The following is a 72,089-nucleotide window of genomic DNA, read 5'->3' as shown; positions in this document are numbered from 1 at the left end:
GAAATAGAGGTTAAAATAAAGATGGAAAATACACAGAGAATCTTGATACTGTATGCTATTATGCTCTCTTTGAATTGTTTGAATGCTGAAGAAGGAACAACAGCTGCTAAAAGACTTTTGTTTATAAATGCTGCTGAACTAACCCAAGAAAGGTATTTTGAAAATACCTTGGCTTCAAAATTGAAGTCAAAAGGTATGCTACTTTGGAGAAGAGATTTTGCTTTTGTTTCCACAGAAAATGAGAGGCTCTGGATTTATTCAGAGTTAAGAAAAATCATCTTTGGCCAAGGGAGACCACCTGAGCAATCTCTGGTAGGAACAGATGGCCCAGATATCTGAGTTCTACATCCAAAATGGATTCAAGGCGCTGCCTGAAATAATCAAGACTCACAGGATACTCCAGTCAGGACTTGATTATAACTCTAAATTTTCTTTAGGTCCCCATAAAATCATCAGTGCCCCCAACCAGCAGGAAGTAGCCTGAAATACTACGCCCACATTCCCAACAAATGGACTATGGGTATTTTCCATTGTTTTAAAAAAAAAAGAGGGAAATGGTGTGGGAGAATTGTCTGTATTCTGTCAATCATATTTTAATAAAACGCTGATTGGCCAGGCAGGCAGTATAGGCGGGAAAGCCAGACAGGAAGTAGGGGTGGAACAAAGAGACTGGGAGTATTCTGGGACACAGGAAGCTCTCTCTCCACTCCTGCCCAGAACACTGAAGAGGCAGCATGTAACTTGCCCAGCTGAGAAAGGTATGGAGCCATTATGGCTAACATAGATGAGAATAATGGGTTAATATAAGTTATAAGAGTTAACAAGAAGCCTGACCTAATGAGCCAATCAGTTTATAACCTTATGGAGTCCTATGTATGATTTTTCTCTTTGGGACTTGCCGGCTTGTTGGGGTACCCAGCGGGACAGAAACCTCAACAAGCCGGCCCTCATGTTACAGTGAGACATAGCTGTCAGTCTCAAATTCCTCTGGCCCGTTTCTGTTTCTTTATGTCCTCTAAAGAAGCATCTCCCTATACATCATTGTCCCCAAGAGTGCTTTTGTTAGAGTCCAGAAATGCTGGCACCGAGATTCCCTTGTAGCACCTCTGCCACCCTGCCTTCTGTATCTGGTTGCCAAGTCTCACGGCAGGGTACCCAGCAGGAGGGGGCGGACAGGGCGCTGTCATGTGGAATCACAGATGAAAATATCAGCCAGAACTAAAGACTCCAGATTATCTCGCTAGTTGACGTTGCCAGCCTCTGTCAAGGAGTGACTCGGCGTTTCCTGATGTGTTGAAAGCAGCCCTGCGATGAAAGGAAGATAATGCCCCTATCCAGCTGAAATTCTGAACTGGATACCCCGGGGGAGGGTTGTATACAGTCTTTGGCTCATCACGATAAAGACTCGCCGCTGACAGCTCATCAACTTTGACTTCTGGCGAAGACTCCAAGACTGGCTTCCTCCCTCCCGTCAGCCCCTTTCCCCCAAGTTCTTCCCTCTCTCCCTTTTCACTTCTTTCTCCCATTACTTAGGAAGAGAGGGTTTTCCTTTATCTGAAAGTGCTCTGTCCCTAAAGTAGCATCCTTCTGCTGACTTCTTATTTACCATAGCAGATTTAAGTACTTCTCTCTCTCTCTAATATTTGCAAAGCAGTTCATGGTTATTGATTACTCTACAGAAATTTAAACAAATAGAAGCAAACAATCTGTTAATGTTCTCATGGAAAAAAATCTTTTATTTTTATGTTTTTTTAAACTGAAAAATATTTTTCATCTAATATATTCTGATTATGGTTTCCCCTTCCCCAATTCCTCCCAGATCCTCCTCCCCTCCCACCCAAATCCATACCCTTTCTTTCTCTCTCTCATTAGAAAACAAACAGATACCAAAAAAAAAAAATAATAAAATTAGAGTAAAAATCAAACAAAATAGAATAGGGGGAAAAACCCCAAACAAGCAGAAGAAAAAAGAGAGAGAAGAAAAAGCAGAAGAAACACAGGTAGATGCAGAGACACACATCTCACACACAGAGATCCCATAGAAGCACAGAACTGGAAACCATAACATACATGCAAAAGACCTTTAAGTTGAAAAAAAAAAAAAGATCCCCGAAAAATCACTATGGGACAAAGAACCTCCAAAGATGCCAGATTAGTTCTTCTGGACATACGATTTACCCTTAAGTGTGGTTTTTATCTCCAGTGAGACTCCGTCAAAGAAAACTAATCTTTCATTTGTGAGCGGTTATAAATTAAAGAGAGCTTCTGGGTTAGGGATGGGGGATTGTGTCCACTTCTCTCAGTGCTAGACCTGTGCAGGCCTACCTGATCACAGCTTCTTGACCACCTGCAATGTCGGGAATGAGCTCCATCTCATGATGGAATCTAATCATACAAAATGTCTAATCAGATGGTGGTTGGCTACTCCCACAAGCTTTGTGCCACTGTGACTGCAGAGTATCTTGCAGGTTGTAGATGGAAGGGTTTGTAGCTGGGTTGGTGTTTACCTTTCTTTTTATAGAGTGTAGAGTACTCTTCCAGAATACCTATGGAGAAGGTTTTAAAGTGTGCCTCTGGGTCCACTTCCATTAGAATTACTTGGGAAAACAGTTGCTAACAATGCAGATACAGTGTCTCAACTTAAATTTGCTGGGTGGGAATTTCTGACATTAGTGCAAGAATCTATCACTTAAATAAATCAAATTATATTTATAACAAATTGCCCAAATATTGCAAGTATGAGTTGGTACAAAGTAAGCATTTTAGTATACATATCTTATATGTGACATAATATCATTAACTACTGCGCTTTAAAATAACGAGCATGGCAATCATTAATATAAAACATGATTTAAAATTGCACATATATAACTGTGACTGAGCTTTTTGTTTTGTTTTGTTTTTGTTTTCTTTTGTTTTGAGACAGGGTTTCTCCATGTAATAGTTCTATCTGTCCTGGAACGAGCTCTTGTAGACCAGATTGGCCTCATACTCACAGAGATCCCCTCGCCTCTGCTCCTTGAGTGCTGGGATTAAAGGTGTGCATCACCACCACCTGGCTCTCTCTTTTCTTTCTTTCTTTCTTTCTTTCTTTCTTTCTTTCTTTCTTTCTTTCTTTCTTTCTCTCTCTCTCTCTCTCTCTCTCTCTCTCTCTCTCTCTCTCTCCTCTTCTTCTTTGAGATTGAAAAGTTTTATCTATGTGGGTGTGGATGTACAGTTGTATGTTCATATGAGTTCAGGTACCTGGGAAGGTCAGAGATGTTGAATCCTTTGGAGCTAAAGTTACAGGCAGTGTGAGCCATCCAACATGGATGCTGGAGACTGAAAAGATCAGTTTGAGCTCTTAATCACTAAGGCATTTCTCTGGTCCTTTTGTAGTTGTGTGCCTGTGGTTAGAGGTACAGAATAGTCAAAAGTAAAACAACACATACACACAATACACACAAACATACATAACTTCATTATAAAATAGAAGATCATTTTATTATCCTGTCTTTGATGTTTATGATTCTATCTATTAAATTTTCTACATTGATCATTTCAAAACACTGTGCACAAATTTTCATGTCTTAAAAATTCTTTATCTACATATACCTATCTTAACATCTGAAAGTGAAAACTATGGAACACTTCCAGTATTACTTAAAACATGATTATTCTAAAAACCTTCTTTAATTTTCTTAAAATTGACAAGGTAAGTGGTTTCGTTATGACATTTACATATGTGTATAAAATATACGTTGAAGAATTTACATTTTACTGGGATTCCCACATAGTTCTTAAACACAGTGAAGTTTGAAAATGAGAAAATGCACACATCTGACGTACACATTTATATTATAGATGGTTGACTGTAACACAATAGTTTGGGATAGCTGAGTTTATATTGGGACATTGAAATTTAAAATGGTCCAAGAAAGCTTCTCTTGAAACTGTAGAGAGGATTGGCGCTCAGGTGGCATCTTGAGGTTGCACACATCTCAAGCAGAAGATGGACTCTAAGCTCCTGCGGTTGATGCTTACCTGGTGATGCAGGGTTCTTGAGGATGCTGATGTTTCGTTAACTGATGCACACAGCTGGGGTCTGTCCTAACGGACGTGTCAACATGCAACCACACGTACCTTTGAAGCTGGTTTTGATCCACTTGTCATTTCTCCCATGCTTAAAAAGGTTTCCACTATGATCTCAATCAGTTCTGGAAAAAAATTTTAATTGAATTTAACATTACCAAAATAAAGCTATGGAAACTGGATTTTTTATTATAAATTTATTTATAAATAAATACTTATTTATTTTCATCCATCACCGAAGAAAGTAAGGATAGGAATTCAAAAGGGACAAGAACCTGGAGGCAGAGACCATGGAGGGTGCAGCTTACTAGCTTGCTTCCATGACTTGCTCAGGACCACCAGTCTGGACAAATCTATTTCACTGAAAATCATGTAGCAAATATTGTGTAACACTTTTGAAATTTTTGAAACAAAGTTGAATTAGTGATTGAGGCAAGTGTCTGTGATGGAAATGTCAGCAATTCGAATGACAAGCAATGAACATCTTGGGCGATTTTGTGATGTGTGATCCAGAGAATAAAACATCTTTACCTCCAGAACAAAACTTAATTGTAACCCTTGTGTGGAGAAAGAAGGGAATTCTACCAGCATGGTAATGGCGCATGTATTTGTACATCAATTTACACTGAAGAAGACTGTACAACATTGTCATTATCTGTACAAGTATGCCTCTGTGCTTTTAAAATTCAATGGATTAAATTATTGAAATTAATAAGTAAGTTGCTGGATACAAAATAAGCATGAAAAAATTTATATTTGTAATTTGTATATATATAAAATTTATATTTATATTTATATTTGTAATTTATATTAACATTTGTTACTCGCAATATGTAACTAAAAAAATCATAATAAGATCAAAATTTTACACATAGACTGCTTACATTTAAATGAGTAAAGGAAGATGAAAACCAGAAACTGATATTGGATGAAAACAATGGCAGGCTGAACCATACCTGTGGATCTTCAGTGCTGCAGATTAGTGATAATCATGGCTCTTTGATCTCATAGAAGCAAGCTAGATAGAGCAATTTTAAAGTACATCATTCAGAAAAGAAAGAGAAATAAACAAATCCCTTCTGATAGATAAAAAAAAATATCAGGAAGGCAGGCACTGAACAGTCCCAGAAAAGGCAATTATAACACAAAGGACACACAACTCTTCACACTAGAATTTGTGAACATATATTTATTTATGAATACAGCTACAACAGACTGTAGAAATGATCTGGAATTATATTCATATGGAGATAAAATCGGGTGAGAAGGAGCACAGACATAACTGGGAGGAGTTGGGGTGTGAAAATATGGTAAAAATGTACAGTATGACATTCTCAATAAATAAAAGTATTTGTAAATGAAAGTCAAAGGGACAGTTAAGGCTTATACAGTGGCCAAGTAATCCTTTTTTTCTGTGTGAAGAAAGATTGAAAGCCTAAATTCAGAGTCTATCTGACACCAATCTCACATAGAAATGGTGTAAATAAATACCATTATTTATTTACAGTTTTCCTACTGAAAACATAATACATACCTACATACAAAAACCTTTATAAAAGCCAAACTGTAAAGAGCCTGTTACATACCTTCACATTCACAGTACAAAGCCCAGTTTAGGTATAGGGGAGCTTTATCTTCCACACTGTGGAAAGCAATACTTATTTATTAATTATCAACTATAGTTGTGTTTGAGTTCTAAAACAATAACTACAGTGAACACATTGCATTCATTGTATGAGAAGTTTCTCGTCTATACCCATTAACAGAACTTACATGATTACTACTTTGCTTAAATGTTTTGTTTATTTCCATATAGGTCTGATTTCTTTGCTGTTTCTTTTTTGGTCCTGCCATGCAATTTATGATTCACACAACCTTGTAGTGAGTGCATGACACCCTTATTTTACTAGCTAGACTATAAATTCCATAGCAGAAAGAACTGATTTTGGTCTTGGAAAATATAAAGAACATAGTTGTATATGTGAAAATGTACCAGGAACCGGGAAGAAAATAATCACAAATGAGGTTACTGTTAAGCAAGTTTGTCATATTGATTTAGAATGGATTTGTGGGTTAGGATCAGAATTCAAACAAGTATTTTTGCACCAAGGGAGGTGGACTTCGAGCCTGTAGAACAAAAGGCAGTGACAGCACACAGAGAATGCCATTCTTTGTGGGGACCAGCAAGTCTGTTCCGGCGAGTGGAGATGAGGTCAGTGAGAGTGGTCACACACTTCTCAAGTCCACTTGATGTGTCCAAGCCATCACAGCTTGCACAAGCAGTTGCTAGGCAGAAGCCCATGTGCAGTACTTCTTGTACGCTTGTACTTCTTGAAGCCTTTGTGTAAGGCTGTGGTTCTTGCATGCCAGAGTTAATTACTATCTGCCAATCATATGCAAGACTTTTTTTTTTTTTTTACCTGACTTCCATGTTTGTTTATTGTTGTGAGACTGACTCAGGTCCTTCGCTGATTATGTGAATATTTCCAGTTACCATAAGATAGCAAAATCACAGATTTTGAAGAACTCAGTGCCATATTGACTTTTCATATTTACAATGTCAACAAGAAAACTCCATGTGTTTGCTAATTTAATGACATTTTAAACTAATATACAGTTTAAACTGTATAATAAAATATCTGAAAAATAAACTGAAAGCAACATTGAAAAATAGACAAAACTGCCAATGCTACTTTTTTGTTTGTTTGTTTTTGTTTGTATTGTTTTTTGAGACAGGGTTTCTCTATAGCTTTTGGACCTGTCCTGGAACTAGCTCTTGTAGACCAGGCTGGCCTCGAACTCACAGAGATCTGCCTGCCTCTGCCTCCCGAGTGCTGGGATTAAAGACATGTGCCACCACCACCCTGCCTGCCAATGTTAATTTTGACCTAAGTGAAATTTACAAAGAGAATTCTGAACAGAAGTAAAGCTAAAAGATGAAATGAAGGGAGTTGGAAAGATGGCTCAGCTGTCAGAAGTTTCGCTGCTCTTGCAGATGACTCGAGTTTGGTTCCCACACCCACGCTGGATGATTCACAACTACTTATAACCTTAGTTCCCAGGCATCTGGTGATCTCTCTGGAGTTCATAGGTACCCATGCACGCGTGCACGTGCACGCGCGCGCACACACACACACACACACACACACACACACACACATGCAGACACATAGATTTTTTTAAAAAAACTAAAAGAATGTAAGAAAGTTTAAAAAGATGCAGTTTATTATAATTTTAGATATGAATGCATACGTGATAAAGCTTTGAAGAAGAGCAAGCAAGTGTTAAGCACAAAATGGGAAGCAATGATTCTCTTGGGGAAGAATGGAGAGTTAGGAGTTTCACTACAGCCCTGAGTGGTGAGCTTCATCTATTCTTCAGCTGGGTGCAGGGTGTTCAGGGAGTCAGTACAATGCTTTAATTTCTTTTAAATGGGTAAAATATTTCATGCTTGCTCTGGGAGCACATATCCCAGAGAATGAAATAGTTTATAATAAACATCTGTGAACCACTCATTTCTGAAATGTTTTATACTTAAAACATCTCCTTCCAATACTTTTCATTTTCTCTTCTTAACAATTGTTAATTAAACAAATGCCATCTTTTCTATAAACTTCTTTGCTTCTGCCCTTACTGTTTTTCTAATCTGGCAAACTATTCCCTTTAGTAGCAAGCATGCAGTGGTCTCAGGTGCTGACTCTGTCCACTCGTGTTTTCTCTTACTAATTTCTTTATTCTACTTATATTAACAGCCAGTAGTAGATCTTATTAATGTTTGCAACTTTTATTTCCAATCTCTTCTCTTTCCTTTACCCATTACAGCATTTCTAATGGTGTTCTGTAAGTGGCTACATAATATTTAATTCAATGTCCTGTTTTTAGTCTGCTGACTCTTCTATTTCTCTAACCCCAGTTACGCCCCTAGGTTCTTTATCTCAAGTCTTTTAGTTCTAAAAACCACTGCTTCCCTGTTTTCCCGAGCTGACCAGTAGATTACTCACTTGACAGGACCAGAAAAAACATTTAAGACTTGTAATTTTTTAATTTCTTGTCTTGCTTTGGCAAGATCATTTTCTCTTCTTTTACTCATTGTTCTGAAGAATGATCCCAGCATGTGTGTGGTCAGCAAATCCAGAAATGGGAGTTACTCAAGAGTCCTTTTGCTCCCTCACTTTCTGTATTAAGTAAAGAATGCATACCCGACATTTCTAAGAACCAGCCTTAAGAATTCCAAAGAAACATCTCTTTGCAATAGGTGAGTTCATTATAGAAAACCACAACCAATCAAAATACAGAGTTGTGGAGCCCAGTTCCAACCGATATGTCTATAACACAATTCCCACACTTAAGGCTCGGACAACCTTGAGAAACAGAAAATGGGAAAGATTCTAAAAACAGGAGGCTTATGATGTGATTGTCTCCTAGAAACATCAGAGAAGCTACACCTCAGAAGCCTCATCAACATGCCTGCCTAAACACGACCTGTACAAGGAGGACACCATTAGACATGCTAATGTGAAAAGGGAAAGGCTTGAAAGGATTTAGCCTTAGGCAAAGGACCACAGGGAACTATGGGATGTTGAGAGTAGGAGAAACAGTCTTTCCCAGAGAAGTACACCAATTGGTTTTCTATACACATAGTCACCTCTAAAAACGTGTACAAGCAACTAAAATTATATAGTCTGAGCAGGTTGTATATACACAATTAGGAACATGGGTAGGTAACAACAATTAAATTAAAAGAGAACATGACTTTGAAAGAGAGCGGGGAAGGGCATTATATGGGAGGGCTTGGAGGGAAGAAGGGGCAGAGAGAAATGCTATAATTATATTATACTCTCAAAAAGAAGCCAAAACCAAAAATTCCCATGTTTATTCCAATTCTTTGCTTCTGCTCACTGTTAGTGAAACATTTGTAGGCATATTTTAGTTTGTTTCCTGGACTCACAAAGTTTCCTGGTTAGTCTTCTGTACTAATGTCAGATCGCTCCTTCTAAAATCTAAATTGCGCTTTGCTTCCTTGCTTGAAACCTCTCCAAGCACGCACTCCCTGTCTAGGAAATTCTAAGCTCCCAAGAAATCATAAGAGCTCATATATGGTATGGTTTTTGCCTGCCTTCTCTTCTCTTCATTCTCTCACCTATTTCCAATACAATTTCTTGTCACTATTGAGGCATAGTGATACAGTTGGGTCTCTATATTAATGTGTCTGTGGCTAGAGTCAGTCAACCGCAGGTCAAAACTATGTGGAAGATGTGTCATTACTGAGCATGTCCAGATGTCTCACTGCCGTTTCCCAGCGTGTCACTACTACCTACATATCCTACACTGCATTGGTCATTGTAAGTATTTCAGGGGTGATTTAACACGTGCAGAAATATGTGCACATATAACAAGCAAACACCATGAGTTTAAATAAGAGACTTAGATCTCAACCGATTCTGATAGCCTCAGTGGGCCCTGGAAGTAATTTGCCTGTGACTAAAGTCATTTATTGAAAATTTCAATTTCAAGTAAAGGGTTTTGTATTTTGCATATGCTATTCCGTGTGACAGATTCTCAAATAAAACAAGCTGCTACTGTAATCTTCATTTTGTGAAGGACAGAATGGTCGCGCGTTGAAGACAATAAGCTAGTACGAAACTGTGCATCTAGGCTTAGAACCCTGATGATTCTACAGAATTCCTTCCCATTGTGCCAATCATCAGACCATTTTTTTTTCATGCTGGGGATCTTGTTTTCCTGCCTTTTATAGAGAATCCTCCACCTCACACAAAAATAGTTTTGGAACTTTGTTTGTCCCATGTTGCAAATGAGCTCCGCATTGTTTTCCCAGAAGACAGGGTTGACTTCTGTGCCCCATCTGGAGTCCTCCCACTGTCTTTCCTGCTGGGCTCAGTCACATTTGCTCTGTCCCTGCTTTCCTGCTTTGCCTCGTGAAGACTACACATGGGATTTTTAATCGCTCTACTTACAGGCCTCATATTACTTTTAGGTAAAAAGATGAAAAGATTTAAGATTCTTTTTCACTGAGGACCACTCATGTTTTTAGTTCAAGCTTATAGACACAGAGACATCTGCAGAGCCGTTTGACTTAGTCTGCGATTGCCTAGTTTCAAGCTCCAAGAGTTAAAGCTAGGACTGCGAATTTGCCATTTTAGCTAACCTTATCCACTGTTTAATTTCTTTAGGGAAAGATTTGGCCCAAAGAGACCACTGTTTCAAGATCAATATAAGAAAAAGAAAATGCAAGCCAAATGTTAGGACTTCCAAGCAATTATATCTATTGGCCTGGGATACCAGATCCCCACGAGGAAGGCTGATTGCTTAAGACATTTTAAACGAGAGGGAGCAAGGCATTAAGCCCACCGGGTTGGAAGAATGTCCAAATCTGTTTCAGATATCTTTACAGAAGTTTAATATATATAAAGCCAAACACAAAATACATATACCACAAACACATTATTTGCATGTGAAGAGAAATTGTCAGGTGACCTAACTTTACATGCTTCAATAAAACTTTACATGTTTCCTTAGGACATTTATTAATACACTCAAATATTTGTTTAGGGCATTCATCTTTGGGTAAAAAAAAAAAAGCTGTAGTGGAAGACAGATAGTAATTGTCTGTGCTCCACCCTAGCAGAGTATGAATACACAATAGACTCATACCACTGAATTCTTAGCAGGGATCAGAAACTGCAATTGTTTAAATGCACGACACTAAGATTCTATCTCCAAGGCTTATCTCTGGTGGAAGAACCAAGAAAGCTGATATCTGTGGTGCAATACCAGTAGTGTAAATTAAATACCATCTGATCAATCATGCAACCTTTCCAAGGATATGCAGAAAGAAAAGGTTGAAATCAATCCTCCAAGAAAAGTCGAGTGCAAACAGGGTAGGAGGGGCAAATAGCATTACAGACTTAGCTACAAAGAGACTAAGTTAATAAATAAAAGAGGAGTGTGCCTTGTGTATATTAGTGGTGATATGTTACTATCCAAGAAGCATGGCTATCTCAACTCTCTATATTTGAGGTGTTTGTAAAACAAAAATTGTGATTGTAATAAAAGAACCACACAATGACAACAGATAATCTAGCAGTGAAATATCTTTGAAACTATATGTAAGAAATATGTATTGTTCTGCTGTTAATTTGCGTAGCCTTTCACAATAATCTGGTGCAACATGAGGCATGCAACTGTGCATGTTAAAGCGTTGTCCTCTGTTGTTTGGTGAAGCAGAAAGTACGCACTTATTAGTCATAGGACGGAGCTATTCTTGTCCATTTTACTGTGCTGTCTGGACTTGTACTCTGGGACCAATGGCAGCGACACAGAGACTGTTCCATTTAGCAACTGACCCTGAGTCGACACTAAAACTTTTCTAGTTTGGGATGTACGGAAAGGAAAGGGGCCAGAAAGGTGCTTCTTGCCCTTGTCAGTCATGGAAGAGTGAGTTAAGCAGTTAAATAATCTGGTACACAAACACGTGCATACACACACACACACACACACACACACACACACACACACGAGACACCACCACGCCAGGCAACCTAGCTGATGATAGTGCCAGTGGTGGGGTGGTCATGTTTATTGCATAGCAGTAAAAACAATAATAATCCCAACGATAGATTTGGGAGTGGACTAACCCCAAGCCCCCAAGCTCTGACAACTGTACAGTAAATCCTCAGGTAGATCTATCAGCACAATGATGACAGGGGCTTATATAAGACGGAGCTAAGGTTTCTTCTGGGCTTGCATCCAACAGTCAGGAATTCTGCAGAAACTACGCCCTCTATAATGAAGTCCTAATTTGATGATTATTTGAGTGGGAAGGGGTTAAAAATTAATGCTGGTCTTTTCATATTGAAATTTTCTTTCTTCAGAAACTATACAATTGGAAAAAAAAAAGGCAACGACACTCAGCCGTAATGCCCTTAGCAGATGGAACTGTGTTATTGCAGAGCAGGGGTCTGGAAAGTCTCCATATACCAAGCTATAAATATTCCTCTGACATTTATTGTCCTCACTTGAGTTCAGGTGCTTAAATACTTGGACTGAAGTCATGTTTGTAGCCAAAAAAACAGTTGATCTTTAAGCATACCTTGTCGCTGGCTAAATTATTAGCAACAGACAAAGATTAAGGGTAAATATGCTGGAGCAAGGGAGTCTCCCAGTTAAGAGAGGTCACGAAACCTTTAAGTCAAATTAGTTGAAGTTTAGATTCACTTGTAGTACAAATTTCCAAACACCTCGCCTCAGACAATTTGATGGATCACATCCCAGAAACTCCCCCACCCACTCCCAGCTTCCCAAGAACGTATCTACCAGTGTGGTGGTCTGTGGTCTTGGATTTGAGTCCCAGCACTGCCAGCTGCATGGGACTGTAAATTCAAGCTTCTATGAATCTCAGTTCTCATTGCATTAGGGGAAGTGTAGGATTATGTAAACCAGGAGATAATAGCCCTTATAAAATCCTTTCAATAAAATAAAACCATGCTAAAGGTGTCAGCATAGATTAACAGTCCTTCCTCGTTTAGGAGTGTGGGTTCCTGAAGTGTGGTTATTTTGTGGTTCAGGCTGAGATTTGGTAATGCGCTTCTTAATTAGGGACTGCTTACCTCCCTTGGGTATGATGACTTGGAACCTGTGACACAGTCTATTCTGAGAGAAAAAGACCTCGTGTTTAACTTTGCCTGCTGTAACTACTGAAGCTGTTTCTAATCCTCTCCCAGAGGAACCAGAGCTGTGTGAAACAGAGAGAAGACGTATAGATTTCTGTCTTCCTATTTTTTTCTGCTAGTAGTAATGATTCCATTTTGCCTTAAACGGGGATCAGGGGTGGGGTGTGATCCAATATGATACTCTAACAGTCTATCTGTAGTTCCCAGAACAGTCAATATATGCCCATTGCCTCCGGAAGAGGAGGAACTGATGGTTAAGAAATGCACACCTAAAAACTGGACTTTTTGTTTCTGAGCTGAGCATCATTAATTTAGTACAGTGCTAAATCCATAGCTCAGGAACTGGACTGCCTACTTTAAAATCCTGGTACTTTTATTTAGTTGCTTATAAATTTGTACAAGTAATTTCTTTAGCGTTTCAATTTTCCCATTTGAATAATCCAAAAAAACAACATAACATTTACTTTACACTATTGCTACAAGGAATACATGAGCTGACCATGATAAAGAGCTGAATGTAGTATTTGGAAGTTGGATGAAATTTATCAATATTTGCTAGATTAAAGAAATATTAAAGCTTAAAATATCCAAAGGGCTGTGATGTTTAATTATAAGTATGCTTTTCTGACTTAATAATGAGTCAAATGTTCTTAACCAACCATGGAAAAAAGTCTATAGAGTCTTCTAAGTCTGAGATACAATAAGTGAGTTTTCTGTGCATACAATTTTTTTTTTATGGTATTTTGAGACAGGGTTTCTCTGTGTAGCTCTGGCTTTCCTGGAACCCACTCTGTAGATGAGACTGCCTTGAATTCACAGAGATCTACGTGCCTCCTGAATGCTGGGATTAAAGGAATCAGATACCACCACTCAGAAGCATGCAAACTTTTAGGGGGAGTAAAGAGTTAATAGTTTTTAAATTTCCAAAGAGTATTACGACCTTCAAAGATGACAAATTAGGAAAATAAAGCTAAATCCAACAGATGGAAATTTGAAGGTATTTCCCCTGGGTTTATGAGGGAAGCTCACTCTAAGCCTCTGATTTTTCAAAACACAATATACTACTTAGAAACACCAAAAGCCTTGCCCTAAGTATTATTTGATATCAGATGGACATCTCTTAGGAGTCGGGATGCTGGCTGAGTGAACTCATTATCCAAGAGCTCAGTGGTGAGACCGTCTCAACTCCCTGCCCTACACTTCTGTTTCCTATAATGAGACATGGGTCTCCTGGATCTTGGCATTCCTGAAGTGTAGGGTTATACACTCTGACCATAGCAACTATTACTCAACGACAAAGGCAATCCTCTGACTCCCTTGCTGAAAATTTTCTGGTGTCATTCCAATGTATAGATAGCTCTTTAACAAAAAATTGCCCAAATATAACATGACATCATCCTACCTTTCCATCTAGATTTCTTTCTCAGTAAACTCCAAATCCTTCTTTAATATTCAATCTAAACATTATATTCTCCGTGAAACCTTCCCGAAGTTCTCAGAGAAAGGACTGTTTTGTGTTAGGAAATCTTATGGCACTGTATTGAAATCTCTAGTGTATCCTGGACAACCCACAAAAGGCTGACAATATACATTATTTAACATTATATCCCCAACACAAGCACTTCCTACCGGCATCTTTTTCCTTTGCCTACTTTCTTAAGGATGCTTTCTGAATCTCTTGAAACTAGAAGCAGCCATGTTAGCAATTAGATAGAAACAGAGCCCATGCTCTTGGCACAGAATGACTGGATACTTCTGTTCCTCCCCTCATGATCTTTCCCCTTTCTGTGTGACTGTGGTTAGATGTTAAGGATAAGATGGATGGACCTTGACTCCTGAATGAGTTCTGATGTGGGATTTCTCTCTGTATTCTGGGAATATGTTTTATTACCATTGATTAGTAGAGAATTGCTTTTGCCAATGGCTTAGCAGAATATAGCCTGTCTGGAAGAGGTATATAGAGAGTAGGCAGAGTCAAAGAGACACCATGTAGTTACCAAAAAAGACAGACACTGGAAACTTACTGGTAGGCCATAGCCTCATGGTGATACATAGATTAATAGAAATGAGTTAATTCAAGATGTAAGAGCTAACTAGAAATATGCCTAAGTCATTGGCCTAGCTGTGTTGCAATTCATATAGTTTCTATGTGATTATTTGGGTCTGGGAAGCTGGGAAACAAAAGAACAGTATCCATTTAAAAAATGGCTCCCACCATCTAGGATATGGATCTACATAAGACCTAAAAAAACAAACTTAAGAAAAAAAAGAGACTCACAAAAACAGGAGTCAAACACAGCTTCTTGGTAGCTGCATTTTTTTTTCATATAGACTCTGTTTTCTGACAGCAAGCAGAGGCATGACTCCTTTAAGATGAGACTTCCTGACTCAGCGTTAGCAGTAAAAACTGCATGGTCTCTTTAAGAAATGGGCAGCTTCCTGGTTCATGCTAGCAGCACAAATTCTGACTCTTTAGTGAGGTCCTGCACTTAAATGGGATTTGTGAGCAGCATGCTACTCGCTGCTTAGTGGTGTACATCTACTATGTCCTTGGAGCTGTTGGACAGGGTGGAACCAGCAGGCAGGATCGTGGAGTTGGTCCTAGTTATTCCCTCTTAACATTTTAAAAAAGGTGTCCTGATCAGAAAATGATTACAGATACACAATAAAGATCGATTCAGATGAAAAGGACATCTGAATGGCTCACAGTGTTGGATATATGTACATGGGCTTAAGAGAGAGACAGAAGAAATTGTACAGACAGTCATAGATTAAAGGAGTAAAGATAATAAAATAAATACTGGAAAGTGATAGAATAAAAAGGTCATGTAAAGATGGAAAATACACAGAGAGTCTGTATTTTGTATATTATTATGTTTTCTTTGAATTTTTTTTTCACTACAGAGAGACATTTGATTCTGGGATCTGCTAAGTTAAACCAACACAAAGGTATCTTGACTTCAAAATTTGGGTCTAAGGATATGTTTCTTTGGAAAAAAGGTTTTGATTTTGTTTTCATAAAAGGTGAGAACCTATGAATTTCTTCCAATGCTAATGTGGTTTGATGGAATAAGACCTTATGAATGGTTTCTGTGAACCCTAAAAATATTTTTGTCTAATAAACAGAAGGAAGCAGTTTGGAAAAAACTATGCCCAAGTTCCCAAAATAATTGTTTATAAATGTTTGTTTTCATTTACGAGGTTGATTGTAAGTGATTAATGGTCACAGTCAATTTCAAAAAAATAAGGGGGATATGATATAGAGATGAATATTTTGCATTGGTATGGATTTTGGTCTATTGATACAAATTTAAGGAAAATTTGTTATACTGTGTATATGTATTTCTGCTCTTTTTAAGGCATTGTGTTTGTGTAGCTCATTTAAAAATGTAGTGTATAATTAAGAAATACAGATTAATAGATAGTCATTTATAATAGGCAAACTTGTAGTCATGTTAGATTTTCTAGACATACAGAGATATATTTCATTTAGATAGATAATCTTCAACACTTCCAAAACCTATCGTATATGGCATTTAAAAGGTTTAAAGAACTTAGACTTTTCTCAACAGAGACATGTCTACTTCTGGCAGGACCAGTTACTTCAGAGAGGTTGATGGGGGAAACTCAGTATGGAATTTGACTTCAATATGACAAGACTAGCCGTTTAGGCAAGGAACTGCTCTTGCCTGGATTGTTTGATGGTATGCAGTATGAACTAGACATGCAGGACACATGGAAAAGTTACTGCTGAACTTTACCAAAGAGAGGATGGTCCTTCAGGGTTCCTACATCACAGAAGAAACTGTCAGACATTCTGCAGGACACAGAAGAAAGCAAGTGATAAACTTTGCCATTACAAGGCAAAAGAGATCTTTAAATTTCCAGCTTCACTGTAAAGTCTGCCAGATATTATTGGCTTAAAGACTGAAGATAGATGCTCCAGCATTACAGAAGAACTTCGGGTGACTGTCCAGACAGTGAGATATCTCTGTCAATTCTAGAGTTTTGGAAGTTGCTTACAATGCACTTCCTGTTTACTTAGATAATAGTATATCCTTCTGGGGTCTTTGAAGAGTTGAAGACAGATAGTTACAGTTATAGTTTTCCTTAGTTATGATAAAAGATGAATTAGATATAAAACTTTAGACTCACAAAGATAGAATATACAATAGAGTATTTTCTTTAATTTGCCAAATGTAAATGGACTAAATATTGTGACTATAATTCTTGCTTGATAACTGTTTTCTACATGCAATTTTACTATGTTAAAGTTAAAACCTTCCTTTTTATTTAGACAGAAAAGGGAAGATGATGTGGGATTCCCCTCTGTATGCTGTGAATGTTTTATTACCGTTGGTTAATAAAGAACTACTTTGGTCAATGACTTAGCAGAATATAGAAAACTGGAAGAGAGAGAGAAAGAGAGAGAGAGAGAGAGAGAGAGAGAGACAGAGAGAGAGACAGAGAGAGACAGAGAGAGAGAAGGCAGGGTCAAAGAGATGCCATGTAGCTGTTGAAGGAGACAGACACCAAAACCTTACTGATAGGACATACCTTGTGGTGATACACAGATTATTAGAAATGGGTTAATTCAAGATATAAGAGCTAGCTAGAAATACGCCTGAGTCATTGGCCAAGCAGTGCTGTAATTAATACAGTTTTTGTATAATTATTTGGGTCTGGGCAGCTGGGAAATGAAAGAACAGTCACCACTTACAGAGTTCTGCACCCCCAGTAACCACCTATTTTTGCTTGTGTGTGCATGTATTTTATTTTTTTAAGGAATCAAAGATTTTTTTCTCCCACAAGAGCCATAGTAGTACAGCTTAACATACTTAAATGTGCTAAGTATGGTGATGTAGAAAACTGACTATTGGTTACTTGGTATATGTCCTGTGAATGCAGAATTATTGCTTGGAGAGATGACTTTCTTACAAAAATATTAGAATCTCACAATTAAAAGTCTGTTCCCACATGGTGTCCCTGGAACATAAGGCGTTGCTGACTTCCCCAGACTCCAGTGGTTTTGTCTAAAAGCTCAAGGAACCTTTGTAGGGAAATCGGAGCCTTTCCGTGAAGGTCCTTGCAGGACTCCACACTTCAAAGCTGCTGTAGCTGGATGAAGACAATGTACTTCTTAGGGCAGCGAAACCTACATTCCTGGAATACAAGCTGTCAAGTTTTGTCTCTGTGTGGGAGAAGGACATTTAATTGTCAAAACCTGGGGATCTTCAAAAATGTAGAACTGAAGGAGTGACAAGATGCTTTCTTTCAAAATTCTCTCTTGTTTCCTCAGAATTTATCATGGATGGTTAAAAACCTGTGCATATGTTTAAAAGACTATTTTATAATTTTGGTAAACTCTACCTCCCCACATAGAGAAAGAAGATTCTCTAATCAGAGGAACCAGACTCCATAGACAATCCTAGTCTAAGTCTGAGAAGGCTTGTAGCTGCTTCTACAAGATGATAGTGATGGCACGCTGTCACTCCCTGTTGGACACCCTGGCATTTGGATATGTTTTCATATCTTATTTTTGATGTTTTCATCTGGGTTTATGTTCTCATGCCCTCCTCTCTCCTTGTCTTCTAGATTTTTTTGTCTAGTACCATCTCAGAATACACACACTCAGGTTTTAGTATTGTGGGCATTTTACAAACATAAGCTATGTGCCTGATATTGCTTCAAAGATGGGCAATAGAGAGTAATAAGCCACTTTTCCCTCCACAAGGCTTCAAGTTGAGGGCATAGGAAAATAGAGAGGCTTGTGGCCATCCCCAATAAGACGTATAGTATAGAAGTTGGCAGAGATGGCATCCCCAGTCCTTGGGAGTACATTTAATATGTGAAGATGATTCTAATAGACATACATTTCAAGGATTTCTTGATTTCTCTCCTGAGAAACATAGTTTTTGTAGTTTTCAGAAGGAAGAAAATGTAGACACTGGCTGTGAGCCAGTCCATTGCAAATAACTACCTGAGGCATCAATCTATAAAAAATTAAAATGCCAAAACCTTGAGTATGGTGCCAGTTAATGCCACGGATTTCCATAGGCAACCATGCATATTGTTTTCTGAGGAAACTGCCCTAAATCCTGTTAAACTAATAATAGAAAGAGAATAGAAGGCCCCACACAGCTCTTTATCTACTCTGTCTTCTTCCTTACTGAGCAGTGGTGTACACAGCTCTTCAACCACGCTGTCTTCTTCCTCACTGAGAAGGGGTGTCAAGCATGCATTTGAATAGTCATGGGAAGCTACAGGTCCTGCTTCCAAAAGGAGAGCCATGAATGTCACTTAAACATCTACTGCAAGTGTCCTGAAGCTGACCTAAGCATGGCAGGCACCTCTTGTACAGAAGAGATAAATTACTATCTATTCTACTAGGTGAATTAATATCTGCACAAAATATCAATGAGATGAAATGAACTGGAAAGTCTTTTTCTCAAAGTCTACTTGGAGAGGCAGAAGCATATTAGTAAGTACACTTCTATTTATCATGTTTGGTTGGAAATTTTCTTGAATTTAAAATGAAAAAGATTAGTTTCTGACTTATATAAAAAATTTAAGATGCTGCCAGGCCAACTTAATTCATAAATCTGATCCTTTGTGTAAAACTGAAGCTACAGAGGACACAGCCAAAAGCTATTGACTAGTTGCTGAAATTACTATACCCTTGCTAGGTGGCCCATTTCAATTATCATCAACCTTAAACTAAATTATATTTCAGGAATATATACAAAAGAGAACAGTGAGTTTATTTGTCCTCGATGTCCTAATTATAACTGATTCTCTGTTTCAAATGTTACAGGAAATGTGCTAACATGTTTTATTTGTAAATCTGGTTTGTGGTTTCTGAAGCACGTAGCTTGGCTCGTTAAGATGAACTTACCTACAATCTTGTGAAGATCTCTGGATGTGTAAAACATGCATCGCCATGCCTGCAAATCTTGTTTCCATAGCAATTTCAGTTTACTTTAGAAATATATGACATATGTGGAGTGTTTGACCTGTCGAGTCCAGAAGTATCCATGTTAAGTAACAGTTGATTTATTTAGCATTATCTATTTAATATGCTATGATTTGAAAGTGGCCATAAAATATTTTGCTGACATGTAAGACAAAAAAAAACCCAATAATAAAAATACTTCTAGTAAATGCAGGTTTAAGAAGAATTTAAACAAATTTACAGGAGTAAAATTTTGTCCTCACTAGTTGGTCATTTGACTCTGAGTGATGGAGTAACTTCAGTAAAAGGCTGAAACTGAGGTCAGGAAGGATCATGTTCACTGGAAGGACCATGACAGTGACAGAAGTAAGCAAGGGACAGAATCTTCAATAATCCCAGTATTTTAGTTGTAGTTATAACTGTAATAGAGTTGAAATAAAGGAAGGGAGGCAGAAACAGTTGAACATTGTCCCAGAGTTCATAAAATTCATGCAAATGGGAACTACCAACAATGCCAAGTGTTGTAACTCACCCACAATTTTGTAAGCAGTCACTTATTGGCTTTCAGTTCAGCCAATACAAGGCTGTTCCCTTGTTTGCTAGATACTTTAGAGATACAAAAACCTAGGGGGAGTAGTGAGAAGACTATCTAGCCACTATGCAGTGGCTGAGAGGTGTTTTCCTGGAATCATGAGAGGCATTTTCTTTTGTAGTATTTCTTTCTTTTTTCTTTTCTTTTCTGTTCTTTTTTGTTTGTTTTGTTTTGTTTTTTGTTTTTCAAGACAGGGTTTCTCTGTATAGCCCTGATTGTCCTGACCAGACAGCTTCAAACTCACTGATTCATCTACCTCTGCCTCTCAAATTCTGAGATTCAAGGCGTGCACCACCACTGTCTAGTGTATGAGAGGTTTCTTTGTATTTTTTAGAGAGAAATACATACGTTCCACTAGAAAGCTGACTGTAAGGAAGAACATGAGTCTGTAGCAGGATCTCCACAGAAAGGAGGAGATCCCACACAGAGCACAGGGTGCGAGGGTGCTCTGCACAGGAGAAAGAGAGTGTTTGTTGAATGAAGATAGGTAAGTTTGGGAGTGGGGAGCCAGAGTTCATACCTCACTGATGATGACAGGTTACTGAATCAGAACACTGATGATTGCTAATGTATAAAGAAGCAAACTGAAGCTATGCTGGATTCACATGCTCAGTAAAATTGCCTAGGATGGTGGTGAAAGCTGTAGAGTGGTAGGGGACAGCATTGAGGAGCAACAGAGGCATGGCATAGTCAGACAACAGCACTTGAAAGAAGGAAGGTGTTTGCATGTAGAGACGAGAGCATCAGGTCTTCCCAGAAAGAGTTATTCTGTTTCCTCCTTCCTCTCTAAACCCTGCCCTTCAATCCCATAGTTTGGGCTGATGTCAAAAGGACAGCTTCATCCGGGTGCTCTGACTAGGCAGGTGTGGGGAGAGTGAATGCAGAATATTGAACAGAAGCAAGAAGTAGAGTTAGTCGTGATTCCTTTCCGCTTGCTTCCTTATACCAGCATCATTTTGGTGGTAACTGAACCTTTTCAAGTCTGCAGCTCCTCAGGAGCTTGCATCCTGTATCCCGCATTCTTTCTGGAGTTTGTAGAAATGCTTCTCGGTCTTACCTCTTTAGCCACATGGTGTCCATACTTTCTCACTGGCCTCTTTCTATTTGATGTCTCTTCCACTACCTTGTAACTCACTTACCTGGCTGTCAGAGTTGTCTATCAATTGACTTCATTTATTCTCGTAGGCTTCATTCTCTTGCCTCTTGGATGTTGTACCAGATAGTGAGCCATTGTGAGAAAGCCTGCATTGCCTACGGCCTACAAAGAAGACCACTATCAAAGAACAAGAACCTTTCACTCGGAAAGTCAAAAAGCGAGGGAAGGACTGCCCTACACAGGACGTCATTTGTTAAGGGAAACAAGACTGAAACTTTAGAGCCCTGTCTGAATTTTGAGATGGCAAGGGCAAAGGCAAGTTGGAAGCACTGACTCCAAAACCAGGAAGCCCAGGCAAACAGTACTGCAAGGGTTAAAATTAAAAAGAATAATGACCTAACAGGAACATAAAGCAATACGAACTACCAAGCATTTGAAGAAAATTGGTCACAGGTGGCCGTAATCTGCTGGGGGTGGGAAATGGAGGCTGTCTATTTTGTTTATCATAGGCAAATTATTTTGGCCAGAGATCAGTGTTAATTTTCTCCTTTCTTTGTTTGCTCAGGTTTTCCAGCCAGATCATTGCTGTGAAAAGCTGGTCCAGTGTTTGGGGGCCTTCACACTAAGAATGACAGCGGGGGCAGACTTCAGTACCAAATGGCAGGATGTGAGAAACAATGGAGCTGCTTCCTTTACTGTGGTCCCTCAGTAGAGGTCGGAGAATGTAGGAAAGATGAAAAGATTCAAAAGCCTCCAGTTAATGTGCTTCTTGCTACTTTAAAGAAGGTCCAAGGCAAATTTCTGATTTGACCTTCTCTCTCTCTCTCTCTCTTTTTTTTGGCAATTGTTAACTAGATATGAAACTTTTACATGTTATCTATGACAGAAATTAACAATACTTACAAAGATGAAATCTTTTTACGCTCATTCCGTCTTTACTTCTCTCCAGCATTACTTTCACTGGTTCAGTGCATGTTGCTATTTCTGTTTTAGTGAATATATAGTTAAATAACAACTAATAGTACAATCCAATAATACACAGCAATCTTTACAAACATTTACATGAATACCTTCACAATACATGCACTTAATCTCATCTTGTTCTTTCAGCTTATCCTTATTTAAGGGGTATCTTTTATAATGATAGATATAGTCGGAGACATCGCATTTAACTGCTGTGTGGTTCCTGATTCAAACAACATTTTTCAACTTAACCACAGAACCCAAGGCAGTATGACAAAAGATACTGTCTTCAATCCTCATGAGGGCAATACATAATCGTTGCTCCATACATGCAAGAGGCAGTGAGTTCATTCTATAATACATATAATATATTACATTTAATATGGAAATACATTTTTCAGGGCATTAATCTAGAAATTAAAATGGAATTCTCCAGTAGAGCCTTTTGTTAACATTAGCAGAGATTACAAAATTGAGCTTCCAAGTGGTTGGTTGTGCAGAGATAAATGACTTAATCTTTGGAAAATTGAACCATCCCCCAATTATCACCAATATTTGAGATGGTCAGACTTTATTTGCCAGCTTGGTGGATATCAAAAAACATGTTTTATTTAATTTTTATTGTACTTAAAAACAAGGGTGTGGTGGCTGACTGTTCTGCTATGAACTTCTTGTTCATGCCCACTGCCATCTTCCCCACTTGCTTTCTGTTTCCACCACTTTGTCTTTAATGAGGTAGTTCCTCCTTCTCCCAATGTCAGATCAGTACTGGACTTGTGTTCTTAAACAGATTCCAGACACCCTGTTCACAGAATTCCTTTGCATCCATATAAAGTTTACATTTCTTTATAATCAAAATTATAAATCCTTCTAGCTAGATGTCTTTTTCATTTAAGGCTTACAAACGTCCTCCCTACCATGGGTCATAAAAATAGTCTCAGATATTTAATCTTATTTTTTTTACCATGTTCAGAATCTTGAAATTCCATAGAATTTATCTGAGACATAGGATTAAGAAGAGGTTTCCTTCTTATCTATGAAAGGCCTTGTCTGTATATTGTGAATTATGCGTCAATCTTTTGTGTTAGGCTTACTAAGCTACTTCTGTTCAGTGCTTATCACATTGTTTGTATGAAGGATGCTTCTGAGTTTTCTCTTATGTCATGTTTACTTCTTTATGCAGACCATAAAGTCATGTTTGTTATTATGGCCTCTAGCATGGATCTCAAAGTCTCTAAATCTAATTTCCAGTCCTACATTTCAGGTGTTGAATTAGTCAGCTGTTTCTCATTAAGACAATAATAAATCAAAATATATGTGTGTTCGACCGTAAGTATATAGAAGTGATGAAAATTAAATGATTGCTCTTAAATAGTTTGCATTTTAGAATGACTAAAGATAGAAACACACACATACATACACACAGACACATCCAATGCCCCCCCGCGCGCACACACACACACACACACACACACACACACACGGGGGGGGGGAGAGAATGTCATGTGATGGGGTGATAGGAATAATATATGGAAGCAAATCCTGACAATTACAAAAGGAATGTTCTAGCCTTAGTTTTCCATTTGTATTTTAGAACTGGAATTTCTAGCCTCATACGATTTTCATGAAGTTTTTATTGAAATTTTATTAACTTATGGTTTGATCTGGAAAGACTTAAAATCTTGATGCCCTTAAATATTATAAACATCATAGACTCAGTTCTTTATCTGCAAAAACATTGATCAACATGGATTATTTTTATTTGTCTATGTAAAACAACTTAAAACACAAGCTTGTGGAAGACTGTCTTTGAAGGTCTTGGGCATCATGCAATGGAGAACAAAGCTTTGAGAGACAGAAAATAAATGAAATAGGTTGTGATTGCCCAGCTCTTCATTAGCACCAAAGAGCTAGATGGAAAGAATAGAACTGAATAGGCAAATCTGCAAAGACCAGTGAAGTGTCTGGGGCAGACACTGGAAAGAAGGGAGCTGCGTAGAGGAAGAATGCTAAGGAGCCACAAGGATTCCTGTTGGGAATTCAAGTCTCTCTCTGTCTGTCTTTGTCTCTGTCTCTGTCTCTCTGTCTCTCTGTCTCTATGTCTCTGTCTCTCTCTCTCTCTCAGAGAACTCTTAGAATCAGTCACATGACTTAGTTGCAGAGAAAAAGGATGGGCCTAGCAGGACACAGAAAAGATAAAAGTCAATCAACTACATTTCCTGCCATAGCAAATGAAGTTAGACATCAGTGGGAAGAGCACTGGAAAAACCCTCAGTACTGAAACCAAGTACAAGTTAAAGAATGTAATCAGTTAAAAAAATTATAAAAATCAAGATTAGAAAGCATTTTCAGTTGAACAAAAATGAAGGAAATCACTATTTATAGGTCAGTGCAGGAACTACCAATTACAGAGACATTAATAGCAACAAACACCTATGTGAGAATAAAAGAAAGATCCAATGTTGATAGATACTGCTTGTCAGTTGGGCTGGATTTAGAATCATCATGAAAACACTCTGTTGCTTAGGTCTATGAAAGTGTTTGCAGGAAGGCTAAAGAGAGAGTGGGCTGTGGGTCTTAGAGTGAATCAGATGGAGAAGGCAAACTGAGCACCAGCATCTGTTTCTCTTTGCTTCTTGACTGTAGACACAGAGTGACCATCTGCCTCCAGTTTCTGCCACCATGCCTTCCCTGCCATGCTGGACTATTTTGCCTTAAATTAGGAGCCAAAATAAACCTGTCCTCCCTTAAATAACTTCTTCCCAGGTATTTGGTCATGTCATTGAAGGAAAGAAAGAAAGAAAGAAAGAAAGAAAGAAAGAAAGAAAGAAAGAAAGGATGGAAGGAAGGAAGGAAGGAAGGAAAAGAAAGAATGAACAAAAGAAAGAACAAAAGAAAGAAAGAGAGAGAAAGAAAGAAAGAAGAAAAGAAAGAAAGAGAAAGAGAGAGAGAGAAAGGAAGAAAGAAAGAAAGGAAGGAAACAAGTCTTTGGTTACCATTATATGAAACTAGAAAAGAAAATAGAACAATATAACACAAAATAAACAGGGGGAAGGAAATAGTAAAGATAAGAGCATAGATTGATGAAAAAGAAAACATCATAAAACAAAGAGAGCTGTTTCATAGAGAAGTCAAGAAAGGCGACAGCTATCCAGGCAGGCTGAGCATCAAGAAAACAGACAAAATCTGATTATCTGGACAGTGCTATCATATATTCTACAGCTATTAAAACATTGTGAAATATTCCTGACCATATTTTTTCCATTCATTCCAACAAATTAAATGAATAAATTTCTTGCAAGATGGAAACTATTAAAGCTCATTCGAGAAGAAACAAATAACTGGAGAAGATCTGCGCTGATTAAAGAAATTGTGTTTGTGGTTCTAACCTTCCCACTAAATAAAATTACAGCGCTGGATGGTAACATTGATGATTTTTATCAAACATTTAAGAAATAAGCGATACCAATCCCATACAAATTCACCCAGAAAATTGTCAAGGAAGGACTCTCTCCCTGGTTATCCCGTAAGGCTAGAATTATCTCAATACTTCAACACAGTGAAACTAGGAAACAGGAAGACTGTATTCCAATATTACTCATGGATCTAACATAATGCTAGGAAAATGTCCTGTGCTATAAATAGGAGAATGTGTTTCAGTCAAGCAACACTAGCTAAACCTTTAAAAAGCAATCAATGTAATTCACTACATAAATAAAATTCTAAAAATTAAAAATAATTGCTAATCGGAACCAAAAAGAAACATTGAGAACGACACATTTTCTTTATAGAACGTCTCAGATATGTAGGTAGAAATGGGGTATTTCTTCAAACTGATCAAACTCGTGTTTCAATCCATGGGAAGTAAGGTTGACTACCTCTCAGGATACAAAGCAGGCTAACACTGTCTGCTTGCAAGACTTGGGGCCAGTATTTACTTTTTTTCTTTTAGAAACACAAACTTAAAGGGGTCCCAGGCTCAGAATCCGTCTCCCTCAACCTTCCGAGAGCTAGACTTCGAAGTCCACTACCTGACCAGGCTCTGCAGTGGAATTTCCATACTTAGTATTTGGAGAGAAAAAGGAAACGAAAGCGTCTACTTTAGAAGCAATAGAAGATAAAGACTGGTTGGGACATCTGAAGGTGCTGTGCTTTCTACCATAGTGGTGACTAACACTACAAGCCACGAGTCAGATGATACCACAAACTTCAGTTGCAGGGACACCATGCTTTCTAGAGTGAGGCAGGATTAGGAAGGGACATGCAACCAGAAACACGTTTTCTAACATGCATGCACTTTTACTCATTCATAATGGTCCCCTCCCCATCCTCATTTGTTATGATTTCCAGAAAAAGTTACAATGAATGGTGCCTGGAGAGAGCTACCTATATATATATTTTAAACAACAAACGTTATAGCACTTCATGACTGCTAACCACGCTCTAAACACAACTCTGGACTTCTACAGCTGAGTTGGAGCATCTTTTCCAGAAGAAGCTAAATGGGAGACGAGGCATTTTGTGAACAAGTGTTTGGAGGTGTTATTTGCTATTGTGTATCCAGTATGCCAGAAACCATAGCCGTTCTGGGCTTATTAACTCCTGACCCCTGGGCAACTTACAAACTTTGAGTGGTACCTAGTATGACTGTAATGATAACTAACATGGAAACGCTCTGAGACCATTTTAAACCGACCTTACTAGGATGTTCTGGGCAATTGACAGCACTGAGAAACCCACTAGTGTTAGCTTTAGTTAACTTTAGTTAACGTGGCCATCTTGGGGTGTCTACGACCTATATCATTGTATATTTACATGGTTTTCTGAAATACGTAGATAGTGGAGTTTGAGAGGAACTGTGTTCATCTGCTCAGGAAGATGAGCTATGCTAGCCATGTTGACACAGAGCTAAAGATTTGACCAAATTGGAATAATATCCCCAAATAACAGATGTTTTTAATAGCCATGTATTTGCCTCTTTTTATCCTCAAACATGTGGCTGATTACATTTTTCTGTGGTTTGGGGTCGATATGACCCTAAGCATATCCAGTATAAAATAATGACAGATACAATCATACTTTTACTTTGTAACACTGACAGAGTTAAAAATGCATATGGTTTATTTTTACATATTTGAATAAAGTTATAATCTTAAAATGGAACAGGATTCTGAGTGTTTCTTTTATGTGTGCTGATCATTTTGTTAAAAATATCTTCTTGAAAAATCCTAAAAATATAAATGCTTAAGTTAAGAAAATAAGTGAAACTGAGATCTAATTGAATATTCAATAACAGAAAGAAGTTAGAAAAAATAAGAAAACAGCAGGAAAAACAAACCAGGAAAAATCTGCAATGTGCAGACCCACCAGAAAGCTTTCCAGGTCCACGTCTTATGATCACTATTATTTTCAAAGCTAAATACGCGTGAAATTTGGAATTTTGATGACACACATTTTGAGAGAATTTCTCTCATTTATTCCACTCATTAACTGTTCCCTAAAGAGGCATTTACATTATGCAGCTTTTGAATGCTCAGAGTGCAGAGGGTTTCCTATCAATTCATTGCACATAATAACAAAAGAAGGATAAATACTTAGAAACAGTTTCTTTTTTAAAAAGGTTTTTTGAGTTAAAAAGTTCATTTTGAAATGATTTTATTCTTGTAAGAACATCAGGAGCAGTAATATAATTCTGTAAGTCTGTCATCATATTTTTCTAACTGCATTTTTCAAAATTTAATTTTTATTTTCAAGTGTGTGTGTGTGCGTGTGTGTGTGTGTGTGTGTGTTCCCATGAGTGCAGTGCCTAAGAAGGCCAGAGGAGTTCATTAAATCCCCCTGAAACTGGAGTAACAGATACACCTCTCTTGGGTGGTGGGAACTGAACTCAGACCTCTGGAAAGGTGCTAAGTGCTCTAACTCACTGAGCCTTGTCTCCGGCCTGGTTTCTTTCCTAAATATTAACACTTATATAAATCATTACAGTTATAAAAATTAGGGGACTAGTATTATATACTATCATTTAATTTATAGACTTTATTCACACTTTAGCAATTCATTTCTTCAGGTTTAAGATCATACATTACAAATAGTTCTCTTTTAAGGTCTAGAACAACTCCCCCTTTTTTTTCTCCTTATTTTATAGCTGGTACACTTTCGAAGAATCACGGGTTGATTTTTAAAGCTCTTTCAGTTTCTGTGACTGCTTCTTTACAAGTAAGATCCCTGTGGTTGAAAGGCTGTTTTTTTCTCAGTATTGTATCAAGAGTCACATGGGTTAGTGATGCTAACCTTCATGATAGGCTTCAAGTTTTTTTTTCTTTTGGCAGATTTCTGTACTACAAAGTTACCATCTGTCTTTTTTGTGTATCCAATAAGAATCAAGTGTAGTTAACAGCTATGTATGAAAAAAGATTATTTTTCATTACGCTTGTTCACTAATTTAATTTGTTCTTGTTGATTTCTGTCTTAGAGATTTCTGTATTAGAGATCATGAATATAGGAATACAAGTGAGTCCTCGCTGTTAGGCCCTCTCAACAGACAGGCTTAGGAAGTGTGTGGGTGTGTATGTGTGTGCGTTTGTGCAGTTGGTGCATAGTCTATGTCAAAACTCTCCAGTCACAGGCCACATAACATTACATAGTAGCTGAACACATGACAACTGCTGATTACAATGAAGGACCCCAAGAAATACATTATGGTATCTTAGCAAAGAATGGTTAGCTTGCTGTTTTATTGGGTTCAAGGAATCAGGGCTTTGCTCTTGAATGGATACTATCAGGAAGTGAAGCAATTCTCTGAGACCCTTCGTGAATTGACTAGAGAACAAGGAATACCTACAAAGAGTTTAAAACTGGGCACTGTAAATAACTAGTCACTTGTTACTTTAGCTCAGGTTGCTATGACACAACTCTATAACATAGTCAATGGGAATCGATTTCCTGTAAGTCTGGAGACTTCAGGGTAAGATCAGGGTCTGGCATGGTGAAGGCTTTCAAGTCTGTACAGTACTGTGTAATAGTTTGTCCATTGCTGTGAGAAAATACCATGATCAACACAATTTACAGAACGAGTTTGTTTTTGGCTACAATTTAGAAGGCTGAAGCTCATAGTAGGATAGCATGGGCACCAAGGGGCAAGAATGGCAGCAGTCAGAGCAGGAAATGGAGAGTTCACTTTGCTAACAACAGGCATGATGCAGAGAGGATGAACTGAAAGCCATCTATGGATTTAAACTCTCATAGACTACCTCCAGTGACATACTTCCTCCAGCAAGGATGCAACCCCTCCATCAGCTAAACTGGGAATCACACATTCAAATACCCAAGCTTACAAATGAACATTTCTTATTCAAATAAGTGTGCTTTGTCTGAACATGGAAGACAGAGGGTGAGACAGGTCAGATCTCTTGCATTAAAGGTACTTATCCCACCATGGGACTCAAGCTTCATGTCTCCACCCAACTCTAATTGGTGTAGGAGGTCCTTCTGCTTATGTGTTGCTTTCATTGGTTAATCAAGAAACTGCTTGGCCTGATAGGACAGAACTTAGGTAGGCGGAGAAGACAGAACTGAATTCTGGGAGGAAGAAAGCAGAGTCAGAGAGCTGCCATGGAGATACCAGGTCAGACATGCTAAATCTTTCCCAGTAAGCCACAACCTCGTGGTGAACACAGATCAATAGAAATGGGTTAAATCAAGATGTGATAGTTAGCCAATAAGAAGTTAGAGCTAATGGCCAAGCTGTGTTTTAATTAATACAGTTTCTGTGTGATTATTTTGGGTGTAAGCTAGCGGGGCAGCTGGGATGACAAGCAGCCCGCTTTCTCCTGTTACATCTAATTATCAATCAGAAGCTCTATTCACATTGTAAATCAGGGCTTCAGCTTATGAACTGTGGCTGCCTAATTATTTTTTATGTTGTATTGCAGTGTTCCTGTTTTTTATGCTTAAATCAGGTTACAAAGTATCTCATTTTTATGTGCCATTTCAGGACCCTGATACAGCTACAGAATGGCTTCATCTGATGTTAATGCTCTCTGATTGCTATATATAATGAGACCATCAATAGCTATGATGGCACACCCATGATTATCTTTCTCAGTATAAACTATGCTTTATTTATCACCTATATATTCATCTGTCATTGGTTTTATTTAAAACACAGAAGTCACAGTGATATAGATACAGTCTTGCAATTATATCTATAAAGTGCATATTTCATAAGCAATTAAATGGTATTCAGCTGTTAATATAGTAGCAGAATGCTTTTATTTATTTGTGAATTCACCACCACTAAAGTGATTTTTAGACTAAAAGTAAAGGATGCAGTAGGAAGCAGCCTTGAGAGGATGGGCAGTTGCTGAAGCAGAACATGAATTCAGAAATGGAATGTGTTCAGGGCAAGAGGTTGGTAGGTCAACTACATCTTCCCACAAATTGGAGAGTTTCCGTGACAACCAATAAAGACCCAGTACTTGACTTCTGGAGCAGATGCTACGGTGGAGAAAGAGAGAGAGAGAGAGAGAGAGAGAGAGAGAGAGAGAGAGAGAGAGAGAGAGAGAGAGAGAGAGGACAGCTTGACATTAAGAAGATTGATTGACACCTGCCAGCCACACCCTGGTGAGGTGGGGTGGGAAGGGGGAAATCCCAAAATTAGTTGTTTCCCAGCTTAAAATGCAAGGCAGGCTATTTTCATTTTCTGTAGCTATTTAATACCCCCCCTTCAGCTTCATTCAGCATGAAACCACAGGGAACTGAAATTGTTTTGAAAATGAGGAACACAGCCAGACCTCAATCATTTGGATTTTATTATTTGGAATTTGTGATAATTTGAAGAGTGGCTTAGCTGAAGTTTATCTAAGTTCATCTATGGAGAAAAGCCCCAAACAAATAGATTTTTATAAACTTGGGAAGGGAAGGTAAAACTCATTTTTAAATATAATGAACCATCTCCATTAGACACAAGCAAGTAAGAAAAAAATACCCAACCGTTTCCAAATTTGCTGCTAGTGTTCCCATTCCATAGGAGAAGTTTTCTGAGCTGACTGGCAATAGTTATCTAAAAGTGACAGAACCACACTTCTTACTTAAATGGCCCATAATCCAACTCCTCAGTTGTCCCCATTGAGGTCCTTGCTTTGTGTTTAGCCATCGCCCCTTCTTATTGTCCCATTTCTGCCTCATTATTTCCTCTTCTCACTTTAAGACATGGTCTCACTGTGTAGTCCATTCTGGTATGAGCCTGACATCTGCCCATCTCCACTTTCCAAGTGTTGGGGTTACAGACAGGGACCTCCACACTCTTTTCTCTTTCTCTTCTTTGCACCTCTCTGTGTCCTTCCTACTCTCCCTTCCTTCTTCTTTCTGTCTTGTCCCTATACTTCAGTTTCTAATTAGAAGTTGAGAGACATTTTTAATTGAGGTGTGAATTATCAAACAAAAAACTGGGTGATCAAAACGCTTCTAGCATGCCTAAGTCTTTCCCTCTGTACTGCTTTGGGATGAGGTTGGGATGAGGTTGGCAGACACGGAAAACCCATGTCCTCTAGGCAGTAACCTCTGGGCTAGCCACACAGGATGTCTCACAGAGGGTTTGGCAAGTTTAGAAGTCTGAGAAAAAGCTCTGTCTTGGCTTTCTCAACTTCTTTGTTTTTACATCAGGCAATCTGTAATTTAAATGGCACACACTGATTACTATGGAAATAGCCAGCACACATTTTTCCTATAGAAATAAAGACTCATAGTGGTAGTTTATAAATGCTAAATTTTCTTTACTGTCCAGAAGGAGAAAAGGATTCTAATTTGCACATACATTCTTTTCGAATGAAAGAATCTTTCCCATCGTGAAGCCATTTCAGCTGTCTCATCCCTAATTACCACTTGGTATCTCTTTCTAACTCTGTTCCTAGTGGTCTCTTTGTTTTTAATTGGTGATTTCAAACATCTGGACCCACTAGCTTGTGAAGGCATGAGGGAGAAATGGAACATAAAAGAAAATAAACCCATTTCAATTAGGTCCACATCTAAATGCTCCCATATCCCCAAGCATTTCCTGCATTGTAGGAAGTATGTGTCAGCACAGACCAGTCCGAGGATGTCTGGGTAATAAATGCACACAACAACGCTAATGCCACACAAGAGTTAACAACTGGACTGCAAACTACTTTGGGAGAGAGTGCCCAGACACATTCCCTTTGGCTACAAGGTTGGGGGAAAGGAATGGGGGATTGACTAGAAGCCCACTCAGACATTTGGAGAATGAGACTTTTTCTTTATTAAATTTCATTTTCTTTCTGGAAAGACAGTGAAGTTGTGATTGGGAAATGACATTAACTGTGAAAAGACTCACCAATGTTAAGAAATGAGTAAAGGATGGCTTTTTTGGGTCATGTTGGAAGGTTTATCTTGAGGTTGAACTGTACTACTACTACTTTCTCTTTTATCATAACTAAGGAAAACTATATCTATTCTTCAACTCCATCAAAAAACTCCAGAAGTATCCTAAGTATATAATATCACCTAAGTAAACAGTAAGTACATTGTAAGCAGCTTCCAAAACTCTAGAAATGATTGAGACATCTTACTACCTGGATAGTCACCCAAAGTTCTTCTGTACCATTGGGACACCCATCTTCAGCCTACAGGCCCATAGTATCCAGCAGACTTTTCCAGGAAGCAGGAAATTTCAAAGATAGTTCCACCTATATTGACAGTTTGCTAGTCACTGTCTTCTGTGTCCTGCAGAATGTCTGGCAGACTCTTTCATGTAGCAAGACCAAAGGACCATCTCACCTTTAGCCAAGTTCAGCAGCCATTTCTCTGTGGGTCCTACATATCAAGTTTTTACAGCATACCATGAAGCAGTTCAGGCAAGAGTAGTTTCTTGCCCAAATGGCTAACAAACTCCATAAGGAGCCTCTTCAATGCCCATCTTCGTCTTGAAGTTATTGGTGATACCAGGAGCATATATGTCTCAATGTCATGAAAAGTCCTAAGTTCTTAAAACATTTTAAATATTCTGAAGGTCTTTGAAAGATTTGAAAAATGCCTAACTAACTGAAATATACCTCTAAATATCTAGAAAACCTAACTAACTTGGCTAGAAGCTTGACTATTATAAATGACTCTTCATTAGCCTTTATTTCTTAATTATTCATTTCATTTTAAATGAGCCGCACAAACACAATACCTTAATCAAGAGCAGAAATATACATATAACAAAATTGACCTTAAATTTGTATCAAAACAGCAAGATCCATACCAATACAAATCTCTATAGCATATCCCCCTTTAAATGTAAAGAAACATTTATAAGCAATATTTGGGAATGGGGGTATAGTTCTCTTCAAACTCCTTCCTGCTGAAAGGAAGGTGTCCAAGGTGACCTTTCAGGAGGTCTTGATCCATCAAACCACATTAGTCTGATAAGGTACTACAGGTTCTCATCCTTTATGGAAATAAAAGAAAAACCTCTTTTAAAAGCAACATATTCTTAGATTCATATTTTGAAATCAAGATACCTTTAAAGTATATATGTTGGTTTTGCTTAGCAATCCCCAGAATCAAATGTCTCTCTGCAGTCAAAAAATTTAAACAAAAAACAATAAGGCCACAATAATAAACACTGATAAGACACCTCAAAAAGAAGAAAACACAATAATATACATAATCCAGACTCTCTGTGTACTTTTCATAGTTATGTGACTTTTTTTTATTCTTTTAATCTATGACTGTACTTTGTATCTTTAAAGATGTCGTTTTTTTTTGTAAACCATTTACTTCCTTTTATGACTTTCTGTACTCTTTATATTGTTTCTCCTAAGCCTACATACATTTATTCAACACTGTGACCGATTTAGAGGTTTTTTCTATCTGGATTTGTCTTTATTGCATATCTGTAATCCTTTCCTGACCAAAGTGCTTCTTAAAATGCTAAGCCTTCTTATGAACTTAAGTGACGGCATTGCTAGGGGAAATATGGCCCTGCCTGCTTGATCTGCCCAGTCTGACATGGCAGAGCTGTTCACTGCATCTTAGAGCCATGTTGACAGCCCCATTTTTAGGTACACAGCCAGAATATGTTGCCAATTTGTTATAGGGAGACTTCTTGTTCATTTTTCCAGCAGCCCAGACTCCCAAAATAATCATACAGAAACTGTATTATTTAAACCACTGCTTGGCCCATTAGATCTAGCTTCTTATTGGCTAACACTTAGATCTGAATTTAACCCATCTCCATTAATCTGCACATCACCATGAGTTCATGGTCTACCAGCAAAGTTTCAGCCCACCTGTCTCCAGTGGCAATTTCATGGCTTCTCCCTCACTCCACCTTCTTTCTCCCAGCATTCAGTTTAGTTTTGCACACATAACGAAGTTCTGCCCTGCTATAGGTCCAAAGCAGTTTCTTTATTCATTACTGGTAATCACAGCATACAGAAAAGAATACCATATCAACCGCCTGGTTTCTATGGTAAGCTAGTGTGGCTACTGGGATTAAAGGTGTGTGTCATTATGGCTATTGGGATTAAAGGTTTGTGTCATTGCTGCCTGGTCTGTAAGGCTGGCCAGTGTGGCTGTTTTACTTTTCTGATCCTCAGGCAATTTTATTTATTAAAATACAAATGAAATGCCACTACACCTTCTATTCATGTCTACCTCTAGCTCCACCTACTTCAATCCCAACTATTGTCGTCATTCATTGAAGTTACAGCTATCCCTTTCATAGTTTCTATTACCATGCTCCATTTCATTCTTCTTACTTAGGTATTTCAAAAAATCAACTGTAGCAATTAACTTATAAAAAGTGAACTGTTGTAGCTTTTATTGCTGGGAAGACTGAAAGATGGAGCTTTATCTACATAGCCACGAGGAACGTATCCTCTATGCTGGTTACAAGGATTTTGGTGTAACTGATTTAAGGCCACCTACACTCCTGCCTGTAATGCTTCACCAACTGCTATGTAAATAAACTTAATAAATATATAGGTTGCATAGAGTAAACTTTGGAGTTATAGAAGGAGGAAGAAGGTGTTGATTAGATCTCCTCCCACCCAGGGAGAAAACTGTCATGACGCAACTCAATAGAGTCTATCCTCATGAAGCTCAGTCTACCATGAAAGAAAACTCAATTAAACAATCATACACTCAAAAATCAGCAAATACTAATAATGACAGGATTTATTGTGCGAATTAAATACATCAGTGGGAAGGTAGGAATAGTACCAAAAAGGTCTATGGCAGAAGAGCACATGTCAAGTTTGAAGAAATGAAGAGGTAATGAGGCAGGGAAATGGTGTGGTAGAGGTGCAGAGAGTGAGCAGATCACACAGTGTTATTTCTTTCGGGTGAGGGCGTTTGCACTCCTTAACATTGAGAATGAACTGACAAAGGTCAGAGTGGACATAAGGTACCATTAGGAAGCTTCTACTGAGTTCCAGGAGATGGCATCTCCTTACAATATGGGCTATGGAGAGGAAAGGAAGGTGGGTGGGTTCAGAAGACACTGCCCACCAAAACAGACACATCTGGGTGGTGAATTAGATATAGGGTAACAATAAAACATGTCAATAATGAATCCTACTCTTGTAAAACTTACTGCAAAAGGAAACTTAGAATGATTACAGGCTGATGTTTTGGAATTTGGATTTGGGCATGCTGACATTGAAGTGCTTACAAGATTTTAAGCAATTATCTCACCTTTGTTGGACTGTATAGCCCACAAAGTAGGGAATTGCCTTTTTCTAATTGTATACCTAAAGACCACCATATCACTTGGAACATAGATGATATAAAGGCCTTGAATTCTTGATTTTCAAGTATATTTATTGAAGAATGTTATGCTGCCAGTATTAACAGTTGACACCACCTCTACTATGGCTTTGAAAATTGCCTTCTCTCTGAATTACATGTTGACCTTTTCCACTCAACCATAGATTCAATCTTGCTGACAAAAACAAGTATCCTAAGAAATGTAGTCTCATTTTGCTAGACCTTTCTCTGTCTAGTATGCTTTCCCTCTAATTTTTTGAACCAATGAAAAATTCCAAATATTTGCTTCCTGATATCTAAAGGTATTGATATACACTCCTAGGGAATCTTTGCATATAAGAAAAAAAAACCCTTAGACCAACCAAGGGCATTTCAAGGTCACCATCATGATATTGTGTTCTGCTATCTACTCTTAGACAATAGACTGTTCTTTCATGTTCCTTCAAAATTTCCAAAACTTCTTTGATCAAAATTTTCCCTCAATAAATAGTATGTAAATATGTCAGTCTTCCTGTTGTATGCTAACATTACATTCACACAAAGTCATCTTTATCTATGTTGTATAATTGCATTCTAGCAGATCAAATTCTTACCACAAACTTCCCTGTTTTCTAAACATATATTTTCAGTTTCTTAATAAACAACAATTGTTATATATCGAGCATGTGCTCTGCTCCCATGCCTTACCCTAGCACTTTACATCTAGTAATTTATTTAGTCTTCACAAGATTGTGATGTGGGTGTCACAGAACCCTGATGAGGGGTGGTGAGGGACAGACACACTGACATATGTTCAGAAAAGTTCGGGTCAGATAGGCTGTGCATTCTTATGGACCACCTACTGCAGCAACAGGAAAACAGCATATTTATTATGAACAGCATAAAGGGAGGAGCTAGCTAGTCCTCTACAGAAGGCCTCTATAGGTAAGCTGTCTCAGGCTATAAACATCGAGGAAGAAGCTGCAGTTGCTAGTGCTTGTATGTGCTCGCCAATTGTTTGTAAATGCTTGTACTTAGGCCAGATGAAGGCTTTACCAATTTCCCACGGGGCCAATTTCTTGGTCCTTGAGATGAATGCCCCTTGTCAACATATAGATTCACTCAGGACTTCACTCCTCTTTACACACTAGCTCAGGATCTCCTCAGTTCCCCATAGCTGCCCACTATTTGCTATTTCCTTTTTACAGATGATAAAACTGAGGCAGAACGAGGTAAACTGTCCAGAGTTTCCCTGGATAGAGTGTATTGTAGTCATTTTTCACATTGACCAGTCTGTCTTCAGGGTTCTTACTGTTAACTTACCTACTATGGTGTCTCTTCACAGCTTTCCCCTCATTCTTTGTAAGGTGGATTTCCAATTTTTATGGCTTATTTCCCCTATGACTTTTAAGACAAACTATTTGAACCCAAATAAAGTTTGAACATTTTGATCTTGGTATTGAAGTGTGGTTTTGACCTGTATCTCCAGCCTGACTGCTGATCATCAACTTCCCCTCCGCATGGTCTTATTTCCAAGTCTACAATAAATGCTGTTCCTCCTTCTTGTCCTTCCGAGTCCGTGTCAAAGCCTCCTTCATGAAGCAATCCCTCTTTTCTCCAGGTCCTTCTGGGATACTCAGGACTTCCTGTTTTCCCTAGATTTTGTCACAACCTTTAGAAACACTTCTTTTATAGGCTCATATGTGTCAAATTTGAGAGTTGAAATAGATATTGGCATCAGTCCCAGCAGATTTCGTTCTGTTGAAATACACTGTAATGGAAATGGTCATTTGAAGGCAAACAATTCAATGCCATTTGCAGTGTGGTATAACCACTACATCTACCTAGTTCCAAAACAAGTCCCGACTCAAAAGTAAAAGCCTATATCTAATAAGCCAGGAAAACCCCACATTAAAGAAACCATTTCCTTCTTCATTATTCCAACCTGCAGTCTTTATAAGTCCCCTATTTTCATTCTGTCTATCAACTCCAGACATGCCACATAAATGATCTCATACATGCAAACTTTTGTACCTGTCTCTGTTCACTTAACATGGTGCTTTTGAAATACACTGACATTGTTACCATGTATCAGCACCCCATTCCTTTTTTATGGATGAATAATTTTCTATTTTATCTATAGGTATCACAATTTGCTTATCCATCAACCCATTGATGGACATTTGGGTGACGTCCACTTCTTAGTTATTGCAAATTGTGCTCCTTATAGTTCGGAACATCTCTGCTCTGCTATTTTCTTCATGCCTAACTACCGCCCCTTTACAAACGAATTACCACTAGAGGTCAAGTGTCTAAAACAGATAGATAGTGCTTCTCTGTTTGATGCTGGGGGTGCAGCAACTGTTCCTAATGTGGAACACCAGGTCCTTCCAGAGTTCTCCATGGATCCCCATTTTAAGACCTTAGGTTTACTCTGCCTCGTTTGTGCATCAAATGAACATCCTGAAGCTTACATCTTGCTCGAAAACCAGCTTGTGAGTGTGACAATGTGCCCTCCTCTCGGTACAGTCAAATGACAAGACCATGAACACAAGAAGCAGGAATTAGCTAAGCTGGAATTAGGTGACACGTTTTCAGGAAATAGAATTTGTGATACACATCCCAATTCCTTGCTCAGGAAGACTTAAAGAAAAACCAGGAAATAAAGACAAAATTCTTAAGCAAAATCACAGACTTACTTCTTTTATCAAAGAACTCAGACATCTTGTCCTGAAGAACTAGACAACTATAACATAGCACAACACTTTGTCTCACGTTCGATCCTCCAGGGCAAAGCTCCTTTCAAGCAGGATTTCTGGATGTCTTCTCTAGGGATCCTAAGGAGCTCATAGGACTTGAGAACACTTGGCTTTGACATTGCTACGAGTGCATTGTTCTGACTGGACACTGGAAGCAGTTGTCTCTTTCCGCAAGGCCTAGCACACACTGACATTCTGGGCTACTTCAAGGTAGGCTGCTCCCACTCTTCTGTGAATAAGCAAGATATTCATGATTTCTAGTCATCCTACTTTTTCTTTATTACTAAATTTGTTCCTTTATATTTTTGTACATATTGACAATGCATTCTGATCTTATACTTTATAATTTTTAAGTTAAAATATAATTGCATCACTTCTTTCTTCCTATTTTCTTCCTCTAATCACTACCAGGCCTCCCAATGTCCCTTTCATCAACCCTTTCACATGCTCTTCCAACTTCCTCTCTTTCTTTGAATCTATCTATCTATCTATCTATCTATCTATCTATCTATCTATCTATCTATCTATCTATAGATCTAGATAGCTATAGATATCATCTATAGATAGGTGATATATTGATTATATAGATAATGTATGTAATCATACAGATTACATAGAAATAATAAATCTTGATGAGTTCATTTACCATGATTTGGGTACATAAGATATCATGAATGATAACTTTGTATTATATAACCAACTCCCAGGTTCATTCCCATGAAACATTAACTCTCTCTCTCTCTGTAGTCACCAGTTGTCTGAAGTTCTTTGCCTATGGGTGGGGCCCTGTGATGTTTCCTCCTTTTGTGTCAGTGTATCTATTGATATTGTTATTTATTAAGATCTTGTTTGTGTGGCCATGTCTGGCTGAGATGTTGTGGGTGTAGTTTCCCTGTTAGGTCCACGAGATACAATCTCACAGCAGATACTTGAAGCACTAGTTAGACTAATACGACACAAAAATTAAAGAAATACTATAGCAAAAGAATAAGTGAAACTATCCCTATTTGCAGATGATATGATATTATATATAAGAGATCACAAAAATCACACCAGATAACTTCTAGAAAAAAATTTCAGTAAAGTTGTAGGATACAAAATCAACTTACAAGAATCAGCAGCCTTTCTGTACACCACCACCAAACACCGAGAAAGAAATCATGGGCATGCTCCCATTTACAATAGTCTCAAAGACGATAAACTCTCTTGGAATAATCCTAACCAAGAAGGAGAAAGACCTTTATGATGAAAATTCCCCATCTTTGAGGAATAGTTGAGGAAGCCATTAGGAAATAAAAAGACCTCCAACATTTATGTATCAGTAGAATGAATATTGCAAAAATGATTATTCTACCAAAAGCTATTACAAGTCCAACGCAGTCTCAACAAAAAATACCCATTCAGCCAACAGCCTTTAAGATACCAGCCCACTTTGAGTGTGGTCTCATGTACTATAAAGGTAGACAAAGCGTGCGAGGCTCTTTCTTTTCTTTCTGGATTCAGTTCCAGTTCCCAGCACACACAGGAGACTGTGGATCACTACCTTTACTGTGAATTTGATCTCCAAATAAATAAACCTTTGCTATACTCCATTCTGGGTTATTGTGGAGCTCTTCAGTACTACGACAACCCATGACATTCTTCACAGAACTATAAATAAGCAGACAAAATCCTGTAATTCTTATGTAACCAGGAAGGGTTCCAGATAGCGAACTCTATTCTTAGCCATAGCTTGGCAAGGCTTTCTCTTTGCTATTGGCTGTTGTAAGAATTGGACTTGTTTTCCAGGGTCGTGGGGATGAGAAGTGGAACTAGATCCCTGTTTCCCCTGCCATTGGTCCTCGTTTCTGTCACCGGTCCTAAAACCTGTATTTCTTTTCTATGAAATCAAAGCTATCAACCTCCTGACCTAGGGTGGAGCAGTCTGTATTTATGTAATGTCTCAAAGGCTGAATGTGACACAAAGTAAAAGTGAACGCTCTTTGGAGAGTGCCACATGTTATTTACATACAACATATCAGATTTCTAATATAACTGGTAAGGAAATCAACCATTCCCATTTCTGCTTTCCTGGAAAATGATATAGGGAATTAGAGAGGAGAGAAGGCAAAGCGTAATTTATTTTCCATTTTAATTCAAACTGGCTCTAGTAGAAAAAAAAAAGATGACTGCTACTTCATAATTATTGGAAGATTTAGGATTTATATAATCCATCTAATGTCTGCAGTTTTTGGCAGGAATTATTACATCACCAACAAATTACGTGTGTGTGTGTGTGTGTGTGTGTGTGTGAGAGAGAGAGAGAGAGAGAGAAATGCTTCTTTTAAGTAATATAATGTGAACTCAGGTTTGTTATATTCCAAAGCCTTTGCAATTTTATAAACTCCCCATGTCCGTTTAATAATACAGCTTGAAGTACATGATCATTCTGATTTTGTATATAGCATTTCTCACACCAGGGTTGATGAAATTCTTAAGATAGAAAATGATAAATTTTCATAGAAAAGTCTCGGAAGATCCCTTACCAAAAATATGAATGAGTCTAAAAAATGAAGTGGAACATTACCTTCTCCTGACTCAGTTTCATCATCTGTAATTTAGACCAATTCCGTGAAGGGTTGAGCTCTAGACCTGGTACCCACAACTGTTTCCTACGACTCTCTGTTGGGCGACTTTCATAATCTAGTACTGGATGCAAAATCCTCAGACAGAGACATGTGACTTTTGTCTGCAGCTGTGACTGCCTTTGTGGGATGGGATACTGGCCAGCCTTGGAAAAGGATGAAGGTGATTCTCTATGTGGAGAGACTTGAGAGCGTTGACTGAGTATCGCCGACTTGAGTAATATTTCCTGTAGCAGTCTCTCAATTCACAAACTCTATCTAAATCCAAAGCGCACTTACTGAATAGAAATGAAATGGCTTTGCAAGACTGGCAACACAAGCCTGTCATGGTGGGGACCAGAAAAGGGGTGGGAAAGCAGAAGGCAGCTGTCTTTATCAGAGACCAGAAACAGAGACCAGGACAGGGAGGTCCCTTTTTCACTCCCACCCCAAATGATCCTCACCCCCAGATTTCCAGTGAAACTTTCTGAGGGCCTTCTGAAAGGAGGACTAGTTCGTTCCAGACACACTTCTGAGAAATCTGAACAGCCAACACTCCCCCCGAGTTTGGATTTGGATGCTCCTCAGCTCCAGACTACTCAACAGGCCTTCCTAGCAGGGTAATAAATTGGGGCGTCTGCCAAGCACCTGGGAACAACTCCTGTCTTTAAGGCTTGGGTTTCAGAAAACAGCTTGGGAGGATGCTCTCCAGGTCTGGTGTCTCTTGGGCCTTGTCTTGGATCTGTGGGAGAATGGAGGCTAAGAGGGATTAAAGCTGACCTGAGACCCTGTAGCCCGGGGAGAACTGGGGAGCCGATGTGGAGCTGGTAGGTCAGCTCAGCTGCTTCTCCTCCCCAGTTAATCCATCACTGCCACTGGAGCTGCAGGACAGCCATCCCTGAACTGTCTGTCTGGAAGGAAGGATAACCTGCCGCTGGCTTGTGTTTTCCGTTGAATTATAACACTTACCTTCTCATATGGCCTTTCATCAAGAGGCTTAAGTGTTTTTCTTTCTGTGGGCCTTACTGGCCACGTTTCCCCCATTCATTATCAGCATAGGAGCCTGCCATGCTGAGCCCATATGCAGCACCCCCAGCCTGCAGCCCCCAACCCCCAGGGGCTCTTTAGCAGCAACAATTTTCTAATTCAGAACAGACGCTCCTCTGAGCAATGGATCGGACAAGTACAACTGCCCTTAACAGGACTTATCAAAGACAGGGATTTTAGAAACAAGATGTGAACTCCCCCAAAAGATGGGGAGCCATAAATACCTCCATTGTCTTTGAGTTTACCTGGAGAGCTGTATATCTTGGAAATTTTCTGCATGACTGGATTTAGAGCAAAGTCCAGGCTGTGGCAGTGTGGTTACCTGAAAACTGTCATCTATTAATATGGCTCATTGCTTTCAGGAGGGAGTAGTGGGTTGTTGAAGGCATGGAAGGCATGGAAGGCATGGGAATCCATAGTCAGAACACACATGCTTTAACCCTGACTTGATATCAGATTATTTTCCTTTCCTATACTTATTTTTTTATTTTAAGATTTGCCTATTTCTATTTCATGTGTTGGGTACTTTCCCTGTGTGTCTGTCTGCCACATAGGTGTGGTGCCTCTGGAGGCCAAAAGAGGCATCAGGCAAATTGTTCACCACCACGTGGGTGCCGGGACCGGGACCCAGTCATCTGAAAAAGCAATGAGTGTTCGTAACCTCGGAACCTTCACTCCAGCTCCACAGGTATTTATTTTAATTGGCAAATAATTGATGCACATTTATCATAAAGAGACTACTACATTCACTTCATATCAATTATATCAGTTACCATTTATCTATGAGGAAAATGCTTAAAATACATTGTTTTAGGAATTTTGAAATATATAAGTTTTTTTTAGTAATTTTGGTCAATTTATAGTTACAGCACTGCAATTACTCCTCTTGGCGGACTGAAGCTAGCTATCCAGTCACCTTGTCCTCTTACCCAGCTGCTTGCCCTTAATCCTTGAGCTCCTAGCCTCTGGACCCCATCATGCTGTTGTCTGCTTCTGTGACTGACATGTTATATTTTACAGATAAGTGAGATCATGCTGCTTTTGTTTTTCTGTGCCTGTCTTATTTCCCATAGCCTTCAGGTTTATCTACATTGTTGCAAACAACAGGATTCTCCTTCCCCCTCCCCTGTGGCAATATAAATGAGACTAGCAATATTTTGGAAAGCCACATGGTAGTTTGTTCCTCAAAACTAAAACAGAATTGCCATATAACATATCAGCCTCATTTCTGGCCTCATAATTTGAGGAAGTTAGCATACTGAATGTCCATGTCTGTTTTGACAATTATTGTAACAGCCAAGTTGGGGCTCAGTCTAAGGGCAAAGCAATGGATGTGCAGATAAAATGCGGTATATATGAACAATAGAAATCATTCTATGAGGGCTTTAAGAAAAGAACATTCTGGACTCAAATGATTTCCACTCTTGGAGGCTCCATTTCCTCACACACACAATGGAGATAGTAGCACCTGTAACATGAGGGCCGGCTTGTTGGGGTATCTATCCCGCCCGGCACACCAACAAGTCGGCAAACCCCAAAGAAAACCAATCACACAGAGATCTCTATAAGTTATAAAGCTGATTGGTCCATTAGGTCAGGCTACTTATTAGTTCTTATGACTTATCTTAACCCATTATTCTGATCAATGTTAGCCACACGGGCTCAGTACCTTTCTCAGTGAGACAGCTTACATATTGCTTCTTCGGTGATCTGGACAGGAATGGCGGAGGGACCTTCCTCCTCCGTAACCTTATTCTATTCTCTTTGCCCCGCCTCTACTTCCTGTCTGGTTGACCCACCTATACTGCCTGCCTGGCCAATCAGCGTTTTATTAAAATACATGATTGACAGAATACAGATAATTCTCCCACACCAAGCACCCACTTAATAAGATCGTTGGGAAAACTGAGTAGCATGCACACAAAAGTAACCGTAGACAATGATGAGCATGGTAAGTGCTGCACCATGCTAGTCATTTAGTTATGCATATGCTTGTTAAGATAGAATGCCAAAACAGTATTCAGCCCAACCGAAGATAATTGTTTGGAAAGTGGGTATATTCCTCCGAGATAGGGTTGGGACAAGCTCTTAGATTCTTCAGGTATTTTTCCATCTTTTAAGAAGAAACTACGTCCTTATTTCCAAGGCTATTTGTATGGGATCTTCCAAGAGAGAAGACCAGCGACCTAGGTAGCTTAGTAATTTAAAAGAAGAGCAATTGGAGCTACTTGGAGTGAAGGATGGTGTTGCAAATTTTGTTATGAAAGTTTGTTTGAATCACAGAATTCTCACCATCTTGATTTAGCAGCAGAGCCCAGACACCTAAGAGGAAGAATCAGAAAAATTTACAATGCAGAATAAACCTGATTTGGAATAAATATTTCTTCTGCTTTGCTAAATTCGATAGATGCACGTCTACTTGAAATACCTTCCTTCATTTACGGATGTATGCATGCCAGAGAGGAACGTTATGGTGCAACCTTGGCTTCTGGGTCATGGAGGTCTTCTTCTGTCTGGACATCAGTTTACTGGTTGAGAGAAGGACTGCGGGTTAGGATGACCCAGTGGAAAAGAGGGGCTGCTTCCTCTGCTGATCACAGTGGTTCTCCCAGGAGGGAAGGCAAATATGGATGGAACCTCCTCTCTTAAAACCCGTTTGATTTCTAAAGACCAAGTGCTGAATGATTGGGGGTGAGAAGTTAAAAGGTAATGCGTTGATGTGCAGTGGTTGTGAAGGAGTATCCCAGTCTGATCACTGAAGAACTTCCCGTAGAGGTCTTGTAGTGCATTGCGTTTGGTCTGTGTGTCCACTCCTTAAATTTGGGTAGAACTTTGTAACTTCTCTGACCAGTGTGTGGTAGAAACCATGTTGGATGACTGCTGACTGTGGACACCTATGGTTCTGTGTAATTCTTTCTGTCTGTTTGTGGATGCCCAACCTTCAAACATGCCAGTCACTTTCACAAGCTCGCCACGTTGGGAGATCCTGTGGAAAGGAAGAGAGAATCCTCCAACATCCAGAAATGATCAACATATTCTTTTTTTTATTTAATTAAATTATAAAAGTTTCCATTTCCGCCCCTCCTCCCAACACCCTCCCACTCCCCCCACTCCCTCTCCTCCTCCCTCTCCATCCCTAAGAGCAGTCAGGGTTTCCTGCCCTGTGGGAAGTTCAAGTTCCTCCCCCCTCCCTCCAGGTCCAGGGAAGGTGAGAATCCAAACAGACTGGATCGCCAAAATCCAATATATGCAGAGGAAGCAAGTCCCAGTGTCATTGTCAATGGCTTTTCAGAAAGGCTCCGGGCCAGCCACATTCAGAGAATCCAGCCACATTCAGAGAATCTGGTTGGATCACGTCCTCGTTCAGTCCCAGTCCAACTGGCCTTGGTGAACTCTCATTATATCAGTCCCCTTGTATCAGTGGGTGCTCGCGTCCCTTGCGGTCCTGATTTTTTTTTTTCATTTTCTTCATCTTTCTGCTCCTCATTTGGACCGTGGAGGGCTCAGTCCGGTGCTCCAATATGGGTCTCCGTCTGTATCGCCATACAATGTCGGATGAAGGTTTTCTCTGCTCTTGCCTTCTTTGCTCACGTTCTCTTTCCTTCTGCCTCTCGTTTGGACCTAGGGAGCTAGGTCCAGTGTTCCAACGTGGGTCTCCGCCTCCATCTCCATTCATCGCCAGATGAGGGTTCTATGGTGATATGCAAAATATTCATCAGTATGGTTGTGGGCCAAGGCCGGTTCAGACACCCTCTCCTCTGTCCAGAGAACAATCTGGGGATCTCTCCTTGGACCTGGGATCCCCTTTATAGTCAAGTCTCTTGTAAAACGTAAAATGACTCCCTTAGTTGAGATATATACTTCCCTGATCCCATATTCATCCTTCCTCCCTCCCCCCCATCCCAGTCCCCCGATCTTTCCCCATTCCTCCCCTACTCCCTTCTCTCTAACCCTCTCCCCTTCCAACAGCCCCCCCCCATGCACCCGAGGTTACCTGGCACTCTTGTCTATTTCCTACCTCCTGGCGGATAGCTAAATAATCTTCATCAGGTTCATCTTCTTATTTAGCTTCTCTAGGATCACGAATAATAGGCTCAAAGATCTTTAATTATGGTTAGAATCCACTTATGAGTGAATACATACCATATTCCTCTTTTTGGGTCTGGCTTACCTCACTCAGTAAAGCGTTTTCTATTTCCATCCATTTGCATGCAAAAGTCAAGATGTCATTGTTTTTTACTGCTGAGTAAAACTCTAATGTGTATATGTTCCACACCTTTTTTTAACCATTCTTCTATTGAGGGACACCTAGGTTGTTTCCAGGTTCTGGCAATTACAAATAGTGCTGCTATGAACATAGTTGAACAAATGCTTTTGTAGTATGATAGGGCATCTCTTGGGTATATTCCCAAGAGTGGAATTGCTGGGTCCTGAGGGAGGTTGACTCCCAGTTTCCTGAGAAACCGCCACACTGATTTCCACAGTGGCTGCATGAGTTTGCATTCCCACCAACAATGGATGAGTGTTCCCCTCATTCCACATCCTCTCCAGCATAGGCTATCATTGGTGTTTTTGAGTTTGGCTATTCTGACAGGTGTAAGATGATATTTCAAAGTTGTTTTGATTTGCATTTCCCTGATCGCTAAGGAAGTTGAGCATGACCTTAAGTGCTTTTTAGCCATTCGAAGTTCATCTGTTGTGAATTCTCTGTTCAGTTCAGTACCCCATTTTTTAATTGGGTTAATTAAAGTTTTAGTGTCTAGTTTCTTGAGTTCTTTGTATATTTTGGAGATCAGACCTTTGTCTGTTGAGGGGTTTGTGAAGATCTTCTCCCAGTCAGAGGGTAGCCTTTTTGTCTTACTGACAGTGTCCTTTGCTTTACAGAAGCTTCTCAGTTTCAGTAGGTCCCATTTATTTATTGTTTCTCTTATTGTCTGCGCTCCTGGGGTTCTGCTTAGGAAGTGGTCTCCTGTGCCTATATCTTGTAGACTACTTCCCACTTTCTCTTCTATCAGGTTCAAAGTGGTCGGATTAATGTTGATGTCTTTAATCCATTTGGACCTGAGTTTTGTGCATGGTGATAGATATGGACCTATTTTCATTCTTCTACAGGTTGACATCCAGTTATGTCAGCACCATTTGTTAAAGATGCTTTCCTTCTTCCATTGTATAGCTTTAGCTCCCTTGTCAAAAATCAGGTGTTCATAAGTTTGTAGGTTAATACCCCGGTCTTCTATTCGATTCCATAGGTCAACTTCTCTGTTGTTATGCCAATACCAAGCTGTTTTCAATACTGTTGCTCTGTAATAAAGTTTGAAGTCAGGGATGGTAATGCCTCCAGAAGTTCCTTTAATGTATAAGATTGTTTTGGCAATCCTGGGTTTTTTGTTTATCCATATAAACTTGATTATTGTTCTCTCCAGGTCTGTGAAGAAGTTTGATGGTATTTTGATGGGAATTGCATTGAATCTATAGATTGCTTTTGGTAGAATTGCCATTTTTACTATGTTGATTCTCCCAATCCAAGAGCAGGGGAGGTCTTTCCATTTTCTGGTATCCTCCTCAATTTCTTTCTTCAAGGACTTAAAGTTCTTGTCAAATAGGTCTTTCACTTCCTTGGTTAGAGTTACCCCAAGATATTTTATGCTATTTGTGGCTATCATGAAAGGTGATGTTTCTCTGATTTCCCTCTCTGCTTCTTTATCCTTTGTGTATAGGAGGGCTACCGACTTTTTGGAGTTGATCTTGTATCCTGCCACATTACTAAAGGTGTTTATCAACTGTAGGAGTTCTTTGGTAGAGTTTTTGGGGTCGCTTATGTACACTATCATATCGTCTGCAAATAACGAAAGTTTAATTTCATCCTTTCCAATTCGAATCCCCTTGATCCCCTTATGTTGTCTTATTGCTATTGCTAGAACTTGAAGCACTATATTGAAGAGGTATGGTGAGAGTGGACAGCCTTGTCGTGTTCCTGATTTTAGTGGAAAGGCTTTGAGTTTCTCTCCATTCAATTTGATGTTAGCTGTCGGCTTGCTGTATATTGCTTTTATTATATTTAGGTATGATCCTTGTATCCCCAGTCTCTCCAACACCTTTATCATAAATGGGTGTTGAATTTTGTCAAATGCTTTTTCAGCATCCAATGAAATGATCATATGGTTTTTTCTTTCAGTTTATTTATATGATGGATTACATTGATAGATTTGCGTATGATGAACCAGCCCTGCATCTCTGGGATGAAGCCCACTTGATCATAATGGATAATTTTTCTAATGTATTCTTGGATTCGGTTTGCCAGTATTTTATTGAGTATTTTTGCGTCAACGTTCATGAGTGAGATTGGTCTGTAATTCTCTTTCTTGGTTGTGTCTTTATGTGGTTTTGGTATCAAGGTAACTGTAGCTTCATAAAAAGAATTTGGCAATGATTCTTCTGTTTCTATATTGTGAAATACATTAAGAAGTATAGGTATTAGCTCTTCCTGGAAGTTCCGGTAGAATTCTGCATTGAAACCATCTGGTCCTGGGCTTTTTTTGGTAGGGAGATTTTTAATAACAGCTTCTAATTCTTCACGACTGACAGGTCTATTTAGATTGTTCACCTGGTCTTGGTTCAACTTTGGTATATGGTACTTATCTAAAAAAATGTCCATTTCTTTTACATTTTCCAACTTTGTGGCATATAAATTTTCGTAGTAAGATCTAATGATTCTCTGAATTTCCTCTGTGTCTGTGGTTATGTCCCCCTTTTCATTTCTGATCTTATTAATTTGCATGTGCTCTCTCTGCCGTTTGATTAATTTGGATAGGGGTTTGTCAATCTTGTTGATTTTCTCCAAGAATCAGCTTTTTGATTCATTGATTCTTTGGATTGTTTTCTGTGTTTCTATTTTGTTGATTTCAGCCCTCAGTTTGATTATTTCCAGTCTTCTACTCCTCCTGGGTGAATCAGCTTCTTTTTTTCTAGAGCTTTCAAGTGTGCTGTTAAGTCTCCAATGTGTGCTTTCTCCGTTTTCTTTAATTGGGCACTTAGTGCTATGAACTTTCCTCTTAGCACTGCTTTCATAGTGTCCCATAGGTTTGAGTATGTTGTGTCTTTATTTTCATTAAATTCGAGGAAGACTTTAATTTCTTTCTATATTTCTTCCTTGACCCAGGGGTGATTCAGTAGTTGACTGTTCAACTTCCATGAGTTTGTTGGCTTCCTGGGGGTAGCACTGTTGTTGAATTCTAATTTTAATCCATGGTGGTCTGACAAGACACAGGTGGTTACTAATTTTTTTTTGTATCTGTGGAAATTTGCTTTGTTACCCAGTATGTGGTCACTTTTTGAGAAGGTTCCATGAGCTGCAGAGAAGAAGGTATATTCTTTCCTATTTGGGTGGAACGTTCTATAGATGTCTGTTAAGTCCATTTGATTCAATACCTCCAATAATTCTCTTATTTCTCTGTTAGGTTTCTGTCTGATTGACCTGTCCATTGGTAAGAGAGGAGTGTTGAAGTCTCCTACTATTAGTGTCTGTGGTTTGATGACTGCCTTGAGTTCTAGAAGTATTTCTTTTGCATAAGTAGGAGGCTTTATATTAGGGGCGTAGATATTCAGGATTGAGACTTCCTCCTGATGAATTGTTCCTGTTATGAGTATAAAATGTCCATCTCCATCTCTTCTGATTGATTTTAGTTTGAAGTCAATTTTGTTGGAAATTAGAATGGCCACACCTGCTTGTTTCTTAGGTTCGTTTGCTTGAAAAACCTTTTTCCAACCCTTTACTCTGAGTAGATGTCTGTCTTTGTGGTTGAGGTGTGTTTCTTGTAAACAGCAGAATGTTGGATCCTGTTTTCATATTCAATCTGTGGCTTTTTATAGGTGAATTGAGTCCATTAATATTAATTAATATTAATATTAATATTAAGTGATATTAATGACCAGTGGTTGTTGACTCCGGTTATTATTATTTTTTGTTTATTTGTTTAATAGAGTTTGTATGTGTCCCTTCTTTGAGTTAAGCTCGTGAAGGGTTGCAAGATGTCTGAGTTATTGTAGGCAGTGTTGGCAATGTTGAATTCTTTATGTTGCAATTTTCCTTCTATTACTTTCTGTAAGGCTGGGTTTGTGGCTACGAATTGTTTAAATTTGTTCTTATCCTGGAATATTTTGTTTTCTCCATTGATAGTGAACGATAGCTTGGCTGGGTATAGTAGTCTGGGTTTGCATCCATGGTCTCTTAGTTTCTGCAGTACCTCTATCCAGGACCTTCTGGCTTTCATGGTTTCCATAGAGAAGTCTGGTGTAAGTCTGATAGGTTTACCTTTATAAGTTACTTGACCTTTTTCCTTTGCAGCTCTTAATATTCTTTCTTTAATCTGTATGTTTTGTGTTTTGATTATTATATGGCGAGGGGATTTTTTTTTTTTGATCAAGTCTATTCGGTGTTCTGTATGCTTCTTGAACCTTCATAGGAATATCATTTTTTAGGTTAGGAAAGTTTTCTTCTATAATTTTGTTGAATATATTTTCTGGTCCTTTGATCTGCAGTTCTCCTTCTTCAATCCTTTTATTCTTAGATTTGGTTTTTTTATTGTATCCCAGATTTCTTGAATGTTTTGTGATGAGAATTTGTTGGATTTGCTGTTTTATTTTATCAGAGCATTTATTTTCTCTATGGTATCTTCAGACTCTGAGATTCGTTCTTCCATCTCTTGTTTCCTATTGGTTATGCTTGATTCTGTAGTCTCTGTTCGTTTACCTAGATTTTCCATATCCAGCTGGCTCTCGTTTTGTGTTTTCTTCATTGCCTCCATTTCAGTTTTCAATTCTTGAACTGTTTCCATTGCCTGTTTGATTGTTTTTTCTTGGTTTCCCAGTGTATCATTCATGGATTTACTCATTTCTTCAAACTTTTTGTGATATTTCTCATCCATTTCTTTACTCAATTCTTCAATCTTTTTGTTGTACTTCTCATCCAGTTCTTTAAGGGTGTTATTTATATCCTATTTAAGGGACTCTATTGCTTTCATAATGGCATTTTTTTCTGCTTCTTCTGAATGAAGAGGTTCAAGTCCTTCTATTGTAGGATCATTGGGATCTGGTGTTTTCATGTTGTTTTTTAGATTGTTGGAGGAGTTCTTGCCTTGGCGTCTGCCCATCTCTTTCTTCAAATGCTCTCTATTGGATCTTCTGGTACCAGGTCAGGTTCCCTTGTTGGGCAGGGACTTCACTGACAGAAGTCCTACCTTTCCTCAGGCAGTCTATTGAAACACAGGCACTCCCTCCTGCCGGGTTGCACTCACAGCCCCGGCCCAGCATGCAAGGGAGTTGCTCTGGGGAGATCTTGTGGCCCCAGAGGGAAGGGGGGAAGAGAGGAAGGTGTGCCTGGATAAAGGCTGGGACGGGATTTGGGAGAGTTCCACAGGGAGGAGCCGCCTCTGCCAGGTGACCAGAAAGTCGAGGGGGGTGGGGAAAGTCTGAATTCCTCCTAGCCGAAGCCCTCGGGCCAGGAGCAAACTCACCCCTCCTCCAATGGATGTCTGCTAGAAGTTCACTCTTTCTTGCTGGCCAGGAATGTGGCTGAGCTGAGTCAGAGCTTGCCTGTAGTTAGGCAGGCTCTCAAAGCACAGGAACTGCCCCTGCTGGACTGAGCCCACAGCCCCGGCCCAGCGTGCAAGGGAGCAGCTCTGGGGAGATCTTGTGGCCCCAGAGGGGAGGTGGGAAGAGAGGAAGTTGTACCTGGATAAAGGCTGGGACGGGATTCGGGAGAGCTCCACCTGATCAACATATTCTTAAAGGAGGCAGCTACTGGGGGCTGCCATCCTCTACCCAAAGAACCAATTGAGATGACAATAGCTGCAACAAAAACTACTTCTATAAAACTTGGTATAATTTGTGGAATTTAGAGAAAAATAAACTGTGTACTCTTTAAGTTAGCAGGCTTCTTGAGAGGTGGTTAATTACACAGAGTAGTTAACGGTAACTGAGATCATTAAGTTTAGGTCTATAGGGAATTTCCATCATATGAACTCTTCAAGATCAAGAGAAGTTAGTATTAGGATAAGATACTTTTCAGTGACCTTAAATTGTGTCTGTGTGTGCATGCGGAGTGCATGTGTGTGGGCATGCAGGCATGTGTGTTGGTGTATGTGTGAAGGTGTGTGTTTATGATCAGCTCATTCATTCTTATGTACATAAAAGCAAGAGAAAGGGAAAATGTAACTATCCTTGTGGAGCTTTTAAAAAAATTGTTTTAGTTTATTTATTTTTGTGTGCATGAGTATTTTTGCCTGTATCTATGTCTGTACTGTGTGCATGCCTGGTACTTGCAAATGTCAGAGGAGGATATCAGATCCCCTGTGATTGGAGTTACAGATAGTTGTGAGTGGGTGCTGGGACTTCTGCAAGAACAACAAGTGCTCATAACTGCCGAGCCATCTCTCCAACCTTGCCGTGACTTTTTAAAAAGTCTGTTTTCAACAAGTCACTAAGCACAGCGAGAGAAAAGCATCTTTGGAGTTTGGACTTACAACTCCAATAGTTCTAAAAAGAGGTTAGGATCACTGTTTTTAATTTTCCATTATATGACACCTTTGATGCAAAACAATGTGGCTTATTTTTTTTTTTGCCTAAAGGAAAGTCTATAAAATAAAAAAAGGGAACTAACCCCAACTCTAGCAGGTGCTTTTTATTCATTGAAAAAAAAAGAGCTATTCTTAAATCCATAAAATCCACAGGCTACCAACAGAAAGCCAATTAATAAAATTAACCCATAAAGAACGCCTGAAAAATAAAACTGCAAATCTAATTAACATATGGAGTATGAGAGTAATAAGGTTGACAGAAAGTATACAGCAGAGAAAGTGAGAAAAATCAACTTGGGGAGTTTGCAAAGTCAGTGAATGGCATCAGTGAACCACAATAATGGTGACAATTAAAGCTGAATAACTGTTACAAAGCCACGTATAACTCTGAAATTATTCTTACTAAAACTTACTGTGCACATGGGTTTTCTGAGACCCAGTCAGAGTGGAAGCCTCCCACCCTCCTGAGCCAGCTGCCATGCCTCCTGCTTGCGGTGAAGTTCTGGTCACGTACTTCTCCATGGATTACCTCTCTGTATCTTAAACTAGTATTTTGTTTGTGCAGTCTGTTTTCCCAACCTTTACCTCTCGCTAGCCACTGAATTTTGTATAGCTTAAACTAAGCATGTATCTTAGAAGTAGTTCCCCCTTTGTGTATAGCCTGTATTCCCCCTCTGCATCTGTGCTTCGATTTCACCCAGTACACAAAGCTTCCTCTGCTCCACGTGGGCACAGCCCAAGCTTGTCTTGACTCTCCTGTTCCTGGCATTGCCCCATGTGGTTGGCATCTCCAGCTAGCCTCATTCTAAGAAACATCTAGTTTGACTCTTAACTACAGAGATCTGAAGCCAAACCCTGAGAAAACCCTGTACCAGATTTCCCAGGACCCACAGAAGCAGAGCTGTACCCAATCTCTTGAATGCATTCATAATCTCGTTTTACTTTTAGGCAGCACTGTGTTTGCTTCATACTATTGGAAAACAGCCACACTTGACTCTTCAGAAAAATCTATGGCTGTAGTTATTTGCAGGCAGCTAGAACATAGACAACACAATGTTTCTGGATTTCACATTTTCATTATCATTTTTTAAATTAATTAATTTATTTATTAAAAATTTTTACCTCCTCCCCGCCTCCCTTTTCCCTTCCCCTCTTCACCTCCCCCTCCCTCTCTAGTCCTAAGAGCAGTCAGGGTTCCCTGCCCCATGGGAAGTCCAAGGTCCTCCCCACTCCATCCAGGTCTATAAAGGTGAACATCCAAACAAACCAGACTCACACAAAGTCAGTCCATGCAATAGAATAAAAATCCAGTGCCATTGTCCTTGGCTTCTCAGTCAGCCTTCATTGCCAGTCACGGTCAGAGTGTCCATTTTGATCACATGCTCCAACACTCCCAGTCCAGCTGGTCTTGGTGAGCTCCCATTATATCAGTCCCACTGTCTCTGTGGGTGGATGCACCCCTTGTGATCCTGACTTCCTTCATATGTTCCCTCCTTCTGCTCCTTATTTGGACCTTGGGAGCTAAGTACAGTGCTCTAATGTGAGTCTCTGTCTCTATCTCCATCCATCACCAGATGAAGGTTCTATGGTGATATGCAAAATGTTCATCAGTGTGGCTATGGGACAAGGCCAGTTCAGGTACCCTCTCCTCTGCTGCCCAAGGAAATAGAAAACGCTTTACTGAGTGAGGTATTTCAGACCCAAAAAGAGGAATATGGTATGTACCCACTCATAAGTGGATTCTAGCCGTAATTTAAGGACTTCGAGCCTATAATTCGTGATTCTAGAGAAGCTAAATAAGAAGGTGAACCTAAAGAAAATCATATAGTTATCCTCCTGGATATTGGAAGTAGACAAGATTTTCAGGCAAAACTTGGGTGCACGGGGGTGGGGGGTGGGGGTGGATATAAGGGGAGATGGGTGGGGAGAAGGGGAGGATTGGGGAAAGCTTGGGGGAATGGGATGGGTGGGATGGAGGAAGGGTGGATATGGGAGCAGGGAAGTAAATATCTTAATTAAAGGAGGCATTTTAGGGTTTGCTAGGGACTTCTCTCTAGAGGGGTTCCCAGGTCCAAGGAGAGGTCCCCAGATTGTTCATTATCATTTTTTATGCCTATGTATATTGTTAGACTTGATAAGTTGTGTCTGCACGGTCTACGTTCAGTCTAGACTTTTCTGTAGGTGTCAGTCAGTCTTCTGTTACTGGGGAAATGCCCAAGACTACCAGAGTATAGGAAGAAAGGCTTATTTTGGCTCACGACTCTAAAGGGTTAGTCCACAACTTCTTGGATCCATCGCTTTGGACTTGGAGTGAAACAACACACCCTGACATAAGTACGTGGCAGAACAAAAGTATTCCACTCACGGCTGCAAGGCAAAGGACAGCAGGGAAAAGACACAAGGAACCTACATCCTTCTAGGGTCAATGACATCATGGCTTCCCAGTAGCTCATCTGTTAGAGTTCCCACCACCACACAACAGTGTCAATAGTGAGAACCAAGTGTCTAGCAATGGTGCTTTGGGGGTCTCTCAAGGCCCACCCAAATCATAGCAATATCTGGCTGATTTTGTGTGTCAACTGAAGAAGTCTCAGGTGAGAAAATGCTTTCATGAGATCCATCTGTAAGTCACTTTCTCAGTTAGTGATCAGTTGGGGAGAACCTAGCCCATGCCGGGTGGTGCCACCGCTGGACTGGAGGTCCTAGGTTCTATAAGAAAGCAGACTGAGCAAGCCATGGGGAACAAACCAGTAAGTAGCCCCCATCCATTGCCTCTGCATCAGCTCCTGCCTCCAGATTCCAGCCCTGCTTGAGTTGCTGTTCTGACTTCCTCCATTGATGAACTATGATCTGAAAGTATAAGCCAAATAAACTCTCCTCCTCCCCAACTTGCTTTTTGGTCTTAGTGTTTTGTTGCAACAATAGAAACCCTGGCTCAGATAATCATATGGACACTATATTCCTCAAAATAATCTAATCTTGGGTTTTCTCTCGCCTTGCTTACTAAGTCAGATGGACGATTTGAGCTGAGAGGAAGCTGGTATTGATGACTTTGCCATGATGGGAGATCACACCCACCCAAAGCAAATGTGGTCTGTAATTGTCTTGCTTGATATACCGAAACCCCAAGAAACTTAGTATAGGAGGAAAGTAACATCTGGACTCCTTGGCAGCTAGCTCTTCTGGATGCTTCCCAAGACCAAATGGACAAAGTGTGTTCTACTGGAACTCTGTATTCAACAGATCTGCTCATATGCAGGGTGATGAGTTTATACTTAAAGCTTTCAAGTAGATCCATTGATGCTTTGATGCGAGGAAATAACTCTTTTTAGAGAAACAAGAAAAAATCCTGAAGTGATGCAAAAGGTGAAACATAAGGTTTGGAACTGCTATTCGTTCTGTAAGAAGGAAACAGAACATTGATCTTCGACCTGTAATAAGTGAGGTCACAGTGCATTGCCTGCATTCTGGAGAAATTTGCTGAAATGGACAATTGGAAAATCATGGAGACAGCTAATTATAGAAGGATCATGAAAGAACTGAACACATCAGGTATACACGACAGCAGGTGTGAGTATGATTAAAACATAGCACGTGAAGTTCTTAAAGAACCAATAACATCATTTAAAAAGGATCCATAAGCATCACCTTACTAGTGGTGGCCTATATACCTGTTATGAAAAGGACTTTGGTAGCAGATGATGAAACGAAACAAAACAGAACAAAACAACAACAACAAAAACAAAAAAAGTCATTTAAATATATGAAACCAGGACCTGTTTCTGGAAAATTCTTATAAGCATAAAACATGAAATTATTTGTAGAGAATGTATTTAATTCCTGTCCAAAATAAGTCCTCTCTTTGTACCAGTATTCTCTCTTATGAAGATAATTCTATTACAAGGCACCTTATGATTCTCTTCCTTAGGATGGGAGCTGTACAAAATAGAATTTATCAGCATGTGTGTGTTTGTAAAGAACAAGCTTGTACTAGTACAATCAAGTTGTCTGTGAGTGGATCCATGTGTCTTATCCATTCTACTAGGCCTTTACACAGCACTGTCAATAACAGAGATGAGTCATCCTCGAAGAGAGACTACATGTTTGCAGACAGCAAACCTGAATATTTATGACTGTCTAAACCTACTGGAGCCCGTAATACACAGCCAGAAAAGTCCCAGATGTTGTACAATGAGTGACAAGATGTTTGCTTTGTTGGGCTTCAGCCTTTCTTTGACTTAATCTTTCCTCACTATTTCCTGTCCTTTCCTTTTAGAAGTAGGATATTTAGAATCAAAATGTTTAATCTGTACTATTGCATGCTTGAAGTATGTACTTTACTTTTTAAGTTTTACAGAGACTCCAGTTGAGAAATTTCCTTGAATTTCAGAAGAGATTTGGGCATGTTACTTTTAAAAATGCTAAATTTGTTCAGATTTTAGAGATTCTTAAGAGTAAATTAATGGAATTTTCACAATGAGCTATTCATAGAACTCTGAGGCCCAGTGATTGAATAGAATGGCTTAAAAATTATTTTTGATGTAGGTACTTAGTTTCATGATGGCTCTTAAAACTGCCTTCATTGTATCTCAAGAAGATAGGAATAGATCTCCCTCAGGATCTAGGTATATTGCTCCAGGGCATATACCAGAGGCTTTTCCATCCTACCGCAGAGATGCTTGCTCACCCATGTTCATTGCTGCTCTATTCATAATAGCCAGGAATTGGAAAGAGCATAGATGTCCATGAATAATGAAAAGATAGTGCATTTATATGATGGACTATTCAGCTTTTAAAAATCAAAGTTATGAAATTCACAGGTAGTTGTATGGAGAAAAAAATCAACCCAAGTAAGGTAAGCTAGACCCCCAAAAGACAAATATTGCATGTTTCCTCTTTTATGTGAATGTTAGCTTTTGTGTTCAATAGGCATGCTATAATACAAACAAACATAGATATTAGGTATAGAGTAAGGGGCTAGTGGGGAGGGGAGCATCTCCCAAGGAAGGGGAAATAGAATAGATAGTTATGAAGAACTGAGGGAGAATTGGAACAGTACTGATAAACAGGGAGAAGAATAGAAGAGGGAGGTGAGGGAGAGATAACTAACATTGAGGGATATGTGGAAACCTACTACTGTAGAAGCTTCTTAAAATGCATAGATATATGAAAAATATAAAGGAAGGCACCGAATAACAGAAAAAAACAATACCCCAAACAGACTTCTTTTACCACAGTGCCTGGCATGGGTTACATCAAGTGGAGTCATTGGTCAAAGGGACACCACAGAAAACCCCAACTATCTCAGGCTATTCCTAAGGCTATTCATTGCTCTCCACAAATTTATGGTAAGGTTATATTTTTAAAGACAAGTAGTGCCTAACTAGAGTCTTGAATATTTTAAATTAGTGTTCATGGCACTGGAGGCCACGCTATAGGCTACCAGAAGAAGAGAAAAATAGTCACCAACACTTTGATCTACAGCAGTGACCTGCCCTGTGATGCACTGGTGCAGTAGCGACACAAAGTTTGTATGAGTAACCAACCACTATCTGAATCTACTTCACGAGATGGAACCCACAGCTGACACTTCTCAGGTGGATATGGCCCTAGGGAAGAACCAAATGCTACTCTTCTGCTAAAGGGACATAGCAATAAATGACTCCTAATGATATCTGCTGCTATACCCATAAATCAATGACTTGCTCAGTCATCATTAGATAGCTTTCTTTTGTGGTGGATGCAAACTAATACAAGGACCCACAGCTGGACAACGTGCAGAGAGTGTGAGACCTTGGAACACTGAGTCTGAAATGGGATGTCTTCATCAAGCTTCTGTGCTCGGGGCTCAGAGAGCTATGTGGAAGAAGAGCCAGAGAGGATGGATGACACTCAGAAGCAGTGCCTTACAGACACAGCAGGACTGATGTACATTTGAGCTCACAAGGACTATGGCAGCCTGCACAGCCACTGCGTTGGTCCAAGCCAGATGGCATCCATCACTGCAGTGGAAGTGGACCAAAACTCCCAGTCCATCCCAGAAGCTTATCTCTAACTGACATCTATCTGCTTGCAAGAAGAAAGTTGGTTTTCTTCAGTGAAGTATCACTGGGTATATATTTTGTATATAAGGGTAGTCCCTATACCCTATACAAAATAGACTCAATGATCTATTTTTAGACTGTTTGTCTAATATTGCTTTGTTTGGGAATTTTTGACTTTCTGGTCTTTTGCTTGGATATTATGGTTTCTCGTGTGTGTGTTTCTTCTTTCTTATTTTTAAATTATAGTTTGTTTGTTTTTGTTGCCCCTTTATTTTCTGAAGCGAGAGAGAAAGAAAGGGTTATGGAATTGGGTGGGTGGGAAGGTGGGGACCTGGGAGGTATTGGAGAAAGGGAGATTGTCATCAGAATATATTGTAGGAAAATTTGTTCCCAATAAACTATACATATTTTAAAAAGGAAAAAAGACAAAAAGGTGGCTTTTGAGGTGTCAGATGGACAAGATGTGGGCCTGTGATGGTTCTTGTCAGCTCGATGGGACCAGAACCACTTAGGAGATTTGCCTTTCTAGACATGACTGTGAGAACACTTGCAGAGAGGCATAACCAAGAGGGGAAAGAGCCATCCTGAATGTGGGTGACATCATCCCATGGACTAGGGTCCCAGAAAGAATAAAAAGGGACACAGAATACACCACACCCTTATTTCTGTTTATGATCTGTCCAGATGTGCTATCCCAGCTGCATATTTCTGCTATGCCTTCCTTGTCATGATGGTCTACACCCTATCAAACTGAGCCTAAATACAGCATTATGATAAGTGTAGTTAATATACCTTCTTAACTGTATTATAGCTATAACGTAGCTTTAAAATGATATATCACGCTATTTAATTAAAGTTCCCTGAAGATTAACGATATTGAATGAGTGCTTTCAGGTCTGTTGGCCAGTTGTGTGCCTTGTTTTTCAGAATGTGTGCTACACTCATTTACTTATTTTTAATTATATTATTTTCTTTTTCATTGCAAATTGTAGATGCTTCTCGTGCATTTCATGTATTAATCCTTCACCAGACCAGCCGCTTAAAAGCATCTTTTCCTATTATATAGGCTGCATTTTCATTTTCTGTACTTCCTTTGTAAGTGTGATGCAATTTATCTTCTGTATTTTGCCTTTATTACCTGTGTTTTTGATACAATATAAAAAAAAACCATTGCCAAGCCTAATACACAGAGATTTTCTTCTGGTTTTGTGGTTTCAGATCTTATATTTAAGCTTTCAGTCAGTTTTGAGTTGATGTCTGTATATAACATGATATATATGAGTCCTATTCAGAATATCATAATAGTTAATTTTACATGTTAGCTTCAATAGGCTAAAAGATACACAGACTACTGGAAATGCGGTCTTTTAAGACGTGTCAAGGAAGTGATTAACATAAAGAAAGTGTTTTTAAACTTTACCTTCTTCAATGTAGGAAAGTCTTTTCAAGAAAAAAAGAGAACATCAGAAGGATAGTAACTAGAGAATCTTTCTAAGTCATCATTTAAACCCATTAAGAAGTGTCTAGAAGGTCATAACAAATTACAAGTGCTCCTAAGGGCATCCTTACACTGTTACTGCAGAATAGAATTTCTGTAAAGGGTCCTGAGTTAGGACACTCCCAGATTATTGCTTCCTCAAGATGAACAACGTTTGTTCTTGTCTGCTTCATGTTTGGGGTGGAATGAACTGGGAATGGTAACTTCCTTAGAGAAGCTTGCTGTCCTGTGGCGGGAATAGCGCTTCTGAGGCCCATCAGATCTGTGCACACACACCATCTGTACTTCCTGCCCAATCATGGGGCCATTGATTTGCTTTCTCTCCAAGCTTCAGTTTCCTCCTCTGTAAGGTAGTCTTGGTAACCTCCTCCTCACACAGAAGCAACAAAGAGAGTGTTTCCAAAGGGTGGATAATGATGTGTAGCATCTATAAAACACCCTGTAAGTTTTGCTTCCTTTTTTTTCTTTTTCTAGACTCTTGATGCTTTGGTCTTAATGTAGCTTCAGTGTAGATCTCCGTTCTTGAACATTTGTTATACACATATTACGTAAGAGACAAGGCTTTAGCTTTGAAGGTTACAGCAGCAGCTAAGGCAGGGATACTGATCCCAAAGTCTAAAAGGACAGTTACCTACATGAACCAAGGGTTCTGCTCCGGTGTGCTCCTCAGAGGAGAAACAAGCAGTACAAAGGATGCTGAAGCCTCCAGCTATGTCTCCTTTTGACATCTTTTCTTGTTTCAACCAATCCCTTCCCCTTCTGTACTTTTCTCTTTCCCTACAGCCCAAATTGAAAGACAGAAGGGGCTGTGAGGAATTCCAGTGTCTCTCAGCCTCTTTCTCCTGACACTTTAAGGCCAGAGTATGGGAGTATTACACAGGGATCCATAAAAAGTTCTTTCTTGCTGCAGGCTTCAGGGTTTTTCCAATGACATCATAGGCCATCTGGATTTGAAGACAGCAGCCACATCCAGACACATCCAGAACTAACTCTCTCTCTCTCTCTCTCTCTCTCTCTCTCTCTCTCTCTCTCTCTCCAGCCTGCTCCCTGTAGTCTGCCCTCTAGTATCAGCAGGACTATAACCATCCTGTAGAGCTGTTGTTTAAATACCCCAAGCTAAGCAGGGTATCTTTTGCTCTGCCTTCAGCCCATGGAACAGATACAGGGAACACTCGGCACAGAGGCCCTGGAGGACAAGGTGAGAAGTGAAGTTTGGAGGTTTTAGTGAAATTATCACATGGTCTCCTGCTGGGAAGCAGAAGTCATTTCCCAACAGGAAGCCAGCTTTAACCCTTACCACATAAAGGGTTTAGAATGTGTATAAGCACATGCATTTAAAGCTGAAATGTTTGAGGAAATGGTTTCCAAGGACTTTTAAAAGTAAAAGAAAAGAATTATACCTAATGACCACAGAGCAGGGGCTAATTGAAGGAAGGCACTGGAAGTGTCTGTTAGAGGAGAAAGGACTGATTTCTGTTCAGTCTCTCTGGAACACCCTCAAAAACAGGTTCCGAATAGTCACGGCCAGTCAACTGATTCCATTATGTGAACTTGAAGACATGGATTTTTTTTTTTTTAAATCTAGATGAGACATACCCCCAACCTTAGAATTTGCTGGTTCATGGCTCATCGGCTTCTTCATTGATGGGAGCCATCTTCTAAACCTCTCTTCTCATTTGAGCAATATAAACATCTTTAAAACTGCTCCCTAGGTTTCTACCTCAATTTCTCTTCTACCCAGAGATGAGAAAAAGTGTGTCTTGTCAGTTTTCTTGTCTAATATTATTTGCAAATCTCTGGCGGCTGCACATGTGGCTCATGTAGAATGCTTGACTAACATGCAAGATCCTCAATAAACAAGACTGGAGGAAAAAGAAAAGAAAAGAAATCCAGAGATCTAAATCAGAATGCAGTGCTTCCTCTGTATCCATGGAGATTTATTCCAGGAACATTGGTGGGTACCCAAGTCCATAGATGCTCAAGTCCCTTACAGAAAAATGGTTTAGTATTTGCTTGTATGTAACCTGTACATATTCTCTTTATATACTGAAACTCATCTTTAGATTATCGATAATACCTGATGCCATGAAAATTCTGTGTAAATAGTTGTTAGACTATCAATTAGGGCTTGGGGTCAAGGAAAAAACTACTTGTACTTATTCCTGGAGACACAATTATAGCCTTTCAAACGTTTTCACTTGTGGTTGGTATTGTTCTTAAAAAAAAAAAAAAAAGCAGGTATGTTCCCTGGCAGGCTCGCAGAGCAGCCGCTAGTCCGACGAGGATGGCTGTGGGTCCCTGCAAGATCTCCAGGGTGGCAGCGCCATGCAGCTGGGTGAGTCAGGTGGGCAGTTACGGCGGATAAAAGGCTCATAGAACATAGTAAATAGACATAAGGCTAAGAATAAGGATAAACATTTATTACTTAGAGAAGGAGAGAAAGAAAGGCAGAAATAGAAGAGAGAGCAGAGAGAGGAAAACACGTGTGCACATGCCAAGAGGCGGAAAACAGAGAGAGAGAGTTAAGATGGCGGTGAGGGAGGTCAGAAGTGGCTGGGAGTGGGCGTGGTTAGCCCTTAAAGGGACCAGACCATAAGGAATAACAGCTGGAACAATTCAGATGCACGGAACCCCATGGAGATGGACCTGCAGATTGACACTGTGAGGCATGAGGAAGAAGAGATCCAGGATTCAGCACTGCGCTACTTTCTTTTCCCACCAATGCACAATGGACCTGACAAAAGCCACGTAGGAAGGAGGGACTTAGGTCTCACAACTTGAGGATATAGACCATGATGGCAGGGAAGACATGGAGATAGGAACACAGGAAAGCTGGTCATGTGATATCTTCAGCCAGGAAGCCGACAGAGGTGAAGGCTTCTGCTCAGCTTTCTTTCTCCTTTCAGGTTGGGACCCAAACTCATGGGATGGTGATACCCACATTTAGGATAGGTCTTTCCAATTTACTCCTTATAGAAATTTCCTCACAGGCCTAGACTTCCAGAATTCACCAGTTTAGGTCCTAGTACCCATAGGGCTGTTCACAAGCACTTGTAACGCCAATTCTAGGGGATCTGATGCTCTCTTCTGGCCCCCACAGGCACCAGGTATGCATACGCACATAGACATTCACGCAGGCAAAACACCCATACACATACAATAAAAATTAATAAATAAATCTTTAAAAAATTAATCAAAAGGTCACTGAATTTTGACTCACAGCCAATATTATAAGAGTACATGTTCATGGGTATGTCATGCAAAGTAAGATGACTTGGAATTGATATCCCAGGGTAGTGATTACCATGCCCACCACAGAACCCTTCCTTATTTCACTGTTTCTGAGACTTAAACTGCTTTTAGGAATGCACAGTCTGTTCCCTGGTAGAGTCAGAGTATGCTTACAGTACTAAGGATGCACTTGACCGTGACCTCATCCTACTAGCTCGACACTTTTGGTTTTGTGTTCGTTTACTACAGTGGTTTTTTGAACCAGAGAAATAAAGAGCACCCAGGAGATGTGTGCAAAGACAGGGGAGGAAGAATCCAGCTAGCATCTGGTTTGTAGAGGTCAGAGACATTGCTAACATCAAATGACTCACAATACAATCCCATACCAAAATAATCTTCTCAATTCTTTATGTTCTGTAAAGTTGAGAGCCTTGTTCCAAAGTGGCCAGAAATTCAAGTTACATAATCACATTGTGTTGATAAAAGTACTAGTCCCGTCCTAAGCTGTGCTATGGGTTGAGATGGAGGCTTTGACATCCTGTCTCTTTTCACTTGTTGACTATGACGTAATTTGTTCCCTCAGCACTCTTTCAGGTATTGTCACCTTAAGTATCGAATTGTCAAGCATATGGTTTCTGTTGTACTTTCTAGAAAGACTCTGAAAAATAAATAGGATTTGTTTTTAAACTCAACATTCAGATTAAATCTTCACACCCACCCTGAATAGAGATTCTTTGATCACCTGCATGAAGAAATTGAGTCCTGTGGATATTAAGTAGTGTGTTCAGGATCCCAAGTGGTGGAGTCTAAATTCAATCCAAGAATGTTCTCAGAAGCTTCACCATGAGTCTCCAAAAGGTGTTCCATCTTATGGATTCAAAGAAAGTCAGAGGTAGGCCCTGGAGAGTAGCTACCTCACTGACGCCAGACTGAGGAATTAGAAGCAGCTGAGTGTTTCTTTCCATAGAACTCTGGGCTGCCAAAGAACAATAGGTAAACCAATGGGTTCTCCAGGAAACTAAGATCATCATTATCTGGTGGGAAATACTAGGTTTGTTGTTGTTTGCTATGGATTATGTTCATTGCTAAATAAAAGCTGATCAGCCAATGGCTGGGCAGGAAGAGACTGAGCATGAGAGCCAGACTAGGAGAATTCTGGGAAGAGTAAGGGCAGAGTCAGAGAGTCTCCAGCAAACGCAGAGAAACAAGATGAGCATGCTGTACTGGGAAAGGTAAAAAACCACGTGGCTAAACGTAGATAAGAATTATGGGTAAATTGAGTGTAAGAGTTAGCTAGTAACAAGCCTGAGCTGTCCACCGAGCTATTTGTAAGCAATATAGACCTCTGTTTGGTAATTTGGGAAGTGACTGCCAGGTATTTGGGTGCTACTGGCAGCACAGAAACTTCCACATAGAGTTGCTTGTTTGTTTAAGGGGACCCTAAAGAAGGCCTGCAAAACTTTTAGGTTTGATAAGTGTCATTTGAAAGTCAGCACCACGATTCAAGGGCATCACTTACAGATGAGAGTCATGCTGTAGTATAGTGCTATATTGTCTCAGTCTATACAGGTAGCTGGTTTCATTGGCTCTGCTAAGCTCTTGGACTTCCCCTTTTGATTGTATTGATGGAATTGACTATGTTATATTAGAAATTAGGATCCTGAGTCTATGAAAGGAATCATTTTCTAGAACACTGGTATCCTTTAAACTCATTGTTAGACCCACTCCCTGGCAATAATATGAAGAAGCTGGGCTTCTATATAATGGAGGTCGTACAATGTGAGATTATTCGTACAACAAGAGGGAGCCTTTCAGTACTTTAGTAATGACTGAGTGAAAAGCCTACATTGTGGCTGTGAACTGTTTTTTGAAAAAAAAAAATTCTTCCTAGAAACTGTCCATGCCAAACAGGTTATCTGTATCTCCAACTGTTCCTTTGTTGTTGTTTTGGGTTTTTACTTCTTGTCTGTGTCTGTGTATGTGTGTATGTGTGTGTGTGTGTGTGTATGTGTGTGTGTGTGTGCAGGTATGAAGGATGGAGGTCAGAGGAACAGCTTTGTAAAGCTGACTCTCTCCTTATGTGGGATCTAGGTTGTCAGCTGGGGCTCGCTGAGTTGTCTCACTACACTCAACGTGTCCTTCTATCTTTTGGCGGCTAAAACTCAGTGACTGTCATAAGTTGCACTCTCCATTTCACCTTGAATGGAGGGGGATTTGTGACTTGCTTTATTTATTCATTAAAATATGATAGGAGTGATGGCAAAGTCAGTTCCCCAAGCACCCTAGGTTCATGGTAAGATGTGATGCACAGTACCAGACTTAAGAACCTTGAAGAAGTAAATGCTTGTGTTATAGGCTAGTCTGAGACACATCTCTGTACCCAGGAATAGCAAGTATCGCACTCAAATACCTAACAGCAAGCCCCAGCTGACAGAACCCAAGGCTACAGCACAGGGATCGAATTATGCCAAGCTCCAAAGCAGCCTGGAGGTTCAGGCAGAATGCAAGGTAGCTGACACCTTCCTCATAGGCTAGTGGAAACCCGAGAGAAGGCCCCTGTTGAACCATGCCCAGACTCTTCACTTAATGAAACCTCTACACTATAATGAAGTGTAGCCAGTGTTTAGCTGTTACACCTTTGGCAAGTAGTCCATAATAATACAGAGCTGCTGAGCTTCCCTTCAGGCTGAGTCCAATCTTTCCTCAACTTTGCTTGATTCCATCCCATGCTGTTCCATTTAGAACTTAGTTCATTAACTATACTTTGATTTTTTTTACATTTGACTTTTCTTTCAAATTTCCATTTTATGCTTAATGCAAAAATTCTCACTCTCACCAATGGATTATATTTTTCCTAATTAAATGCATAATAACCACAAAACAAAAAAAATCCTTCCTCTGCCCTTCCTTAGGAAGAAGTTGGTATTTATTTTCTCCCTGGCTTGAAGGTCGCTACTTGCAAAATGAGTCTCTCAGCTTTTTACAATAGTCCTGTAGCTGCTGCTCACCCTCATGTCTAGTCCTGCACCCTTGAACCCTAAACATATGTATCACACTGCCTTATTTTATGTTGTACTTAACATCCCCTATGCACTCCAGGCAAGTATCAACAAAATAAACTCCAAGTGAGCTCTTAATTTGTGGTAGTTACTTATTCCATGAAAGATAATTTCATAACAAATTAACCCAAGATGTAGTAACTTAATATAATGAATATTTGTTATCTCATAGTTCTCTGGGTCAAGAAGAGGGGCAAGAATATGTGGGCAGAGCTTTCTTCCATTTCTCAGATGACTGACAGAAGGTGCTAGATGGCGCCTCAATAATCTTTTGATGAGAAGATTGACTTGCACGTTCACTAGTTGAGAAAACCTCATGAGATCTATAAACATGTTCACCCATGTGAAACCCCTGAGATACCTAGATCGTCATCAATTCTTTTGGAGAGACATGAGCTGCATGTTGTGTGGAGCTTGCATTGACTACTCAATATGGTAGCTGACTTTTCTCTGAATGAGGAGAGAGAGGGTAGTTGGAGGGGAAAATGGATCGAGAGAGGAATGAGAAGGAGACGTTATGAAGAAGACAAAGAAGAGGCATAGGAAAGGGATTAAAGGAAGAGGAAGAGAAAAAGGCAGGGGAAGAAAAATGAGCAAATGGGCTCATAGTCTTTCTGTAAGCTGATTCTGGAAGTGATTTCACTGATAGGACTGGCTGTTGGGGACATGAGAATCTCAGAGAGCAGAACTCTTTGTGAGTAATAAAAGTTGTCTACACAGAGCAAATCACTGTCCTCTACCAGTCCTGACCTCTGAGAGACCCAACCCTTCCACCTGACCCTAGAGAACCCTTTGACTAACCGTGGCTTTGCCTTTCACCCCTGTACTCCCATCCCCCTTCACCTTCTAATTACGGTGATTATATTATAATCTCTTGAAGCTGTCTCTTCTTTCCAGCATCATATGTATGTTATTTAGACTATCACCTGCCTTTTGAATGCATGCTCGTATGCACTGGTGACAAAGCTGCTAACATGAAGACAGAGTTGGTGTGTTCCATTCATCAATCTGCTTTGACCGCTAGTCCAGTATTTGAGACATAGTAGACATTCCATAAATATTGTGAAATAAATGAAGGAATGATCTCCAGGTTCACTTTTGGGCTGTTCCACAAATTATTTTCAATTCTTGCAACATTTGTGAAGTATAATGAGTTAATAAATGAAGGGATGAGGCTTAGGGATGAGACTTATGCAACAAGTAAGAATTATGTGCTATAAAACATTTTCAAGGCTGTTATCAATAAAGCATTCTATAAATATGAGTTACTATCATGGTTATCTTTGCTCTTGTTTTGAACTCCACATCCTCCCAGTCTTCTCCCAATTCACACATGCTTCATGTGGAAACAGGAGAGAAAATAATAATCTTCAATGGCTGCCAAGGGAGCTTAGCAATGGATTCTACAGGTTGAATCAGCCCCACTCACCAGGGTGGCCTGTCCCTGCCTGGGAGCTTGGGCTACTTTACAACCTGAGGGAGGTGATGACACAATTTAGTGTTGATGTTCCACCTCATCAAAGACATAGCAATGCCGTTATTCATCCTAGAGACCAGCCTGCAGCGCAGAAAGAAATGTCCGACAGAAAAGGAGTCTCGGCACAGCATTCCATCCCGAGGAGGAGACAGCAGAAAAGCACCCAAGCAAGCGTGCAATCCTGACATCTGCCTCTGCCCTCCAAGGCTGAGCCTGAGTTGTCCTGGTGGATCCCACAAGGAAGTCGCTGGCAGCAGGGGACCTTTTGACTCTTTAGTGGATTTGCCTTGTAAATTTTTTACACACATTTTTCTCACAACCCTGTAATTAATCTTGGAGAAGACAGGATGCTGTAATTTTATACTTTGATTTTATAGACTAAGACTCCGAGGCTCTGCAAGTTTGGGGTTTATTCAGCCACTTTCTGGTGCTTTGGTGTATGCTGGTTTCTGAGATATTTACAATAAAGCCCAGGAATTGCTGTTGCCCCCTATTTTACTAGTGTGGAAATGGAGTCTTACTTAAGACCATGGGGATAATATATGACTTGGGTAAATAAAAAACCAGAGGCATTTACCTCTATGTGCCAAACATTCTTTTCAAAGAGCAAGGGATGCACAGTATGTACTGCTGAATCTGGTGGTCCAAGAGAAAGAGGAAAAAGAAAAGAGAGACAAGAAGGAAGCTCTAGAGCAGAGGTTCTCAACCTGTGGGTCGTGACCCTTTTGCAGGTGCCTAAGATCATAAGAAAACACAGATGTTTACATTACAATTAATAACAGCAATAAAATTATAGTTATGAAGTAGCTATGAAAATAATTTTACGGTGGGGGGTCACCACAACGTGAAGAACTATATTAAAGGGTCACAGCATTAGGAAGGTTGAGAGCCACTGTTGTAGAGGCACAAAGCAGTTGAGTGGATCTGCAGAAATGTCACCAAAGCATCATGGTTTTTAATCTCTCAGGAGGCAATGGGAGAGCTCAAATCTCCAAAGGATGGTTGAAGGAATTCAGTGTGCTGCTCAGATCCTGAGTGGTGACGTCCCCAGGCCCCAGTGAAGCCCCCAGAAACAATGGGCCATGGCGACATTTCTTTCAAATGATCCCTAAAATGTATGAAATAGAACGTAATTCAGTTCCACTGTTTACTCAGCCAAAGCTGAGAATACAGTTATAGAGTTGTTTGTAACAAATAACGTAAACTCTAAACTTTATCTGGTTAATCTCCACAGCATTCTTTCCCCTGTGGTGTTTAAATCTAGCCCAAGACAAAGCCTCCAAGAAGAGACTATTTTGTTTTCAGACTTTTTAGACATCAGGGAAGACAGAGTGAACTTGTTCAGACTCCTTAGCCCTAGACTGTAATTGTGAAAATCAAACAGCACTCGAAATACAATCTCATGCTTCGAGCTAAGTGCCTGTCTCCTACTGGCTCAGGAGCATCTTAGAGAAGGAGTCTATGTGCTTCAAAAAACATTGCTCTAGGGTTGACAAGTGGTTGTCACTTGAGCCATTCGTGGTGTCTGAGTGCTGGAGCTACATGGCTTATGTGAATGAGCTTTCAACTAATTCAGCTTCTCTACTGGGGACCCTGAAGTCACTGCCGTGACCTCAACCATCAGAGCTCCTGGGAGTGGGAGATGATGCCCCCAACTCATGATGATAGACTTCTATTGTGTGGATATCAAAATCCCCAAGGCCATGTAGCAAATGTAGGGAGGCCCAAGGCCAGGTCTCAACTTTGTAGCCCACACTCCAGATAAAGTTAGATCAAACCTTACCTTACTCACCCCAAAAGGGAGTCTTTAGATTCACCTCTTTCTCAAGCATCTCCCCCAGAGTTATCTGACCAAGAAATGATTTTATTGACCTTATGAAACCAGTAGTATGACACATGCTGGTTAGTGTTAACATATTAAAATCACAGGAAGTATAATAGGGCCCTAGTCACTGCACAGGTAACCCTCATCAAAAAGAACTCAGATTTTCCATGATCTTTAGATCTAAGCTTATTGTGAGGGGAGGGAAAGCTTTTCCCAAAAGTGAGATATAGAAAGCTCAGAAGATATTCTTGAATGGAAAAAGGAAATGGACAAAGGGGGTGGTGGAGTAGTTGAGAAGTGTGGTCTCTGAAACCATGGTTTTAGGCGCTTAGGAGGGCACTTATCTTTCCACAACACTTGAGGTGAGCCCACTTAACTGATGTAACTATGACTCTTAGGAGGGCATGGATGTGGGGCTTTCCATGTAGAAGCCACCACTAGCCCCATTCCACAGATGGGAATGTAGCAACAGGCCACTTGTTCGGCCTGGCTGCCCAGAACTGAAATAGACACACAGAAACTGTATTAATTAAAACACTGCTTGGCCCATTAGCTCTAGTTTCTTATTGACTAGCTCTTATATTAATTTAACCGATTTCTATTAATCTGTGTATCGCCACATGGCAGTGGCTTACCAGCAAAGATTTGGCATGTCTGACTCTGGCGGCTACATGGCTTCTCACTCTGCCTTCTTTCTCCCAGCATTCAGTTCTGTATTCCCTGTCTATCTAAGTTCTGCCTTATCAACAGGCTAAGGCAGTTTCTTTATTCGTTTATGGTAATCACAGTACATAGAGGGGACTCCCACATCAATGGGAAGAGACTGAGGCACAGAGCAAACAAACAACTTGCCTAAAAATACCTGATAAATAGAAAACCAAGAAGGCTGTGTATTATTATGACAAAATACTTCCCAAAAAATTAACATAAAAGAGGAAAAATGTTATTTGGACTCACTTTTCAGAGATTTTAGCCCACAGAGACTTATTGACACTCAATAGAAGCCTGATATTTTGCAGAATTTGATTACACTCCTTGATTCCTCCTTTCTGCTTTTAGTTTATATCATCACTTAAGTCATAATTATCACTCTTAATAGTAATTTCTCATTTCTCTCATGTAATAAATCTCATGAAATAAATGTAAATGCATTCACTAAGATCTAATGATGTCATTGAATATGTCATTTTAATGTCAAACAATAACTTTGACTCTATATCAGCCCCCCAAATTTTAATCTAATTATAATGAGTTCCATATTAAGATACTCAATGACTATCTTGCAGATCAAGTGATATTCTCATATGGATCTCTGAAGTTGGGAATTTGTATTTTATATGGCATATTCAATAAATAAATTAACTTCTTATATTTCAGGACTAAATTGGTCATTACTGGAGTAGTGAGTAATCACCAGAGCAAGTTTTAAAGCTGCTTAATACATGAATACAATTTCCATAGCCACAGGACCATCAGAATTGGTTTTATACATACTGAAAAGATTGATAAAAATCAAAGACTGTTTCTTTTCACTAACATAACTAATACTATAACCCAATCAATTAGCTATATCCCTTTGCTTATTAGTCATCTCCTCAGGAATACACTCCTTTGTATGACATAATTCTGAAAAGCATACAGCCAGCAAGTCTTTCTCAAATAAACCTGCTGGTTGTAGTTTACAACAATACAGTCAGAATCTGAGATTCTATTCTGATGCTTAACACTGAATGCCAACCTCACCTAGACTTACCTAGTAGATAAACTTTTGGGCATATCTAGGAGAGTTTATCTATGATAGGTTGATTCAAATAGGAAGAACCACCCTAAAAGTGGATGGTACAGTTCCATGGGAT

The sequence above is a fragment of the Myodes glareolus genome, chromosome 17 (genome assembly GCF_982192425.1).
Source record: "Myodes glareolus chromosome 17, mMyoGla1.1, whole genome shotgun sequence".
In the NCBI taxonomy this organism is placed as follows: domain Eukaryota; kingdom Metazoa; phylum Chordata; class Mammalia; order Rodentia; family Cricetidae; genus Myodes; species Myodes glareolus.
Note: the sequence above shows the minus strand (reverse complement) of the source record.